The following is a 72,089-nucleotide window of genomic DNA, read 5'->3' as shown; positions in this document are numbered from 1 at the left end:
GCAGAAGTTTTATGTGACAAACTTCCACAGATGTAGTTGAAAGTGTGCTGACTGGCCTGATATGAGGGCACCAATACCTCCAAGCAGAAAGTCCTGCATAAGGTAATGGACCCAGCCCAGTGCATCACAGGCAAAACTCTCCCTGCTATCAAGAAAATCTGCAGTGAACGCTGCCATCGGAGAGCAGCAGCAATCATTAAATATCCAGTGCATGCTATGTTCTCACTGCTGCCATCAGAAGAGGTATAGATGCCACAAGACTCGCACCACCAGGTTCAGGAACAGTTGCTACCCATTATTTATTACTGTATTATTTTTTTCTTTATTACACAGCTTATTTACATTTATGTCTTTGTTTACATTTCTCTCACTTGTATATGTGTATGTATGTATATGAATGCTTTCTTGAGTACAGTTTGTGGCCCACAGAATATCAGGTTTGCATTGATGTAATGAATGTTCTCAGACAATAACTCTGAACTTTGAAATGTCACAGGTAAGTTTGTTTTTACACAAGAGAGAGCTTGGAATGCATTCCTGGGGGTGGTATTGGAGGCGGGACTCTTAGATAAAGACATAGCCACTGTATTCTGAGAAATTATTTCCAAATGTCTGGGTGCAGTCTGTGTAAAAATATCGGAACAGAAATGAGGGATTCATTCCCGTTCTGAAATTTTACATCCTAGACCCCAAGTAAATCTTCCGGATCGCCCACAGTGTAAGGTTAACTGTGGGCATTCGGGAAACATCGGGCTAATGAATAGCACATATTTGCAAGTCCTGCCTCTTTATTTACTATACGTCCGGTAATGCAGATTTCGAGGTTTGGTCGTTCATGTGTGAACGGCCACTCCAGAAAGTAGGAAGACATTTTTGAACAGAAAATAAAAACATAAATTCTAGGTAAAAAAACATAAAGGCACATGGATGTGCGGCGCGATCAATGACCACTTGCAGACACGAAGCAGGGAGTCAAAGGCTTTATTGATCAGAAGACCCAGACTGCCTCAAGTCCAAGGCAGGTATGAGGGAGGAGACTAGGGCTCTCGGCCTTCATTAGGAGATCTTATGGGGAGGAGCTACAGGTACAGAAGGCAGGGTATGGGTATGAGGGAGGAAAGGGTTGGATTGTTGTGGAGCCAGTTCACAGAGGTTGGCACAATATTGTGAGCTAAAGGGCCAGTGATGTGCTGCAGCATCTATGTAATACCACACAAAATGGGTGCAGTCACACGTTGCCTCAGAATGAATTCATATTAATTTTCCATTGGAGAACAAACAAATTGCTCTTTCTTCTTTAGTGAGATCAAGTCAGCAAACCCCAGGTAAAATTGACAAATACAAACTGAAAGGTTCATGCAAGAGCATCAGGAGCCTTTCAGTATTGAAAATTATTTACTACCTCCATAAAATAAAAAGTGAGTAAATGTGATCATGATTTAATTCCAGTCCTCGTAAAATAATTTAACACATGTTACCAAATTTAAAAGGTAAAGGAACAAACTTAATTTTTCTCCACTGGTTCTTCTCTGACAGTCTGATCTTTCGTTCTTGTTTTCCACTTCATTCTCTGCATTGAATCTGGTGATAATTTCATGAATGATCTTTTCTGTTCCTTCTTTCTTATACCATCTCTTTCGGTGAGAAGGTAGCTTGAAGTCATCTCAGGGAAGAACCTCCTAGATGCTCTGTTGCTCCCCCCTCCCATTCTCCACTGTAAAAACCCCACACTTCAATGTTTTAAAGCAGTGGTTCTCAACCTTTTTCTTTCCACTCACATCCCACCTTAACCAACCCCTTACTAATCACAGAAAACAGATGGCATCGGGATTACTTAAAGTGGGATGTGAGTGGGAAGAAAAAGGTTAAGACCCACATTTCTAAATGACCTTCCATCCTTACCATCTTTCCCTTCTTTCTGATGACACCCTCTTTCGAAAACTTTATTTAACTAAATTCATGTGCAAGAGGTTTTTTTTAATTTTAAAAGTACTTAGTAAAAGCAACTTCCTTCTGTTTTTGTTTCTTGTCTGAGTGTGACGCTCTGTAAGCTCTCGAACTCCAAACTACACTGTAGACATCTCTAAAACTCCAGAAAAAAAAATACAGATGCTAGAAATCTAAAAAACTGAAAATGCTTTAAACCATTCACAAGGTGGGCAACAATGCATGGTGAGAGAGCCGAGTTCACCTCGGAGACCTTTCATAGAACGCAGGAGTTGAGGACAGGCCAGAAAAGGAACAGGCCCTTCAGCTTAGCATACCTTCACTGACCATGATGTCTATCAAACTCATCCTGTCTGCCTGTACATTCTCTGCCTTTTCATCTGTCTATCTCAATGCTTTTTAACAGTGTGATCACAGCTGTGACTACCATCTCTCCTGGCAGCATGTTGCAGGCACCCATCACTCTGTGTGAAAGAAAACTTATTTTTAACATCTCCACTAAATGCCTTCAGCCTGTGCCTTCTGGCATTTGACACTCCCACCCTGGAAAAAGAACTCAATATCAGTAGTTCTTAACCTTTTACTTTCCATTCACATTCCACCTTAAGTATTCCCTATGCCATCAGTGCTGTGTGATTAGTAAGGGATTGATTAAGGTGAGATGTAATTGGAAAGAAAAAATTTGCTTACCACTGTTTTAATCATCCCTCATTGACTTGTTAAATGCACCATTTCATTACTCCAAAGGAAAAGGGCCAATGACAATTTTTCTCAAGCAAAATATTTCAGTAGCAATTGGGTCTCAACCTTCCCTTCACACTCACATTCCACCTTAACCAATCCCTTACTAATCACAGAGCACCAATGGCATAGGGAATACTTAAAATGGGATGTGAGTGGAAGAAAAAGGCTGAGAACCACTGCTCTATATGTACCTCTCACAATCTTGTATATTGCTCAGGTCTTTCCTTTGCCTCCAATACTCCAATCCAAGATTGTCCAACCACACCATCCAGCTGACACTCTCCAATCCAATCTGAGTGATCCTCTTCGCCAATCTCTTCCTCTCGTTTGGTGATTAGAACTGCACACAACATTCCAAAGGTTCCTTTCATTGTCACGAAATAATACATTAAAAGTGTAATATACATGATTTACTTCGACTTCTGTTTGCCATAAGATAAACAAGGAGTCGCCCAGGAGCATTGACGGGTGCCCCTAACAAATGGAGAAAGAGAAACCAAAGAGAGTCTCTTCAGAGATATTGAGATCCAAACCTCTGACACAGAAAGCCTTCAGTGCCTGAGGCCCTTTGAGAGCCCCTCTTTCCCTCAGCACCCTCTTGAATCCTGGTTCCAATACCTGGTTCCCATGAGCCAGTCTCCAAACAGCCCGCATGGGCCCCTGGACCTCAAATCAGCAGGCAGCCACAGCCTGTGTGAACCCTTCAGCTGCTAAAAGCCCCTCACTGGTCCACTTCCATCATCACCGTCTTGTCGCGTTGTCTCTAAATATGGCACCCCCAAAGTTTTATACACCTGCAATGAGACTTGCTACCTTTTCCACTCAAAGCCCTGAATGTCAAATGTGAAGGATTATCAATCTGCAACTATAAAGCTGTTGACATGAATACACTTAACTGTAGACATACAGCACAGTAACACGCCCGTGCCATCCAATAAACCTACAACCCTGTATGTTTTGGTGAAAGGTAACTGGAGGAAAACCCACGAAGACACGGGGGTAAACGTACAAACTCCTTACAGACAGTGCAGATTCGAACCCCAGTCACTGGCGTTGTAAGAGCCTTGCGCTAACCACTAACCTGCAGCAATCAATCAAGCCAAGCCATTTATCCTGTTAAAAGATTCACACCCAAAACATGAACTGACCTTTCCGACCCACAAATGCTGACTGCCCTGCCCAGTTCCTCCAGTAGTTCTTTGTCTGCTCAATCATCTGGAGTTTTTCTGTTTCCAAGTTATCAACCCACTCAATGCAGCTTCCAGCAAAGGGGACTCATGTGGATGTTGTCTGGTCATGGGGAAGGCTGCGTTTTTGAAAGTAGCAGATGATAATATAAATAAATAACTCAGGCTGGTCATCAAGGCAAACTCTCCCTGCCATCGAGTCCATTAACATGGAATGGAGAGTAGCAAGGACCCACATGGCCCAGGACATGCTCTGTTCCAGCTGAGGGGGAAAAAAGTCTTTCCAATCAGATCAGGTTATCTCAATTGTTCAGGATAAGTCTATTCGAGGCACTGCATAATAAATAGCTTTGAATTTTCAATTAATAAACCTGGGAGCCTGAGAACTTCAGAGTTACAATGGAACGTCAGTGGCAGAAGAATACCTGCAAAAGTTCATCATGTTTGGCGCCAAGGGGGACCATTCGTGGGCAAGGCCCCCCCTTGTGAGGTGCTGTGCCCCCATACGCTCGCTGTCAGGCCTGCTGCCACCCGTGTCACCAGCATGCATCAAGCCTCACTAGTGTCTAGCTTGACGCACGCTTGTGACTCTCCACGCAATAAAAGCAGCACTTTTGGCTGCTGTGTCAGAGAGACAGAGGATGTTTAATTCCACTTTGCAGGTAGGTACAAGCACCACCCCCCACCCCACTGAGCGAGTTTACGACCGCTGGACTGTACCCCATTGCGTTACCTAATGCCCTCCTCTAACACTCGTCTGGTGCCGACCCTGCAAGAGGTAAACAAGAAAATCTGCAGATCTGAATGAAGAGGTTATTGTCATACACATGAGAATGACGCACTGATGTCTGACTATTGCATGCAAACCAAAATAACCTTTTGCATTTGGAAGTGAACAGGAAAATGCACAGATGCTGGGGGCCAGTGCAATACATAAAAGTACTGGAGAAACTCAGCAGATCACGCAGCATCCACAGAAGGTACGAGGTAGTCAACGTTTCAGGTATGAGCTCTTGCTGATGAAAAGTCACCTGCCTTTTACTTCCTTCAATCGAAAAGGGAATCACATGGCAACTATATTTGTAAACTCTAAATTCACATGTAATGTAATAATAATGGTCAAAAATTACATATCTGGGATAATTCATCACATGTAGTGAGGAGATTACAGAGAATTTTTACATTCTTATGAGGCTTCCGTTCTATTTTTGTGGAGAGCCATTATCTTCATGCTGTTCTATTCTCAACAATTCAGTTGCCCCAAACAACTTGTGCATGCAGTCTAATAGCATCACCAATGCCTCAGATAACCAGAAATGATCACACTACAGAACAGAGGGCCTGATTTGCTTCAATTCATCAACATCTAATCACCTCTGAGTGAATATTCACAATGAAAAAAAATCAAACCTGCAAGGACTTCGATGGGGAGCCATTGAGAAGAGGCACTACTTACACCTGGACACCATTTCCAAACCTCCCAAGAGCAGCAGACCTTCCTCAAACTGAAATAGCCCAGGGTGATGGTGGAGAACTCCTGATGGTTCTTCAGAACGCATTAGGATATACATAGGGAAATGGGAATGTGTAAGGGGATTTCTACCTCAATTTCCTTAAATAGGGCTCAAAGAATTATTGAGGACCATTTCTATCCAGCACACTATCTTTGACCAACTGTCATCAGGGAGGTGATACAGGAGGGTCAAAATCAGGACTGCCAAGAAATAACTTCTTCTCACAGGCTGCAAGAGTAAGGAACAGTGTCCTGAAGCCAAGTCATCATTTTGGAGTCGATGCTATGCAATTGCTCAGCAAAAGGAGGTGTAAGGTGCTCCTTCCATCCGATATCCTATAGGTCACCCTTGGGAAGGGTGTAGTACAATGGTTCTCAGCCTTTTTCTTCCCACTCACATCCCACCTTAAGCAATCCCTTACTAATCACAGAGCACCGATGGCATAGGGATTACTTAAAGTGGCATGGGAGTGGAAAGAAAAAGGTTGAGAACCACTGGGGTGGGGCCTGTTTCGCCTCCCAGTCAAGGTCATGTAAAGTAAATGGAGGATGGTTTTCGAACCAGATTCTACAAATTGGAATTTATGGTTGTAAAACTAAAATCGCTGAGCAGATGAATCTGCTCATCAGTGGCCAGGGTTACCTTTCCAGTACGGACACTGAAACAGGAGAAGGCAACAGGAATTCATTTCAGAATTTTCCCCTTGTATAATCATGAACTCAACATTGAATACGGTCTCAGCTCAAAAACGGAGCCTTCACCGAAGGGGAGACAACGACTGCAATTCAGAGGGTCAGAGATCATGACGGATGGAGAGACATGATCACCCACGCCAAACAGCAAGGCACCTGAACGATTATCTATATAATCTATGAGTGACTATTATACGGTGTGTGGGAGCAGGGTATGTGCACACATCATGGTCTGGAGAAATTCTGTTTTGTCTGATTAGGGTTATATATGTACAGTAAGATAAACTTGAATTCATGTGGTGTGGACACAATATCAGATCACGTTTATTGTCACGAATACTAAGGTGCAGTGAGAAAGCTGTTTTGGATTGGTCTTATCGTAGTGTGGAGAAAGATGTCATTGTGCTTTATCTGTATTATAAATACAGAATATTTTTGAAATTAGATATTAAAATTCCTTGGTGTCATGCAACATTACCTTTTTCACAATTTAGTCTCCTCTGCCCATCACCCACCTGCCCTCTCACTCCTTCACAGACTCCTGTTCATCAAATCTGCAATTGCCTGAAGGTCCCTGTTACCTCTCAGGTTTGGCAATGGATCTGAAACCTTGCCTCCCCAACCTCGAACTCAGGTGGGCTCCAGAAGCCGTTGGCAGGAGAAGGGACAGGCTAAGGTTCCCCACAAGCTCCACAGCATGCACCATCTTTCTCAGTGAGGACTCTGTGCTGGGCTCAGCTTGATCAACAGGGAAGCATCCATTTGGGAGTGGCAATGGGCGTTATGTTGCCTTTACCACAATGGAGTTTAGACCCTCTTGACTCCATATATTGAATTAAATATGGAATCTCAGTCTTCTTCCTGAAGGAAGTATATTGCTGTCATACAAAAGGGGACAATAAAAGTTTATTTCGATTGGTTGCTTTGGAGAGTGCCCAGATGGAATGCAAGGTGTTGTCCTCCAATTGATATCCTAATATTCCACTTGGGCCCTCTCCAACAAGATGACACTGACATCGGCTTCTCTGGTTTCCATTAGACCCTTCCTCTTTCCCTATCCCTCTGTGTCCTTTCCTCCAGCTCCCCACCCCCTTCCCTTCTGCTGTTAGAGAGCTACCCCCTTCCCCCATCCCCTCTCTTTTTATCCTGTGTGCCATCCCACCCCATTCCACCCATGTCCTCTTGCCTGTTGGCCTGCACTCCTCCCCCTGCACCTTCCTCCCTCCTCTCCTCCCCCACCTTTTTATGTGAGCACTTGCTCATACTTTGAAGGACTCAGGTCAGAAACGTTGGTTACCCTTTACTTCCTATACTGTCACCTGCTGAAATGTCTCCAGCGCTTTTGTGTATTGCAAAGCTTATAATGATGCATCTTCAGAGATTACATTCATTGTCAACAGGAAGACAAATTTCATGGATGTGTCTTGCAGGCCCAAGTTCCAGAGTTAAAGGATAAAACTCTGGAAATATGTAAAGGTGCAGCAATGAATCCTCACTGAAAAATTAGTCTGTAAAACCTGCGTGAAATAAAATGAAAGTTTCACATAAAAGCCGAGGCTTTCTTTAAATTTAACGCCAGCTAATCTCCGAGGAGTTTCAAATTAGATCAAACATCCAAGGTAAGAATTGATGCGGCAGAAGGCAGAAGAGTTGAAACAGCTGTTGCAATGCCAGATATACAGGCAGCTGGGAAAGCATTTATAACACACCCTGGGAAATAACCGAGACAGCAGTTGTTCAAGAATGATAGGGGGAGGTAAGAACTATGCCAAGTGCAAAAAGGATGGGATTTATAAATTCCGGACCAGCACACATCCCTGGTCTTGTCCGATTCCTCTGAACAATCGCAGAACCCCAGCAAGGTAGTAAGTCATTTTCAACACTGATCAGGTTCTCGAATCTCCCTGGATAACACGACTGCAAGACCACCGAAGACCTGTCTGCACTACTGATCAAGAATGTGTTTTTGCACACCACTGGTAACTATGAATGATTCTGATTTTACTTGCTTTTCTCTTCCTTTAATATGTATCTTTCCTTCATCTTCAAGGCATCATGAATGATCCCGGACCAGAATGTTGATTCGTCTCCGTGGACGCAGCCAACTTCTCGTTGTTTGCTCAACATTCCAGCATCTGCATTATTTGCATTACATTTAATTTGCGTCTGTGTGTTTTATGTTACTGGGAAGGTAGAGCAAGTAAGACTTGCATTGCATCTCCATGCTGTAGTCATGAACTAATGCAACCCCTCCATCCTTCTCTTCTTGCATTCGGTGCTTCCGATATGACTTAATCTATATCACCATGACTAAGTACAAACGAGGTGACCGGGGTGCAGAGCATTCGCATGCTGACATCAATGGGACAATGGCCATCCCCAGTTCCAAGTGGCAAGCAGTTTCGACAAGCAGGCCTGACCTTGGCTTCAGATCCACTTTCCCACCTGAAAGCTTCAGTCTCTCTGCATTTCGAAAAACTCTTCTCTCACTCATCCTCCTTAGTTCTCTCTGGTGGAATATTCCAAACATTCTGGAGAATAAACAAACCTCCTTGCCCTCTTGAGACGAGTAGAGACTACCTCTGAATATATTTAAGACAAGTTGGATAGATTTTTACATAGTAAGAGAATTAAAGGTTCGGAGGAAATGGCAGGTAGGTGGAGATGAGCCTATCATCAGATCAGCCGTGATCTCATCAAATAGCAGAGCAGGCTCAATGGGCCAAATGGCCTACTTCTGCTCCTATTTTAAGATTCATGTCTTATTTTTAAAATGACGGGCTGCTTATGCTGAGGCAATGCTTGTGACTGTAGGTTAACCACCAGGATTATAACTCACTGCATTCAAACTGCCAGCCCTTTCAGAAATGTGTGTTTCAATGAGGTGATCTCTCGTTCCTCTGAATTCCAAAAAAAAACCTGGGTCCACTTTGCTCAATCTTTTTCCCTGGTCCCACTGCAGTGCTGCAATGTGCCCAGAGTTCCTCAGCTCATTCCCCTTGTGACATTCCACTTGCTTTCTCCGTTTCCTGGATGAAGCCAGCAGTTTGTATCTGAATGCAGTGAGACACGAAAGTCTGCCGAAGCTGGAAATGCTTTCAAAATAGAGATGCTGGAGGAACCCAGCCAGTCTCGCAGCATCCACAAGAGGATATACTAATGATGTTTAGACCTGAGCCCTTTCTCAAGGTATGAGCAAAGAAAAGATACAGGCATCTGTGTTAAAAGGTGGGGGGAAAAGGGGAGAGAGATAGCTTAAATGAGAGGGGGAGAAGTGCAGACTGACAGACAAAATTATTATTTGGATGTGATAAGAGGACAGGAGAGAGGAAAGGTGGGAATTGACTTTGGCTCTGCAAAAGGAGACACAGAAAATGGGAGAGAGAAATAAATGAGTGGGAAGGAAATGTGAAAGAAGGGAGAAGTGGTTGTAATGGAAACAGGAGAAGTCAATGTTAATGCCATCCAGTTGGAGGTTGCCCAGAATGAAGTGGAGGCGTATTTTCTCCAACTTGCAGATGGTCTCAGTCTGGCTATGCATGCGACCTTGGACAGACACATTAGAAAGAGAATGGGGACGGCTAATTAAAATGGGTTGCTGCTGGGAGATCCATGCAATTGCAGTAGACAGAGTCGAGGTGCTCAATTAAGTGATCTTCCAGTCTGTGCCCAGTCTCTCCGATGCAGAGGAGACCACAACAGGAGCATTGGATTCAGAAGGTGACCCCTGCAGATTCACAAGTGAAAGGTTGCTTCACTTGGAAGGACTGTTTGTAGCCCCGAATGGCGGTGAGAGAGGAGGTGTGAGTGCAGGTGGAGCATCTCCTGTGGTCACAGGGGTAGATGCCAAAGGGTGATTGGTGGGGAGGGAGGAATGAATGAGGAAGTCATGGAGAGAGTGGTCCCAGTAGAAGGAAGAGAGGGGATGAGAAGTGGATTTGTTCCTGGATGTGGGATCAAGTAGTAGGTGGCAGAAATGACTGCATTTGTTGAATGTAAAGGCTGATGGGGTGGTAGGTGAGGTCATGAGGAATACTGTCCTTGTTGTGTATGGCGGTAGAGGGGGCCAGATCAGATGTGTGGGTAATGGAGGAGATCTGGATGAGTGCTGAGATGATGGTGGGGGAAAGTCACGTTGTTTGAAGGAGGACATCGCTGATGATCTGGCATGGAGGTCCTCATCCTGGGTGCAGATGTGATGGAGGTGGAGTAATTGAGAGAATGGAATGGAATCCTTACAGGGGAAGAGGTGCAGTCGAGGGAGCTGTGGGAATTGGTGAGTTTGTAGAAGATGTCTGTCAAAATTTGTTTCCTGAGATGGAGACAGAGAGATTAAGAAAAGGGACATTTGCTAGAGATGGATCAAGTGAATTTGAGGTCAGGGTGGAAATTGGCAGCAAATGGTTGAAGTCAATGAGCTCATCATGGGTACATGAGGCAGCACCAAAGTGGTCATTGATATAGCAGAGCAAGAGTTGAGAGGCCTTGCCTGTGTAGGTTTATAGCATGGATTGCTCCATTTAGCCAACAAAAAATGTAGGCAAAGCTGAGGTCCATGAAGGTACCTATAGTTACCACTGCGAGTCTGAGACTACCAAGAAATTGGAAGAACAACACCTCATATTCCATCTGGGCACCATCCAACCAGATAGCATTAGCAGTTCTCCAGTTTACATTAGGAACCCACTCCCACCATCTTTCCTATGTCTACTTGTCTCTGTCTCTCTCTCCCCTTTTCCTTCTGTCTCCTTTCACAGAGCCAAAATCAATTGTCACCTTTCCTCTCTCCTGTCCTCTTATCACATCCATTTAACACATTTTGTTTGTGGTCCGTACTCCTATCCATTTCCCTGGCCTTTAATACAGATCCACATCTCTTCTTCGCTCATCTCTTGAAGAAGGGCTCAGGCTCTCCTGTGGATGCTGCAAGACTGGTTGAGTTCCTCCAGCATCTCCATGTTTTGACTTTCTTGTTGTGGGCCCAAAGGACCCCAAAACCCAGTAGCAACAGATATTCACCAGGACAAATGGTTACATAAGTAATTTTTAATTTACTTTAAACATAAAAACAGGATCAAACTTTAACTTATTACTTTTAACTTAACCTAACTTAAGCCCCTTCTAATTCTGAGCACATGTGTATGTAATATGTGTACAAGTTCAGAAATGTTATTTGATTCACAGTCCAATCTCACTACTCACTCCTCCAAGTTCACCAGTATCAGGCAATTCTTATACTGTGCACAGAGTTTAACATTTATGAATCTTCACTCGGCTTTAATGCTTGAAAGATAAATGGTTACCACTCAAGAAAGTTCTTGTTGATTTTCAGAGAGAGATTTGTTGTTTGTTGGACACACACAAACTGATTCCTTCCGATCAGCCACTTCAGTGTCTTGTTGAAGAAACTTGCCCCATCAGGGTTTTCTCAATGATAACCTCTTTCTTTCAGGTCACCAAAGAGTTCCATTTCTGTTTCCCTTATCTCTAGCAAAACATTATTCAGCCAGCCATTTCCTCTTGTAAGGATCACAAGGCTGAACTCAGAACTCACAACCTGTCTTCAAAATGGGGTTTCCACAAGCTTCCAAAAGCCACTGCAGAAGTCAGTTCTCTCTCTCTTTCTCTTAGAGAAAGCTTGTTTGTTTTTTCTCTCTCTCTCTCTCTGCATGCAAAACCAAATGGCTTTCCTGCAGGGCTCTAGACCCAGTCTCTGAAAGATCTTATCACCCTCTTGAGCATGGACTGTTTCATTTGCACCTGATTTTGACGTTCCTTAGCAAAGCATTTCCAAAATAGTTTTTATTGTCTTTGCAGAGGCACTCAGTGCCTCAATGTCTCACTTCCAGCAAAGCTCTTGCATTTTAAATGAGATGTGAAGTGTTATTCTGTTTGTGGTGACCTACACTAAACCCCCCACAATCTATCTCTTATAAAAAAACATATTTCTATATTATATAAAATATAATAGAACCCATCACATTCTGAATGCAGGACTGGCCCAAAAAATTTGATCACGGCCATCTCAAAACACAGCATGCACCACATGAGCATGCCAGCACCAACTCAGCGAGAATAATAATGTTGGGATCAAACACAGGTTAGTTTCGTCTATTTATAACACATTTAAAACAACTCATATTGGCCACAGTGCTGTACAGATCAAAAAGAGATCACAACTAGGCAACTATTTAAAGTCCAGAATAAATGAACCTGAGGTTAGAACACAAGGTAACAATCAGGTGGGCGAGGATGACTCAAAATGCCAGTGAATAAAAGTATATATTCAATCTGGATAGAAAAGGGTTGATGGAAGGGGCCAATTTGATAGAAGGAAGAATGTCCTTACACAGTTTGTGGGCTGCAATAGCGAAGGCACAATCTCCCCAGAGTTTGCGATTTGAGCGTGGATCAGGCAAGCACCCCAAGTTAGCCGACCTGAGGGGTCTTGAAGAGGAATAATGAGTTAGGACATCTGTGATATAAGAGGGGGCTAGACCATTAAGGGTTTTATAGACAAACAGGAGAACTTTAAAATCAATTCTAAGCCATACTGGCAACCAGTGAAGGGAGGCAAGAATAGGGGTGGTATGGCCCCTTTTCTTGGCACCTGTCAGGAGCCTGGCTGCAGCAATCTGAACCAGTTGCAGACAGGATGATGAAGACTGACTAATCCCAGTGTATAGAGGTAAAACACAAAATTCTGTTGACACCGTGGTTAAGTGAAAAAACACTCAAATGCTGGAGAAACTCAGCAGATCAAACAATGCCTTTATGTAGCCAAGGTGAAGATACATCACCAATGTTTCGGGCTGGAGCACTTCATCAGTATTTGTGTATTTTTTCAATCCCAGTATATAGAGTTAGAATAGTCTAAACTGGAGAATACAAGGGCATGGATAACTTTCTCATGATTTTCAAATGAAATGACTAACTTGCTTGTATAACTTCAGGGTGGAATCAAATATCACATCAAGGGATATGACATGGAGTTTAATGAGGGTGGATAAGTTACCAAGACATTGGAGATCATTTTGGGAGAATTAGGGGGACCAAATAGGACAGTGGTTCTCAACCTTTTTCTTTCCACTCACATCCCACTTTAAGTAATCCCTATGCTATCGGTGCTCTGTGATTAGTAAGGGATTGCTTAAGGTGGGATGTGAGTGGGAAGGGAAGGTTGAGAAACACTATTCCAGACCCAATTGTTACTGAAATATTTTCCTTGAGAAAAATTGTCATTGGCCCATTTCCTTTAGAGTTAATGAAACTGCACATAACAAGTCAATGAGGTTCGATTAAAACAGTGGTTTTCAAACTTTTTATTTCCACTCATGTGCCACCTTAAGCAATCTCTTACTAATCGCAGAGCACCTTTGGCATAGGGAATATTTAAAGCGGGATGTGAGTGGAAAGAAAAAGGTTGGGAACAATTGAAATAGGACATCCTTAAATTTGCCCTCATTTAGCTGTAAGAAGGTTTGAGCCATCCAACACTTCATGTCCTCCAGACGATCAGTGAGGCTGGCTATCTCTGATTGGTCATTAGGTTTCAAGGCGAGAAAGACCTGAGTATTATTGGTAGAGCAATGGAAAGAGATGCCGTGCTTTTGAATGATATGACCAAGGGGAGGTAGGTATAAACAAAAGAGAATGGGGCCTAGAATAGATCCTTGTGAGACCCCGCAGGAAAGGGTAGCTGAGGATGACAAATTTCCCCCATATTAACTGAGAAAGTCCTATCATTAAGATATGATTTAAACCAGTTCAAGGCCGTGCCATTGACACCGATCCCATATGGGAGATGGTCTATTTAAGTTGTGTGATCCACAGTATCGAACACTGCGCAAAGGTCCATGAGAATTAGGATGGTGGAGCCACCTGAGTCAGTAGAAAGGAGTAGGTCATTATACACTTTTAGTAAGACTGAGTCTGTGTTATGGTGGGGCTTATAACCTGACTGAAATCTTTCCTACGTGTTGTTTTAATGTCGGCAGGGTAACAATTGGCTAAGAACAACTTGTTCAAGGACCTTTGACAGGAATGGAAGTTTAGAAACAGGTCTGTAATTTTTGGGTGTGGTGGAGTCTAAGTTGGGGTTTTTCAGGAGGGGCTGGGGCACAGCACGCTTGAAACAAACTGGAATACTGGCAGTGTCCAGGGAACGGTTAATAATAGAGAGGATCCTGGACTGGCTATGTCAAAAACATCCTTCAGGAGGGACAATGTTGAGGGGACAGGTTGTAGGTTTCATGGGGGCACAATCATTTCAACAGTGGGTCACGTGATGGGGTTAAATCGATCCAGGTTAGATGAACAGGACTGTGATAGTTAGGTTACAGGTGGTGGGAGAGGGGGGAATGTTTTTCCTGAGGTTTCAAACTTTGTCTCTGAAGAATGTTTTTAAATCCTTCACATTGGTTAAGTGACGTATCAGAGTTGGTATTGGGTGCGGGACCTATGACTGAGTTGATGGTCCTGAACAAGATCTTGGGATTATGGAAGTTGTTCGAAATTAGGTTTGCAAAATGTTTTGTTCTTTCTAATTTTACTGCTTCCTGGTATCCGTACAAGTTGTTCTTCAATGTTTTTGAGGAAAAGCTGTAATTTATACTTTTTCCACATTTGTTCAGCTATCCTGCACTCCCTCGATAGATGACACTTTACAGGTTCTAATATATCCCAATTTTAAAACATCTAATTTTCAAGGAAATGTGGGGACGATATTCTGAATTACTGTCTTATTAATACAATAAATCAAACTTTGTAGATGCAGCTTTATGTACCTTTAATTAATTGATAAAATGGATAAACATTTTACATAACTTGGAATTAAGATATTCATAACAATTAATAAACAAAGCATTCGGCTCGATTTAAAGACAAAACGATATTCAACTTTAAATAGTTATGCATGATGACAAAATAAGATGAATTCAAAGAAAATTATCTTGAGCTGACATCTTTTTAGTTCGTCGAAGAATGATATGCAAGCTCTAGGTCTGGCATATGATGTCACACTCACTATGGTAACACTATAAACAATACTTTTTCTTAAAGAGATAGGCACAAAATTAACTAAGAATCAAAAACACGAGGTTTTAACCTTTCCACCCTCCTCAGGGCTTTGGTGGGGTTAAGCCAAGGCACAGTTTTAAGCTTAGGTTTTTTCCATTTTAAGTGGGGGTACAGGATTCAGGATAGAAGAACAGGTGATATTAAATAGGGAAGCAAGTTCCTCAGTGTTGAGGTGGAGAGGGGACACCTCAATAGTGGAAGTATTTGGAACCACTTAAGTTCAAGTTCTTTATTTATGTAGGACATATTTTTCACCTTGCATTGACCAAAGTGCTGTACAAACCAAAGAACTCGATCAAACTAGTACAACTATTTACAGAACAACAGATTAAGATGTTATAAATAGACCAAAACTGCAAGGCTGTTGAAGGTTAGGAATGTACAAAGGGTTTCAGTCGTTAAACGCCAACCACAGAAGGTAGGTTTCTAACTTGGATTTAAAGCAGTTGAAGAAGAGGCTGGTTTAATAGTCAGAGGAATGCTGTTCCACAGTTTTGGAGCCGCAACCATGAAGACTCAGTCTCCCCTTTGTGTGCGTTTAGTGCACGGACAGCCAGGTGTCCTGCGATAGCTGACCTGAGCTATGTGGGAGCGGAGTAGGGCATAAGCAGATTGATATAGGGGTGGGGGGGAAGGTTGTTGAGGGCCTTGTATGTAAATAGCAGCAGCTTGAAGTCAATTCTGAGCCACACCAGCAACTACTGGAGGGAGGCCAGAATTGGGGTGATATGGTCCCGGGACCTCTAAGAACTTATTGGCAGTCCACGACTTAATGTAACAGAAGTAGTGTATGGGAAGATAAGTATTATTAGAGAAGGCAGGAATAGGTTGAAAGTAACAGTTATAAGGTGCGACACACAGGTATCAATTAATACCAGGTTGATGATTGATATATCAGACGAAAGAACTAGGTCGAGAGTATGGCCAAGCCTATGAGTGGATCCAGTTGAAAACAGTTCAAAGTTTAAAGACTCAACTAAATGCATAAAATCACTTACAAGAACCTTAGTTGGACAACACACATGGATATTGATGTCACCATGAATCAGAACTCGATTGAAGTTTGGCATTGTGTTTGAAAGGAAGTCTGCAAATTGAGTGATTAAAACCTTTATGTATTTTTGGTGGGTTATATAGTGGAACAATTAACAAGGGGTTGACCAGGCCCACTTTAGTTAGTTGGACTTTGAAGGTGGAGAAATAACCAGAATTCAATAAAATGCAGTTGAACAACATTTGAAACACAACGGCTAAACCCCCACCAGAGGGTCTAGGCGTGCTAAGGAAGTCACACAGAACTGGGCCACAATAAAAGAACCCAGCGCATAATTTGGAGTCCATTTGGTACAGACCACATGCTTCAGCAAGTGCACATTACAAATAGAAAAAATGTGCTTTCAATAACCATCAATACGATGTCTGGCTCTTGAAATGCACTCAGTTACCGCTTATAAATGATGAATTATCAATTAACAACTTGGCATCACTGCTAGAAACTAGAACAGTTTAACTTCTTTATTTATCATTGAAGAGAAAGATGTTACTCTGCAGTGAAATGGTTGCTCCTTCCTCATCTCACCCCAGCTCTTGTCCATGCTCTAATAAATAAACTTTAATTGATACACACTGCACTTTTGTAGCATACAAGAACATCCCAATCACAGTCGTGCAAAATGACCAAATGAAGGTTAAAAACCCAGGACAAATATTTTAAAAAGTGAAAGGAGTGGAGCGTATTTGAGAAAATCCCAGAAGGTAGAGAACTAGAACTTAGAGCTTGAGAGAGTAATGACAACAGAAACCCTTGTTGACATTAGATTGAACACCGTCCACAACACATCAACAGCTCTGTAGTGGAGAGAACCAAGGTCCTTGGAGTCCACTTAACTAGTGAACTACCGTGAACGCTCAATATCTCCTCACTTATCAGGAAGGTGCAACTGAGAAGGCTGAAGCGGGCAAGGCTTCGGTGCAAAACATGCAGATGCACAACAAGATATTATACACATACAGGTAAACAATACATATGCAGGACAAGTATTTCATCAATATAAATAAATAAAAATTGTTTTGAACAAATGAGAGTCTTGGATGGTTAGTGTGAGCAGGTCCTTTGGTTGTTGAGTATTCTCACTGCCCGAGGGAAGAAGCTGATCCTCAGCCTGGTGGTGCTGGTTCTAATGCTCCTGGATCTCTTTCCTGACAGGAGCAGCTGAAAGATGCTGTGTGTAGGGTGGAAGGAGGTCCTCAATGATTTTGTGGCCCCTCGATTCCAGTAGATCACACTGCTGTGGAGGTGGGGGGGGGGGGGGTGATCCTCTCTGCTTTTCTTATAGTCCTGTGGATTGATCCATTTCTCTGCAATAACTGTACCACACTGTGATGCAGCCAGCCAGGATGTTCTCGATAGAACTCCTATAGAAGGTTGACAGAATGGTGGCCGGTAGCCTTGCCCACTTCAGTCTTCTCTGTTGCACCTTCCTGATATTGAGTATTCACGATAGTATCGATGTGAGTAAGAACAATGGAGGGCTTCAAGTCATAGCTTGGACAGGCCCGCGAAGCTGATCTGATCCAGGGCATCCAGAGCCAACCTGGGTAGGTGTGTTGCTGTCCCTCACTGCAAATTTAGAGTGCTCTTCCAGAGGAGCTGCTCCAAGCATGCTGGAGCGCACATCCTTGCCTCCCGTCTCTCTCCATGAGACGACACATAATGCCAACAGCTCACTAGTGGATCTGCTCAACTGTTGCGAGTTTTATGAGGCTGGTGTTTTTGCAGGGACACTATTTATTTTGGGATGCAACAGCTCACCCTTTATCGACCATAAATAATTTGGCTCAAAGAACCCTTTCACATTTACCTCATCTTCCAGTCAACATGACCTTTTCTCCCACTGTCTGCATGCCTCTTTCTGTAGATGAATGGTGGACTAATTTTTGAATATTTTATTTAGAATTTTACAAAGCCAAATAGTGTTAATAATCCACAATAAAACACACTACATTTTCCATTTCTATACAAGCTTCACCGTTGTTGTGAAAGAGGAAACAGATTTGGTAGGTCTCAAAGGCAAGGACTCTGAACAGAGTTTTGATAGGGAAGGATTTTATTTGCAGAAAGCAAGTGTGGGAAATGGTAACTGATAAAACACACACACACACACACACACACACACACACACACACACACACACACACACACACACACACACACACACACACACACACACACACACACACACACACACACACACACACAGAATGAACTGGCACAACCAACATTTTCTCTAGCACCCTTCCACATTTCTAGGCCTGGAGCATAGCAGAGTCGACCCAAGCTGACAAAGAGAGAAAACAAAAAGCACATGGCATCCTAATAGTGCTGGAAGTTCCTCCCATCTTGTTAGCAGGGGCCAATGGCTCAGTGTCAGGAGGATTAATCCAATTACAACAGCCAATGGCCCAAGGCCAAGTACAGACAGGCTGGAGAGTCCAATCCAGGTAATTTACATAGATCTACAGCGAGGTGTGCACTAATGGGTGGGGCAGAACCAAACCTTGATTGGTGTGTCCTCCAACTAAGTAGGGGGCAGTTCTGTCAATGGCAACCACAAGCCTTTCCAATACAACTGTCAAGTCCAATTCCCCCCACCTCTCGTCCCTCCTCCCTAATCCCAATTACTATAACCAGAGACAAAATAAAATAGACAATTAACCTGAAAAGAGAGACAGCAGCAAGAAGTTAGTCCTCATCCCCTATTCCTGTAGTATTTTACAGCATCCCTTTAACATGGACTACTTTGCACTACTTCAGGGCAATGAGCACCTTAAAGGAATTATGCCTTTGTTCTGCAGAAGGAGTAAAGGTCACGTTTCTGAGCAGAGGAATGAATGAATGAATAAAATTTATTTCCAATGACATAAAGTTTAAAGTTTACTTGCTGTAGCTTCCAGAATTAGGGTGGCCATTCCAAATATAATATATATCAGACTAAAGAACTAGGTCGAGAGTATGGCCAAGCCTATGAGTGGATCCAGTTGAAAGCAGTTTGAAGTTCAAAGACTCAACTACGTATATAATATATGGTAATCTATGACCATGTCCTTCTTTGGAATGGCCACCCTACTTCCAGAGATATAAAACATCTTAACACAGGAATCATTAAAATTACACCCAGAGAAGAAAAAAAATTACAATAAATATCAAAGGGAGAGAAAAATGATCAATATTCACAGTCACAGTTATAAAAGTGATTACTGGTAGATTTTTGTGAAGAAGGTTTACACAGATGGGCTGAAAGGCCTGTATTGTGCTGGAAGTTAAGGTCACCTTAAATTGCACAGTAACTTAGCCGCTTAGCAAATAGTTCGAAAATTGTCAAGTAGTTGATCAGTTCACCACGGTTATAATATTGCCTGGTTACCGGTATACTGGCTAGACTACGATATCAGTTACAGTCTTTTCACTCCTCACAACCTTGTTCTCCTCCAATGGTGAACATGGTGGTCCATTCACTGACACACCTCCGGGTGGCTTTGATTCTCATGGATTTGAGCTGGAAGACTGGGTGATGTGCACAAGCCTTGAGCTCAGCGAAAAGGCAATCAGTTTAATAGTGGTCATGAAATCAAGGCTCAAGGTGCATGAAGTTCATCACACATTTATGCGTGCTGTTATTTTCACAAAAATAACTTCACTGGGTGACAGATTATGTTATATTTTAAATTGTATATAGATTCGTTATATAGGGGATAAATTGTGGCTTTTTCTTTTAGTTCGGTCACAAACACTTCACAACACAGATCTCATTTAAAATGCCAGAGCTCCGCTCAAGCCAGACAGCCCAGGCTCCCAGTGCCTTTGTAAAGACAATGGAAACTGCTTTGCTGAAGGACTTCACAAATAGGTGTTAATTGGACATGCTGGGGAGTAATGGATTATTGTTTTGAAAGCAACAGATGAACGGACTCAGAACCTTGTGTCTAGTGCTGCAATCTGTCTGGTTGCAGTTTGCTGTTCTAAGAAGGTCATGTAGTTTTTCAAGAGAAAGAGAGAGAGAGAGAGAGAGAGCTGGTTTCTGCATGAAACCCCATTTTTAAGACATGTTGTGATTTCTGAGTTCAGCCAGTTCAAAGTCCTTGTGGTTCATACAAAAGGAGATGGCTGGATGTTTAATGTTTCACCTGAGATAAGGGAAACAGAAAAGGAACTCTGTGGTGATCTGAAAGAAAGAGGTTATCAACAGGAAAAACCTGATGGGGCAAGTTTCTTCGGCAAGACACTGAAGTGTCTGATCGGAAGGAATCAGTTTGTATGTGTCCAACGAACAACAAATCTCTCTCTGAAAATCAACAAGAACTTTCCTGAGTGGTAACCATTTACCTTTCAATCACCAAAGCCTGGTGAAGATTCATAAATGTTAAACTTTTTGCCCAATATAAGAATTGCCTTAACTTGGAGGAGTGAGAAGTGAGATTGGACTATGAATCAAAGAACTTTTCTGAACTTGTACACACATTACATACATTCGTGCTTAGAATTAGAAGGGGCTTAAGTTAGGTTAAGTTAAGTTAATAGTAATAAGAAAGTTTGATCTTGTTTTAATATTTAAAGAAGATTAAAAACAACTTTTGTTGAAGTAACCATTTGTCTTGGTGAATTTTTGTTGCAGCTGGGTTTTGGGGTCCTCTGGGCCCGTAACAACTGTGAAATAATTCATTGCAAATGTCAATGAGCAAACTTAACCTTTGGACTCCATCAATATTTAGACTTTTATAACAATGGTTGTCAACCTCTTTCTTTCCACTCACATCCCACTTTAAGTAATCCTAATGCCATAGGTGCTCTGTGATTAGTAAGGGATTGCTTAAAGTGGGATGTGAGTGTGAACGGAAGGTTAAGAACCACTGCTCTAGACCCAATTGTCACTGAAATATTTTGCTTGAGAAAAATTGTCATTGGCCCATTTCCTTTGGAGTTAGAAACCATGCACATATCGAGGTCCGATTAAAACAGTGGTTTTCAAACTTTTTCTTCCCACCCATTAAGCAATGCCTTACTAGTCACAGAGCACTATGGCATCGGGATTATTTAAAGTGGGATGTGAGCGGAAAGAAAGAGGTTGAGAACCACTGTTTTATATATTCTCCTGACTGGGTCCATGTGTAAACCTTTACAGTAGTAAAGTACAGTTCAAACTGGTCTAAAAACCAATCCCTGAAAACAGGGATATGTCGTATGTGCGCTTGTTGGTGGTCCCCGTAAACCTGAATGCAGAGTTCAAAGCGTTAACATGTTAGCAACTAGCCAATTGGGAATAGCAGCCTGTAACTCAGCCAGGGATGCAAATGTCCCCGCAAATTTTTCTCAAACCTTTCTGGTTTTAAGAATAAGACTTTGCTTAATTTCTGGTGAACAGAGAGTAAAAAAAATGCACTGCAGTTAAAAAATCATCCCTGTCCTGAAGGTTCAGCGACAAATTTCTGTTGAGCAAACATACATTTTTTTTAATTCAGGTTGCACTACTGACAGGCTCAGAGTTTGTGTTGAATACCAATATCCTATTGCTTCTTTGATCAGGGATAGAGTCAATTAAGAACATGGGTGTGCCTCCAGTGGACATGTACAAACCCTGTATCTCCCATTGCAAGCACGTACTGAGGGACAGTGTAAATGAATCCCTCAGATATGACTTAAAAACACATGGAGGTTTTGCAGTAGAAGAGCATTAACAACCCAATTAAGAATTAAATGTGTGCAGAAGAAACACATGTTTTACAGGGCAGAGATTAATGTTTTTTAGTGAGCAAATGCAGAAGCACTCCTAAAGATAGGGATGATAGGTTTAACAGAGCAATCAAAGAGACAATGTGATAAGAGCCATTTATCACAGGAGAACTGTGCCCCTATCCCCATAAGGGAGTAATGCAACAACACCACAGGCTGGATCGAAATAACCTAGAAATTAACCGGGCAGCAAGAGATAAAAGCTAGAGCTTGGAAATTTTCCAGGAGCTGGCTTTAAAAGAATTCTGACCACAGGGTTGAGCCAGCAGTGCTCAGTTGACAACAAGTGCATGTCAAAAAGTAAATGAGGATTGCATGATGAGGCAAACAGAAGTTAAGTTCATGAGGGAGCAAATGAAGAAAGTTTGCAGGTGCTGTGATTGTGGTCTATGCACTAAAGTACTGGAGAAACTTAGCAGCTCCCGCTGGATCCAAAAGAGGCGAAAGTGACCCACCTGTCCATGCCGACCGATGGCCTCTTGGCTGTTGGCCTGTGCTACTCTACCTGCCCCTTCTTCTCTTGACCCCCCCACCCCACTTCCTCCCACCCCCACCCCTTTTTCTTCAGATGCATGCCTGCTTTTCGCTCATACATTGACGAAGGGCTCAGGCCCGAAATGTCAGTTAAATATCTTTGCTGCAGGCTCTCCAGCATGTTTGCATATTGCAGGCGACACCAGCATTTGCAGATTTTCTTGCTATGCATCAGTAGCACCAGATGTTGGCCAAAGCGTACTTTCGTTACATAAAAAACTTTGGATATGGACTTCATACTCCTAGAGTTGGACAACACAGTAGCAGGCCCTTTAGGCTCCTCACTCATGACACCCCCCTTACCCATCTACAATGAACCCATTTGCCCTCATTAGGGCAATAACCTTCTCGACCTTACTCCTTTGTGTCTGGTAAGTGCCTCTTAAAGGTAGCAGTGTTTTTTTTAAGCCAACAATAGACTTTATTCACAATAAATTATTTACAAAAGAAAACCATTCAAAGTCTCTTCACCCCCTGTGTTGTGGTAATACATTTCCATCACTGAACAATCTTACATTCATTTTATATTCAGAAGCCTTGGCACCACTGTGGCACCTTGTCGATACTCCACACTCTGCTGTTTGAAGAGTTTCCTCTCAGTCTCAGCCCCACAATTCCCAATAATGGAGGACTCAAGGCCAGCCATTTTCAATGGGGCCCTACGCCAGCCCACTGCCCCCACCTCCCTCCTTCCCCCCAACCAAGCTCCCAGGGTCCACAGCACATTTAAGTAAAAGCCTTGTTTTCTTTTCACCTCACATAATTTTTTTTTAACATACAGAAGTACAGAAGAAACCAAAACTTGACTGCTTTGTGGAGAATGTTTAGTGTAGCAGTTAGCGCTTCACTGTTACAGCACCAGCGATCAGGATTTGGGTTCAAATCCCACACTATCTGAAGGAGTTTGTACGTTCTCCCTGTGTCTGCGTGGGGTTTCCCCCGGGGGCTCAGGTTCCACCCACCTTTCCAAAGTACCGGGGGTTGTTGGTTAATTGGGTAGCATGGGCTTGTGGGCCAAAAGGGCCTGTTACTGTGCTGTATGTCTCAGTTTAAAATTAATCTTTGAACAGAGAGCTAAGGATCAGAATCAGAATGAACAAGTCATGAAATTCATTGTTTTGCGGCAGCTTCACAGGGCAAACATTCATATAAACCACCTTACAACAATAAATAAAAATAGCACACAAAAGTCAAAGGCAGTGTTGATCATTCAGGAATCTGACGACAAAGGGGAAGAAGCTGTCCTTGTGCCACTGAGTGCTCGTCTTTAGGCCCCTGTAACCTTTATCCTGATGACAGGAGATTGAAGAGGGCACGGCCTTGGTGGTGGGGGCCAAAGAAAGTTAAGAATGATTGCTCTGCTGTGGTCCAGTTGTATCTGATTCCATCAGCCCCTCTGGCAGAGCACAAAAATTCCACCGGGTTAAACATACCCCTCAGATCTCCTTAAACTTGAACAGCAGCTGAGAATAGGAAGGCAATCTCAGAGTGGATGGAGGAGAGCAGCCTCAAGCTTGGCCACCTTAATCGTGACCTCGTCGGGCAGTGAAATTGCTTGCCAGCTTCAGGCTGCCGACTGATTTACAAATTATGTCGATAACTCTGACAGTCAATTTGCAAAAGGACTAGAGAGAACACAGTCCACTCTGCACTCAGATAAGCTAGCCCAGTGGTATAGCTCAGGGGGTAAGGAGACCCATCCCAAATAAGATAAACTTCTCGTACTTTGTATCCCTTCCGCTCTCACCTAAGCAGATCTGGTGACCCAACTACAATGAAAGCTCCATCTGCATTAACACACAAACTGCTGGAAGTTTCAGGCTCCAAGTAAGTGTGTAGATGGAATTGAGACACAAGACACCGCAGATGATGAAATCCAAAGCCCAAGAAGAAAAACAAACTGAAACCTTCAGTTGATAATAACCCTAATAACCTGAGCTCATCAGACCTCGGCAGCTAAGCAGGTTCCATCCTGTTCAGTACTTGGAGGTGTGAGAGATGAGAAAACTGATATAAAATTATGAACATGAAGGAAACTAAAATTCATACATTAGTAAATGAATGTAACCAGTACAAACAGGATGAGCTTGGGAATTAGGATGCAGGAAAGCAGTCAGCACATTTAAGATAAGAATCATCTAGTGACAAGATCAATGAGCCCACCATATGAATAAGATAAGGAGCGGTAAGGAACAATTAGAGTGCAGGAAGTTGACGTAGTCTGGATGAGATAAGGGTGTCCTAGCCCTAGACAGAAGTACCAAGTTCTACATATCTAATTAGTTAACCTTACATAGATTTACAAAGTTATACATATTAAATTAGTTAACCCTTGACAGGATTAGCGAACTCTGCATATCAAGAGACTGTAGCTCCGAGAATCAGGAAGGTGTGAATAAGGACAATAACATGAAGGGACATACCCCCTGGTCCACCAAGTGCACAGAAACAGCACGTAGGCAGGCAGGATTGCCTAATGCCAAACCTCTCCAGCAGGAGGCAGAAGAATGTAAGGGGGAGGGTATTCCTATACTGAAATCAACTGTATAAAAGTTGGGTGAGCCCCAGTGTATGTATGTATTCCCAGGGTAAGGGGAAGCACCCAACTTTGCATTGTTGTATAATAAATGTTCTTTGTTCTCAATTTTTGTCTCGAGCAATTTCTGTGAAGGTACTTCTGTTTCTAACAGAGGGGACACCAGCCTAGGAACAATTAGGTTTCTGTGAGAGGCGCTGGACAAAGTGGTGACTTTCTGTCTGGCTTACAGTAGACAAAAGTCAAAGAATTTCATGCATGTTACATTCTAATTGTAGTCTTACATGACAATAATGGAACCTTGACCTTTTCCCTTTAACCCCTAGCCTCAATTAGGCAGGTTGTCAGGCAGGTGAGTGAGCAAATGTCAGCTTGCTCTGTAAGTTGGGTGCGAAACAACATCCATCAACCCAAATCCCTTGAATCTGTCACTCGTGACACAACTATTCTTCAGCTCGAGGAGATCTTGCAAAATAATACCAAAAAAAAAAGTTATTTGCTTCTTGCAATGGTATGTTCAACAAAATGTTTAGTGGAGTTCTTGGTTGAACTGGGTGTGGTGCACACAATAATCACATCGATGTGATGGAGTGATTAAATGGCTTTAATTACCAAAAAACTGAGCATGACTAATACATTACTCGGCCAGGTTCCAGGTACAGGAGCAAGAGGTGGCAAGTCCAGGCATGTCAGTCTTTATTGGGAAATCCGGGGAGGAGCCAGAGAGGGGTTGGGGAAGGTTAGGGAGGTTCAGACTGGCCAGTCTGTACATATATACAAATGCCTTTCACCACCCTGGGTAGAGTCAAACTGACTGCTGCAAAGGACGAATCTTTTCAATTACTTCTGGCAACAGTGCTTTTCATTTTTCATTGACAAGCAAAGCAATTTATAGCTAATTTATTGAGAGGTGAGGCCTCTTTTGCTGGTCTCAGTGCAGTGTCCGATGCACTGAGAGTATCAATAAAATGTTGGAATTCTCCAATTGTTATAGGAAATATCGATGCAGATTTGACAAGCCTCTTCCAAACCTACAAAGAAGCAGCAGCATCGTCCGTCGGATCATTTGTGAAAATCCCCAATTTCAATTGTACCACAAACTGTCACACAGCATGGCATCAGCCTCTTGAACCCACAGAGTTCATGCACACCGAGCACATTCATAGAACTGTAGAACATTACTGCACTGAAACAGGCTCTTTGACCCTTCTAGTCTGTGCTGAATTATTTTTCTGCCTCATACCAGTCCATAGCCCTCCATACCCCTCCTATCCATGGACCTGTCCTAATTTGTCTTATGATAAAATTGACCCCCATTGATTACTCCACCACTCTCTGTGTGAAGAAGTTCCTCCAAATGTTTCCCCTAAACTTTTTCCCTTTCACCCTTGACCCATGTCCTCTGGTTTGTATCTCACCTACTCTCAGTGGAAAAAGCCTATCTACATTTACTCTGTCTATCCCCTCATAATTTTAAATACCTCTATCAAATCTCCCCTCATTCTTCTACACTCCAGGGAATAAAGTCCTAACCTGTTTAATCTTTCTCTGTAACTCATTTTCTGAAGTCTGGGCAACATCCCAATAAATCTCTGCACGCATTTAATCTTAGTGATATCTTTCCTGTAGTTAGGTGACCAAAACTGCACACAAATTTGACCTCAGCAATGTCTTCTACAACTTCACCAGCAGATCCAACTCCGATACTCAATACTTTGATTTATGAAGTCCAGTTAGCTTAACTATTTCTTCCCACGAGGCCATCAACTTCCCTCGAGATTCTACCACTTGCATTACATTGCAGCAACTAATTGATTTACCCATCCATGCCTTTGGCATGTAGAAGGAAACTGGATTACCCAGGGGAAAACCAAACTGTGGCAGAGAGCACTTGCAAACTCCAAAGAGGCAGCACAGAAGATCAGGTGGAGAACTCTGGTCGCTGCAGCATCTGCACCACATTATTTTTAACTTGGAACATCCAATGTGGATTCTGCTAAGGCAATTTAATTTTTTTATCCAGAGACACTTCGAGGCCACGCCACCCAATTATGTCTATAGTACCAATTAGCCAACAGACCCCTTGAGCCTTCGGAATGCGCGACAAACCCAGAGCCCCCACACGGTCATGGAGAGAATGTGCAAACTCCTTACAGACAGCGCCAATTTTTTAACCTGGGTTACTGGCACTGTGAAAGCATTGGGCTAACCGCTGCACCAACCCTGCAAAATTGTCAAAGCTTGATGGAGTGAGGCTAACCGCTGCACCAACCCTGCAAAATTGTCAAAGCTTGATGGAGTGAGGCAAGTCAAATGACTACAGGCAGCAGGTGGGATTTTCCCAATGAGTGTTTAAATAGTTAATGCTCACAACATCATAAATTAAACCCCTTTGAACTGAAACCTACTTGAATTGAATCCTTGGAGTTTAGAAGAAACTGCACTGCGCCCCTGTGGGACCTGTGGTACAGTGAGAAAGGTGTATTCTTATGTGGATACAAAATAGTTCACATTATCCCGACTATATAACAGGCTCCACACAAAGCCAGGAATACTTGGACAGCAAAAATGCATACATCAGGATGCTCTTTATTGGCAACAGTTCAGCATTCAACACCATCAATTGATCAGTAAACTCTAAGACCTGGTCCGCAATACCACAAATTTCCTCACCACCAGTCTCAAATCAGTGAGGAGTGGTTAAGAACATCTCCTCCACAATCTCCATTCATACCAGAGCACCACAGGGCTGTGTTCTTGCCCCCCATTTAGAAAATAGTCACCTGTCTATTTTTTCTACTGATGTGCATGACTTTCCAACTTTCTATTTCATTTGCCACTTCTCTGAATCTGTCTCAGTTGTTCTGGGCCACCCTGCTTCATCAATACTAGCTTCTCCTCCACCTACCTGCATATCATCTGCAAACTTGGCACAAAGCCGTTCATTCCATAATCTAAATCATTAATATACAACATAAAAAGAAGTGGCCCCAACACTGACCCCTGTGGGACACCACCAATAACTGTAAACCAACGAGAATATGATCACTGTATTCCATCTCTCTGCTTCCTGCCAATCAGTCTATGCTCTGCTCACGTTGGTATGTTTCCTGTCAAAGGCCCTTTGAAAGTCCAAATACACAATGTCCACTGCCTCTTTCTTTATCCAACCTGCTTGTCACTTCATCAAAGAATTCCAATAAGTCTGTCAAGCAAGATTTTCCATGAAGGAAACCATTCTGGCTCTGGCCTGCTTGGCATGTACATCCCACTATGGATATCAGACTAACTGGTTCATAATTTATTGTTTGCTCTCTCCTTCTCTTCTTGAAATGTCCTCCAGAACCATGCCAGAAACTACTGATTCCTGTCAGATCAAAGTTGGTGAGGAGCCAGGGCTATAGGGTAGGGAGGATTTAGCACAACATGGAGGGCCGAAGGGCCTGTACAGTGCTGTAATGTTTTAATGTTAATGTTTAATTCTCATCCAAAATCTCTGCTGCTACTTCTTTCAGGACGTGAGGGTGCAATCCATCTGGTCTGGGAAAATTATCCACCCGAAGACCATTTAGGTTTCTGAGCACCTTCTCCCTTGAAATAGTAACTGCCCTCACTTCTTTCCCCTGATACCTTTGGACATACAGGTTTTTTTTGTGTTGCCTTCTGCAAGTTTTCCAAAACTTCCCAGTCCTCTATCTTCCACTAATTTTTGCTTCCTTATATGCCCTCTCTTTTGCTTTTACATTGGCTTTGACTTCCCTCATCAGCCACAGTTGTGACATTTTTCATTCAACACTTTCTCTTTTTTTTGGCCTATATTTATCCTGCACCTTCCTCATTTCCTGCAGAAACTCCATCGATTGCTGCTCTGTTGACCTCCCTACTAGTGTCCCCCTTTCCAATCTCCTTTGCCGTTCCTTTCTCATGCCTCTGTTATTCCCTTTATTCCACTGAAATAACAACACATCTGATGTTAGTTTTTCCTTGTTAAATTTCAAATGAATTCATTCACATTGTGATCACTGCCCTTCCAGTATCTTAAATACATGTAAGATACAGGTTGCTTCAATATAATTTTTTTACATCAAACATTAAATGAATGGAAATCAGATAATACAGACCTATGTTTTAGATGTGGTGAAGAAGTTGGAACTTTTCTCCACTCCTGTTCAAAAGTCAAACCATTTTGGATTTCTATTAGTAATTTTTTGCAATAAGTGATTGGTGCTTTCACATTAAATTCTGAATTATTCTTGACGGGGAATTTTGGAAATAAAATTCCTAAATTAGATTTATCAGATTCACAATTGAAATGTGTTTTCTATCTTAAGCTCACGAATCACCCCTGGTTCATCACACATCACCCAGTCCACCCAAGCCAATCCCTAATTGAGCTCATCAACAAGCGACTCTGAAAAGCCATCTCATAGGCATTCTACAAATCCTCTCTTTTGAGATCAGCCCCGACGTTATTTTCCCAATCAACGTGCATGTTAAAATCCCCTGTGACTACCATAACATTGTCCTTCTGACAAGATTTCTTCTTATTTGCTATTGTAATTTGCTGTCCACATCCCAGCAACTTGACGATTCTGTTGGAACTGTATCTAACAGCCCAGTCTTGACTCAGTACAAAATTGGGCTGAGGTATGCCTGTGCTCCGCGAGATGGGACAGGAGATTTTGCTGCCCACCTCAACTGGCATTCGTCTTTCAGTTGAGAAATCCAGAATCCATTTGGACTATTGGAATCTGAGACTGCCTGCTGGTGCAAAGTTGGTGAGGGAATCTGAAGCCATTCAACATTCCACCCAGACTAGCTTGGTGTCGACCTCACGGGAAGCTGAATTCAGGATTGTGAAAGCCCTTCTTCTGATGCGCTCTCTGCGACCAACTGCCGGCCACTGCATATCGTTTGGTACTTTATCCAGGGATCTCAGCAGTCACAAACCCAAGCAAATTCATGCAGCTCAATCCCTCAATTTGGCATGAAATAAATGAGTATCTAAACCCATTATTGAGGAGAAAAAAAGGTTACACCAAGTGAGGGGCTTGGAGGGATATGGTCTGGGTGCAGGTCAACAGGGAAGGGCACAGGCTAGATGGGATGTGCTGTAGTGTTCTATTCACAATCCTTCTTTTGAATATTTTAGTTTTATAAGCACATGCATAAATATAGTTTTCATATATCAAAGTATTACATAAAAGGAATTATTAAATACATGTAAGATACAGGTTGCTTCAATATAATTTTTTTATATCAATTACATTTTATGCCTCAAACATTGAATGAATGGAAATCAGATATTACAGACCTATGTTTTAGATGTGGTGAAGAGTCAAACCATTTTGGATTTCTATTAGTAATTTTTTGCAACAAGTGATTGGTGGTTTAACATTAAATACTGAATTATTCTTGATGTGGAATTTTGGAAATAAAATTCCTAAATTAGATTTATCAGATTCACAATTGAAATGCGTTAAATTAGCTCTGGTGATAGTGAAGAAATGTATTGCTGTTACTTGAAAATCCAATGTTTCTTTAACATTAGGGAGATGGCAAACAGAAATCCAAAACCATATTCCATTAGAAAAAATATTACATATAAATTGAGAGGCAAATATTCAACTTTTTTACAGATTTGGAGCAGGATTTAATTTATAAATAATTCCTTTGATTCCTCCGGTTTCATGAAGTTTCCCCTCAATGAATTATGCTTTTATTTTGTGAAAATATTTTTGAGTGTTTCCAAGAGAAATCCAACTTAATATGTTAAATATACCTTTTTTTTTGTTTTTTAGTGGCTCTTTTATATCTTTTTTTACAGTTTTATTTTCCTTTGGATAGATAGTGGGGGTTTTTGGGAGGGGGTGGCAGGTGGGAGGGTGTATTCGTTAGTTTTTTTTTCTTTCTTTATATAAAATTAACATGCATTCTATTCACAATCCTGATCACATTCGAGTGACCTTGACGCAAGAAGCGTCGATGCCTGCTGCAATTGCCGGTGATGTAAGACATCCTTGAAACAACTGCCATTACTTAATACTGGTGTAAGAGTTAAAGCACGTTCACTTAAAACGACGTAACCTAAGTCTGCAGTGTACGGTGAAAATGCGCCAACCAGTGAGCAGCTCTTCAATCAAAGAAGAAAGGAAAGTTGACAAGAAGTACCATCTAGATGTGTCAAACTAATGACTGATAACATAATGGATCAGCCAAAGATTTTACTCCATGTTAGATTCAATTTGCCTCCTTTAATTGTTCAATCTTCGAACAGGGAAGCATCTGAGATCTGAATATATCAACATCAATTATTTAATGTTCTATTAAAGAACTAAATTATTCATGAAAACCTAAAAGGAAAAAAATGATATTTTTTTGGAAAATTAATTACTGACAAACCACAGATTGCTGGGGGTCTGCAAGTCTTTTTTTTCTAAAGTGAAGAAGGCAATAGAAGGTGAGACACAAGAAGCAGCAGGATCAGGAACGAGCAGCTGCTGTTCATTTATCAGGACAAAGAATGCAGTTTGACTGAGAAGACAAGCTATTCAAACCCAAATTACATTCAAGGAGAAAGTCATTTCCTTCATAAACAGCAAGCTTTAGATAATTTACTCCCAAATTGATCTCTGTTGTGTGGCATTCTGTAAAACATAACCATCCAAGTCTGAAGCACAAATTTACATTGATCCTGGGGCACTGCAGGACACATCAAAACATCAGGATCAAATCCAATGTGCTCACTAAAGTGTCAGCACGTCAAAACACTTCACTGTTGCTAATGGTTCTGCACAGAGTCAATGGTCAATTCCCTCTGCACACTGGATCATCTGAATACCTCATCTGCATAGTGCGGCATGGTGGTGTGATGTAAGCCACAGGTCAGACCCCCCAACTCTTGGACTCTATACAGAGTCTTGCAGCAGAGCACAAATATTTTGAGCTGAGGGACACGGGCACTTCATCTCTGGCTCTTCAATATCACTCTGCCCCGGGATGACATCAGTCGCACAGCACCATTCGTGAAAACATGAAATGCTAGCAAACCAATGTCTTCACCTTTCTTGCTGTCTTGTAATTTTTATTTCAGATTGTTCCATCTAGTTCAAGAAAGTTGATGTATTTCAAATTTAAAAAAGACAATGTATTCTTCAAATATTTCCAACATTTTTAAGTGTTTCTGATTACATTGAAAGGAAGTTCAAAGGCTTTTAACAGTGTCAAAGGCAATGTGGGATGATCATTTGTGAGGCCAAATTTCCTTCACAGGTCAGCTGGGGCAACCAGGCCTCAACCTCAGATGCATGGCACCCAATAAGATAAACCCCCTGTGATGATACAACCACAGCCCTAGGCTGCGTGCCCACAAGCCTACTGCAAGGGGCGACCTCTGTACCTGCAGGTAGGCAACCTGGGAGGCCGACTCCACCTGGCCAACTGTCAATCACCAACCTGTAAATAGACTTGAGCTGGCCCCTACCTGGCCAGTCACACACGTGGAGCCACTGAGATACTACAAATGGTGTACAGAGTTTAAGTGGATTAAAGCCTGTAGTAGTCTTTCCTGTGTTTTATGTCTGCTTGCTGCACCACAGTGCACCACCCTCCCCTTTGGGAAAAGCACAGGGAGCAATACCAGACAATGGACTGGGTCAGGTCCTCTTCTGTTTCACCCCATTTAAACAACAAGCAGTGGCCTCCATTGATTATGTGTCACAAGATAACTTGTGAAGTACAGATTCTGACATTTTTGAGGCATAAGTGATGTATTTTCACAGGAGTGATTCATTCAGGGCATCACAAGCAAGTAGGATAAGTTTTGTCATTCGGTTTTCCACAACATAGCATGATCAGTAACCAACCACACCAGATGGCTCATTGCAATAAATCCTCGCCTGTCACCAAACCAAACGAGTTGACCTAAACCCTAACTGAAAGCTCTCACGGGTCCTCACCACTTAATTAAGCTTTGAGTTGGTGTCACAGTGCTCTGCAGCATGCTCGAAAATCCTTCCACGTTTTCTGTTTGGTATTGAGCTAACTCACACCGCTAAGTTTGGAGAATCACCAATGCCTGTGATCTTGCTGTGAACAATTGCATGTCTGCACAATCTATGCCTGTCCTTTCTGCCATTTGTCTTCAAGGCTCTTTGTGTGGAAATTTCTCATTTTCCTTGTTCCTATGAGGTCACTTTCCACTTCCTCTTCCGAGACACAAATCACTCCAACACCAAGCCACACAAGTAACTCAGTCAACAATTTGCACAAATTTTCATGGGCTGAGCCACAGTTTCAAATTCAGGGAGCAATTCAAACGACTGGGGAGGGGGGGGGGGTGCATTTCATAACCCACCGCGTTATTGGATAAATTGGAAAAAGCAAATTGCAAACTCAGTGCACGTGCGGAATTCAAACATGTGCTTGTGGATCAGAACAAACACTTTCAGAATTAATTAACGCAAATATTCCTGCACAAACAATTTATCCCTTTGCAACATGATTTTCTGAGAGCCTCCACACAGAATATGATTTGAGATTTGCATTTCTGTCATTTGAGATTACCTTGGTGCATCAAATTAAATTTTCTTCTTAACATTAGCATTTTTCTTGGATCCTCTCAAATGTGAAAGGGGCAACGGAGATTCATACTCTACATCATGACTTACGCAATGAACGTTGAGGAACAAGGTCCAAAAATAATTGCAAAGATCACTGAAGGGAAGGAATATTCATTAGTGTACCAAATGGAATACATCAGGTCACAAATCATAGTTACTGTTCAAGCTTTTCCAAATCTACTCAGTTGATTGCAACTCAATTCAACAATGGATTCATTAAATTTCCAAGTGCAGGTTGATGCAAGTTATGCAATTCTTGCATTTCCACGGTGAAAAACACTCCCGTCACAATCCTTACTCTTTCTTCATTCTGTCTGAATCAGAAGCTGCAGAGAAACAATAGTGAGAAAGTAAACTCACACCCACACACACACTCACACACACTCACTCACACTCACACACACACTCACACACACACTCACACACACCCACACTCACACACACCCACTCACACACACACACACTCACACCCACCCACACTCACACACACCCACCCTACACTCACACACACCCCTACACTCACACCCACCCACACTCACACACACCCACCCTACACTCACACACACCCACCCTACACTCACACACACCCACCCTACACTCACACACACCCCTACACTCACACACACCCACCCACACTCACACACACCCACCCTACACTCACACACACCCACCCATACTCACACACACCCACCCACACTCACACACACCCACCCACACTCACACACACCCACCCACACTCACACACACCCACACTCACACACACCCACCCATACACTCACACCCACACACCCACACTCACACACACCCCCCCTACACTCACACACACCCACCCCTACACTCACACCCACACACCCACACTCACACACACCCCCCTACACTCACACACACCCCCCCTACACTCACACACCCACCCACACACTCACACCCACCCACCCCTACACTCACACACACCCACCCACACACTCACACACACCCCCTACACTCACACACACCCCCCCTACACTCACACACCCACCCACACACTCACACCCACCCACCCCTACACTCACACACACCCACCCACACACTCACACACACCCCCCCTACACTCACACACACCCCCCCTACACTCACACACCCACCCCTACACTCACACACACCCACCCCTACACTCACACACACCCACCCCTACACTCACACCCACACACCCACACTCACACACACCCACCCACACTCACACACACCCACACTCACACACACCCACCCATACACTCACACACACCCCCCTACACTCACACACACCCCCCCTACACTCACACACCCACCCACACACTCACACCCACCCACCCCTACACTCACACACACCCACCCATACACTCACACACACCCACCCCTACACTCACACCCACACACCCCTACACTCACACACACCCACCCACACTCACACACACCCATACACTCACACCCACACACCCATACACTCACACACACCCACCCTACACTCACACACACCCACCCCTACACTCACACACACCCACCCCTACACTCACACCCACACACCCATACACTCACACACACCCACCCACACTCACACACACCCATACACTCACACCCACACACCCATACACTCACACACACCCACCCTACACTCACACCCACACACCCATACACTCACACACACCCACCCATACACTCACACCCACACACCCCTACACTCTCACACACCCACCCCTACACTCACACACACCCACCCCTACACTCACACCCACCCACCCACACACTCACACCCACCCACCCACACACTCACACACACCCACCCCTACACTCACACACACCCACCCCTACACTCACACACACCCACCCCTACACTCACACACACCCACCCCTACACTCACACACCCACCCCTACACTCACACCCACCCACCCCTACACTCACACACACCCACCCCTACACTCACACACACACCCATACACTCACACACACCCACCCATACACTCACACACACCCACCCATACACTCACACACACCCACCCATACACATCCACCCATACACTCACACACATCCCACCCATACACTCACACACACCCACCCATACACTCACACACACCCACCCATACACTCACACACACACACCCATACACTCACACACATCCCACATGCCACACTCACACACACCCTACACTCACCCCACACACATACACACAACCATGCACACAGACACACACACATATACACACACCCATACACTCACACACACCCTACTCTCACCCCACACACATACACACAACCACATACACAGACACACACACATATACACACACCCATACACTCACACACACACACCCATACACTCACACACATCCCACATACCACACTCACACACACCCTACTCTCACCCCACACACATACACACAACCACGCACACAGACACACACACATACACACACACCCATACACTCTCACACAGTCCACACAAACACACCTCACACAGACATACACATATGCACACTCCCCACACACACATCCACGCACACACCCATACACACCCCACACACACAGACACACACATCCATACACTCATACACATCCCACACTCACACATACACACCCACTCACACACCCCACACACAGACACACATAAATACAAACACATCCATGCAGACACCTTACACACACACATCCATACACTCACACACACCCCACACAGACACACACACATCCATACACTCACACACACCCACACACCTCAGACACACACACAACCACACACACACATACACATACACACACACCCATACACTCACACACGCCCCACACTCACACACAGACACACACACATACACACACATCAATACACTCACACACCCACACACCTCACACAGATACACACATAACCACACATACACACACCCATACACTCACACAAACACCCCTCACACAGACACACACATAGACACCCTGCACACACATCCACACACACACCCATGCACTCACACAGACACACACACTCACTGACAACACATTACATACACACCCCACACACATAGACCCACACACCTCATAGACACACACACACACACTGACAAACACACCACATACACACACCCCCCACACACACACCCACACATCCACCCACATTCTGCAAGAGGAGCATCCCCCTTCCTTGGCTGCCATTCCACAAAATGATACCTAAAACCTGCCCTTACCCGTGCCTTCCTGCTGAAGCTTTTTTGTTCCTTGAATAGGGTGGCCCTTTCTGACTTCAACAACTATTCCTTGCCTCTTACCTGCTGTCGCCGAAGCTTGTTGAATCAAAGCCTCACCACTTTGACTCAGCCCACTCTGACGATGACTGCTCCCTTGAGGTCCAATCCCCTACAAAATCCATCACTTTTATAGCGATACTCAGCTTCTTACTCCAACAATGTGTTGTCTCCATTTATTGCCTCCCAGTCTCTGTCACTATCTCAACCCTTCCCACCTATCTGTCAGTCAACACCCCACGTGCCTGGATCTATCTATCACTTGCCACCCTTCACCCTCCCCCACCCCCCGACCCCACCACCCCTAATATCTGCAAACTGGCTATCTCCCCTCTGCTCATTCAGTCCTTACGAAGCATAGACTTACCCTTTCCTTTCATGGATGCTGCCTGTTCCTCAATCAACTCTTCTTTTACTCCAAGTTCCTTAGTCAATCGGTTTCCCATCAGTGACTACATAATGCTTTGTCAGATCAACCACTCCATAACATTTTAACATCCAATGCAACCTTCACAAGATCAAGATCACGTTATAGAAGCAGAAGTAGGCCTGTTGGCCCATCGAATATGCTCCACCATTCTAATCATGAGCCAATCCTTCCATCCATCAGCCCCATTCTCCTGCTTTCTCTCCATAACCCTTGATGCCCTACCTAGTCAATCTCTTCTTTAAATACACCAGCAACCTCTCTTCCACAACCACCTGTGGCAACAAGTTCCACAGAACCACGATCCTCTGACTGAAGAAAATTTTCCACATCCCTGTTTTAAATTGAAGCCCTTTTATCCTGAAATTATGCCCTCTTGTCCTAGAATCCCCTACCTTGGGAAACATCCTTTACACATCACCTCTGTCCAGGCCTTTCAGCATCAAAATGTTTCCATGTGGTTCCTTCTCATCCTTCAACGAGTACAGTCCAAGAGCTGACAATCGTTCCTTATATGCTAACCCTTTCATTCCTGGTGTCATTCTGAGCCATCTCTAAGGCCAGCACGTCTTTTTTTCAAATAAGGTGCCCAAAACTGTACATAGTATTTCAAGTTAGGTCTCACCAGTGCTTTATAGAGTCTCAGCATTACATCCCTGCTCTTATACGCTATTCCTCGAGAAATGAATGCCAACATTGTGTTTCCTTCTTCACACCTCAACCTGGAGGTTAACTTTAAGAATATCCTACATGAAGACTCCCAAGTCCCTATGCACCTCAGAATTTTTAATCTTCTCCCCATCTATTTCTTCTGACCGTCCACTTTGCAACATTATATTTCATCTGCCACCTCTTTGACCATTCTCCTAATCTATCCAAGTCTCTGTGAACCCTTTTGGTATCCTCAGCACAAGCTCCCTACCACCTATTTTGGCATCATCTGCAAATATAGACACAAAGCCATCTATTCCATAATCCAAATCATTTATAAACAACATTAAAAAAAAGTGACCCCAACACCAACCCCTGTAAACACTACAGGTAACTAGAAGCCAACTAGAATAGGATCCCTTGTCGAAGGCCTGTGAAAGTCCAAATACACAACATCCACCATTATTTCTCCTGTCTATCCTACTTGAGATCTCATCAAAAATTGCAGTATGCTTGTCAAGTATGATTTTCCTTAAGGAAACTATACTGACTTGGGACTTTCTTTTCATGCACTGTAACCTCATGCTTGACAATCGACCCCGACAGCTTCCCAGCTATCGACGTCAGGCTATAATTTCTTTCTGCTGCCTCGCTCCCTTCTTAAACAGCGTAAACAGTGGTGACATCCATGATTCTGCAGTGCACTGGAAGCATGCCAGACATCCATTGATTCCTGGAAGATCATTGCCACATTCTCTCCAGCTACCTCTTTCAGAAATCAAGGGTGCATTCCATCCAGTCCATGAGACTGATCTACCCTGAGACTATTTAGCTTCCCAAGTACCTTCTCCCTTGTGATCTTGACTGCACTCATTTCTCTCTGAGAGAGCCATGAGAGTCCGGTAAGCTACTAATGTCCTCCACAGGGAAGACTGATCCAAAATATTCATTCAGTTCCTCTGCCATCTCCTTGTCTCCCTTTAAAATTTGTCCAGTGTCGTTTTCTATTGGTCCTATGTCTATTTTTGTTACTCATTTAAAAATGTTTTTAGTATTCTCTTTGCTGTTACATGCTAACCTTCATCTTTTCCTTCTTACTTGTCTTCTCTAAGTTTAAGTTTCCCAGCCCTTCATCTTCCCACTAATTTTTACTTCCTTCTACGCCCTCTGTTTTGCTTTCACTATGGCTTTAATTTCCCTCATCAGCCACAATTTTCTCATTTTCCCAGACACAAATTTCTTTTTTTGTCTGTGCCTGTCTGGCACTTTCCTTATTTCTTGCAGAAACTCCAGCCATCACTGATCTTCTGTCTTCCCCATCCCATCGACTTTGGTCAGTTCCTCTCTCACGCGATTGTAATTTCCTTTACTCCACTGAAATACCGACATGTCGGACTCCATCCTGTCCTTCTCAAATTTCACAGTGAATTCAATTATACTATGATCACGGCCTCCTGAGGGTCTCTTTGCCTTAAGCTCTCTAATCCACTCTGGTCCATTACACATTAGCTAATCCAGAACAGCCGATCCCTTGGTGGGCTCATCAACAGGCTGCTCCAAGAAGCCATCCTGTAGACATTCCACAAACTCTCCCTCCTGGGATCCTGCACCGGCCTGACTTTCCCAATCTGCTTTCATGTTAAAATCCACCATAATTATTGTAATGTCATCCTTCCAACATGCCTTGTCTTTTTCCAGTTGTATTTCATAATTCCCATCCCAGCTGCTGCTTGGAGGCCTGTCTGTAACTGCCAGTCATGTTTTTTTGTACCTTTACCATTCCTTAACTCAACCCATAAGGGCTCTTCCTCTTCCGATCCTATGTCCTTTCTTTCCAATGAATTAATGTTGTTGCTTACCACCAGAGCCACGCCACCCCCTCTACCTCCCTTCCTATCCCTGTGATACACCGTGTATCCTTGGATGTTCATCTCCCAATGACACCCATCCTTTAGCCACGACACAGTAATGGCCATAGCATCATACCCTCCGATCTGTACTATACAGAAAGATCATCTACCTTGATCCTCATGTTCTGTGCATTTAAGTATCATGTAGCGGCCCGCAGCCATCACCAGATACAGAAGAAGCCGTTCGAATACAACAATCGGGCAAGCTGCACAAGGTGTCAGCAGCCCGTTCCCACAGGCCGCTGCCGCTGCAGAATGGGTTCTGCCAGCCAAGTGCCAGCGACGGATCGCCAAAGGGCCAATCGATGACCAGAGTGGCACAAACCATACCCGTCGGTGGTGCTGCAGCAAAACAAACTGATCCCACCAATCAGATACGCTCATCAGTCATATGGCAGCAAGGGTCTGCCTGACCGTATAAAAGAGAGCAGCCAGTTCATTAAAATCAGTGTCAATTGCACTCCTTGTTGTGTGTGTCTTATTTCTGAGCTAGAAGCTCAAGGCACACCACAATCATACCTTTAGACCAGTTTTGAATTCACTGTGTCTCTGTCATTCCTCCGGCTATAATTTTGTCTCATCGCCTGCCTGTCAGCAGGCAGTTGCTACAAACTATCTTCACTTTATTGCAATTTCCTCCAACTTCAGTCCAACCAATGTCACTCCCATTCCCCTGCCAAAGTGGTTTAAATAGCTATATTAAACCTGCCTGCCGGGATATTGGTCACCTGTAGGTTCAGGTGTAGCCCATCCTCTTTGTACTGGTCGTACTTTACCCAAAAGAGATCCCAATGATCCATGAAACTTAAACTCTGCCCCATGCACCAGTTTCTCAGCCAGGCATTTACCTGCTTGATCTATGTTTGCCCTCACTGGGTCCTGCTTCTCAGCTTCCTCCCTAATTCAGGACCTCCTCGCTTATCTTGCCTGTCATTGGAACCAACATGTACTAACGCTTCTCCCCTCAGAATGTTCTGAACCCTGGCACCAGGAAGGCAACACACCAACTGTGTGTCTTTATCAGGCTCACAATATTTCTTGTCTGTTGCCTTCACAATGGATTCTCCTATCACTACTGTATGCCTCTAACCTCTCCGCAATAGTACCAGAGACCCAAGCCCTATGGTCAGGTCATCCTCCCTAATACTATCGAGAAACGTAGACTGATTGCTGATGGGGGATGTCCACAGAGGTGTTCCTGTGGCTCCACCCATTCCTCACTCTCGCTAATGAGCCATGGGTCATCCAGCTGCAGCTCCAGTTACTTAACGTGGGCCTTTGGAGCTGCTTCTTGGTGCACCTGGTGCAGATGTGGGCATCGGGGAGGCTTGGACCCCACACCCATCACTCGCCACAGAGCACTAACCCGACAGTAACAAAACCTAATCTATTAACACCAATAGGTATTGAACAATATACCCATCCACTCTAAAACCCTCGCCTCTTATCTGCTGAGCCAAAGATGCCTCAGACCACTCCCTTGATGACATTTCCTTACTTTTATGGTGCATCACCTGACCACACCTCCAACAATCGCCTGTGTGCTCGCTCTAAAAGACTTCTTAACACCGTCTGGCCATTTAAAATGGGTCACCTGTTCACATCTCCACCAACTTTGCCTGCCTGCTCCGCAGAAACCCAATGCCGAGAGGTGGGTGCCCTGATCATGCCTGATATCGAGATCAGACCTCAGCTGCCGGTTTTAGCATTGGGTGCTGTGGGAAGGCAGGAGTGCCACTGGAATGTAAAACCTGGGTCAAGAAGAGGAGGAATGGTCCTCTCTGCTTCACCCTGTCTCACACGGTCAGCTTGAGCCTCTCTGGCCTGATCCTTTTCTTTGTTAGACAGCACCCTGCATTTCGAGACTTAGCGTACCCTACACCCTGCACTTTTGTTAGATTGTTTCCCTGTTTGTTGTACTTTCAGCTGAGTTTACTTGCTAGCAGCCTCCATGTTGATGCAAGCATGAAAAAGGCTCGCCAGCAGCTATACATTGTGAGGTGTCTGAGGAGATTCGCTGTGTCATTGAAGACTCTCGAAAACTTCTACAGGTGTCCTGTGGAGAGCATTCTGGCTGGTTGCATCACTGCCTGGTATGGAGGCACCAAATCTCGGAATAAGAAAAAACTCCAGAGGGTTGTAAACTCAGCCTGCGACATCACAGGCACCAGTCTTCACTCCATCAAGGACATCGACTTGAGGCGGTGTCTTAAAAAAGCAGCCTCAATGCTCAAAGACCCCCACCACCCAGGCCATGCCCTCTTCACTCAGTTACCATCAGGGGAAAAGGTACAGGAGCCTAAAGATGAGCACTCAGCGGCACAAGGACAGCTTCTTCCCCTCTGCCATCAGATTCCTGAATAATCAATGAACCACAGACACTGCCTTACTTTTCATGGACTATTACTGTACAACTCCGACTACCCAAAATGGTCAGGACCAGTCCTATTTCAGATTAATGTTTTATTTTTCGGAGAACTGATCATTTTTTAAAAACAGCCCAGTAGCAATAAATAACAAGGGAAGGCTTTTAAATCATTAAAATAATGTTTAATTCTCACCAAAAAAACATACGCTGGCCACACCGATCATAGATACCTCCCCACCGAGGCCTCGCCCGTGCCGGGAGCCCGGGGGTCCCGCTCAGTTCTGCTGTGAAAAAATTTCAGTTAAAAGACGATTTCTGATTTGTTTGCGATATCCTCATTTATCCAAAATCTGGATATCGCAGAAACTAATTTTGGATCATCGGAGTTAGACCCTATTTTTATCTTTCTATATATTTATTGTTGTAAGATAGTTTATAAGATGCTCTATGAAGATGCTGCAAATACCAAATTTCATGATTTGTTCATGACAATAAATCCTGATTCTGGATGGCATGCAAAAGAGAGCTTTTCAAGTGTCTCTGTGCACATGGCAGATACGATGGGACTTAAATTTTTATTAAGAGGCTTCAATAATGTTGAAGAGGCTTCAAGACGGACAAAGGTTCAGTTTAATTTGTGGGCCGAAGGGCCTGCTCTGGTGCTGCTCTCTTCTGCATTTTAATTCAGTCCTTCCCTTGACATGTTTGTCTTCACAAAATAACATACCCTTCCCTCAAAAGGTCACATGGTTGGCGCAATGCCATTACAGCGCCAGCGATCAGGACCGGGGTTCAAATCCTGTGCTGTCTATAAGGAGTTTGTTCATTCTCCCTGTGTCTGCGTGGCTTTCATCCAGGGGGTCCCGCTTCCTCCCACTGCTTGAAACGTACTGGGGGGTTGTAGGTTAATTGGGTGTAATTGGGCAGCATGGGCTCGTGGGCCAAAAGTGCCTTTTACCTTGCTGTATGTCTAAATTTTTAAAAAAGTTTAAAATTCAACCACCGGTGTTCACTGCTGTTTACTCCGGGGGCAGTCTCTCACCATCAAGTGCCATGCACCCATCAACCCCACTCTTGTGTATTTGGAGGCCATGTTGGAGAATGGCGATTGGAGCAGGCAGACTTGATGCTGGGGAGATGGGAGATGGAGTTCCGTGGTAAAATGTGTGGAGTCAACTCAGCAGGCCACTCACCAGCTACACAAAGTAAAGAGTAACCAATGATTCTGGCCTCGAGCAGAGCCCTGCGACAAGTTTTTAAGCTGGTACTCGGGTCTTCCAACTGCATGTCTCTTCGGCATGCTGAAAGACATCGTGGACCTCACATACGTGGAGTATGCATCACATCTGCGGGCTAGATGATACTGTGTACTGCATGTATGTGGAGTGTACGTAACTTCTGCGGGTGGAAGGAGACCGTGTACTGTATGTACATGGAGTGTACGTCACTTCTACGGGCAGGAGGAGACCGTGTACTGCATGTACGTGGAGTGTACATTCACTTCTGCGGGTGGGAGGAGACCATGTACTGCATGTACATGGGATGTGAGAGGCTTCACCTCTTCTTTGTTTCTCTGTAAAAGTTGCTTCTTGCATTTTGGTTACATTTCAGCCCCACTAAATCTTTGGCCTCCCAGTGCAGGAGTGGGGGAGGGAAGAAGCGGGACACCCTGGTAGTTTTGCTCCTGGGCCTGGTAAAACTCACCATCCATGGATCCTGGAAGTGAGCAGCTCAGGGCTCCACCAAAATTAACACGTTGACCATCTTCTGTGGGCATGTTCGAGCCCAGGTGTCCTTAAAACTGGAACATGCGCATGGAACACAAGAAGCCGTGGAGAGGGTTCGGGAGCATTGGGACCTGCAGGAAGTACACTGCATCCTAGATAGGGATGGCAATATTTTAATATAGTTGCCCTGTAATTAATGTTTTGAATTATTTGATTTTAATTTGATATTGAGTCGATGTAATTGTGTTGAATAAAAAGTGTTTTGGGCCTGAGTCCTTTGTTTGGTATAAGCAAAAATAGGTCGGGGTCAGTATCAAACACTGGGAGCAGGGGAGGAGGGAGGAAGAGACAGGGTGAAAGGTGGAGCTCCACTCATTGGACTCAAACCCTCATTCTCATTCTGCATTCATCCAATGATATTAACATCCCACCTTTGCATAAGTCAAGTTGTTCAAATAATTGCTTCCATGAGATGGTTAAGAGCCATTAGGACATTACTCTTCAGATTGGATTTGAGTTGTTTCTAGCTGCCAGAGAAACTAAATTAATATCAGAGCTCCCAGCTCTGGAAGGTAATAACTGTTGAAAGGCTAACTCAATCACAGATGGAATCATCACTCCAACATCGACATAGGTCAGCACCATTCAAATCTACTCAAGCTGTGACAATGGTATGAGTGAGACACCTCATTGACGTTCCTTGACCTCCTGTTTAATAATTTTCCTGAATTCATGAAGATTCAGGCACAGCTATTGAACAGCACAAGATCATCCATCAATGTGCACAACCAATTAAATGACAGAAACAAAATGACATAGCCAAGAACTATAAATCACCTGATCCTCCACTTACTGGGTCCAGTGCTGCAGATCATTGAGAAAATGATTTTACAGAAGCTAATGCTAATTGCTGAGAGTTAGCTTGGCCTGTTGTCTTTATTCTTCTCCAGGGGTCAGGTGCTGTACTGTATTCTGGGTTCAAGCCCTGTTCCAATTCTAACACTGGGTTTTCTCTATCAAATTCCTGGGTGTCAACATCTCTGCGGATCTGTCCTGGAGCCTCCATGTTGACGTAATCACAAAGAAGGCTAGCCGGCGGCTATACTTTGTGAGGTATCTGAGGAGATTTGATACATCACCGAAGACTCTCATAAACTTCTACAGGTGTACCATGGAGAACATTCTGGCTGGTTGCATCACGGCCTGGTATGGAGGCCCCAACTCTCAGGACAAGAATAAACTCCGGAGGGTTGTTAACTCAGCCTGCAACATCACAGGCACTGGACTCCACGCCATCAAGGATATCTACGTGACGTGGTGTCTTAAAAAAGCAGCCTCTATTCTCAAAGGACCCCACCACCCAGAGCATGCCCTCTTCACTCTGCTACATTCGGGGAAAATGTACAGGAGCCTAAAGACAAGCACTCAGCGACACAAGGACAGCTTCTTCCCCACTGCCATCAGATTCCTGAATAATCAATGAACCAAAGACACTGCCTTACTTTTCATGCACTAATATTTTTATTTTTTACAGTAATGTCATAAATGGTTATAATATGAATGTTTGCTCTATGAAGCTGCTACAAACATCGAATTTCTTTACTTGTTCAAGACAATAAATTCTGATTTTTGCTGGCATCTTCAAGAGCAATATAGAAGCCTAGTGACCCTCTGCCTGGCCAACTCATGATCAGGCAACACATGTCCTTCCATGGAAAAGAGGAGACATAAATGTTTCCAGCCAAAATTGTGCTATCTGTAATATCAGGTGCATCCTAATTAGTTGCATGCTTCATTCAATTTCAGCCAGGTAAGTCATCACCTTCTCATCCAGACCGTTAACAGAGGTAGCAAACAACAATGAACCCAACACCAGTCCCTGGGTCATAGACCTCCAGACAGATGGCCAGCCATCTATTACCATTCAGTAGCTTCTCCCTCAAAGCTAATGTCTAATCTAATTTACAATCTCATCCTGGGTGAACCTTTGTCACCAACCTTTCATGCAGGATCTTGTTAAAGGCCTTGCTGAAGTCCATGTCGAAAACCCGATCTCATTCATTTACAGTTCATGACATAGCTCCTGATCATTCACCTCCACCTCCCACAAAGTTACCTTCGTGATGTTCAGAGCTGAGGCCCATAATGCAGTTACTTATAAACTCATCGGTGATCTGTAGATGAACCTAATGCTACTAAATTTAAGCTGACCAAGAGTGAGCTAATGATCAGAATTACAAAAGGAAAAGTTAACTATTGGTTGCCAGCACATTGATCTCAAAGCAACTCGGTTCACTGTAGAGAGTCCAAGCAACGAGTAATGGTCTTGCACAATGTAGACTGAAAATAAATCTCCGCCCTGTGGTTTTCAGATTAGGTATTGTGACAGAGTATATAGAAATGTTTTGTGGAGATAAATTGGGAAAGGTTTGTTAGAGTAGGTCACATGCAAACACTTTAAAACAGATCTTATTTGAAATAGTGGAGACATAGTGGCTTCTCAGATCTTTTTGCAAGAACTTTGAAGAGTGCTCCAGATATGTCACTAATGGATTATTGTTTATCAAGGCAACAGATGAAAAAGCAGGCTGGAGCGACTATTGTCTGCAGGAGAACTTGCTGTTGTAAGAGGGGCATGTGGTTTTGCAAGCAGAGAGAGTCAAACAGGCTTTATCTCAGTTTCAGTAAGTGAGGAGAGAGAGAGAGAAAAGTAGAAATCACTTGACAGTGTCAGCCAGCAGAAGTTCCTGGGTCTGAAACAGGACAAGCTGGCAAGCTTTTGGAAGACAGCCTGGTCGAAGCCCTTGTGGTTCATGCAAGAGGAGAGAACTGGCTGTCTCATGTTTCACTTGCAATAAGAGAAACAGAAAGGAACTCTGTGGTGACATGAAAGAAAGAGGGTTATCACCTGGAGAACCCTGATTGGGCAAGTTTTGTCAGCAAGATACTGAGGTGACTGATGGAAGTACCTCAGTTGTGGATGTCCTGGAACAACAAATCTCTCTCTGAAAACCAACAAGAACCTTCCTGAGTGGTAACCATTTACCTTTCGAGCACCAAAGTCTGGTGAACTTTATACATGTTAAATTCTGTGCACAGTATAAGAATTGCCTGCAACCAATGAACTTGGAGGAATGAGAAGTGAGATTAGACTGTGAACTTTTCTGAACTTACACACACATTACATACACGTGCGCTTAAAATTAGAACAGGGTTAAGTTTGGTAAAGTAAGTTAATAGTGATAAGTTAAAGTGTGATTCTGTTTTCATGTTTAAAGATAATTAAAAGCAACTTTTGTTTAAGTAACCATTTGTCTTGGTGAATATCTATTGCTGCTGGGTTTTGGAGTCCTCTGGGCTATTAACAATGTTCAAATGTAGAACTTGCTAATCATCCAGGTAGGTATGAAGAATTTGATGGCACTGATCAACAAAGAGCAGTAGGTTCCCCAAGTGTTCAATGAAAAGATTTATCCAATAAAACATTTTTTAATTTGTTCCAGAGAATTTGAGTTTGGCAGGCTGAGCTAGCACTTTAATGAGAAGGCGGTGGTGAGGTGCTGCTTTGAAACACTGCAAACCTTGACATGTGGGTGTCTCTGCAATGCTGAATATGAGGAAGTTCCAGGAGTTCGACGCAGCGACGGTGAAGGAACAGCAATGCACTTCCAAGTCAGCATGGTATGTGACTCGGATGGCAACTCCCAGGTGGCAGAGTCTTTTACTGCCCTTCTCCTTCTCACTGGTGGAGGTGGTGGGTTTGGAAGGTGTTGTCCAAGGAATCTCGGTGAGTTGCTAGCAATGCATTCTGTAGATGGTACGAACTGTATGTGGGTGTTAGAGTGTGGGAATGGCTGTGGATTGAGTAATAACTGCTCTCTCCTCAGTGATATTGAGCTTCCCACGTGTTGTTAGAGCTGGACTCATCCGGACAAGTGCAGAATATTGGATCGTACTCCTGACATTTTAAAGGAGCCCCTATCTTAACAACATTTTACAGTGTCCTGTCTGGCTGCATCACTGTGTGGGACGGTAGCTGGAAATCATTAAACCAGAAGTCAATACAGAATATCATCAAAACGGCTGAGAAGATCACTGGGGTCTCCTTTTCCTCTACTGATGACATTCACCGGAGCCGTTGCTTAAATTGGGGTCAAGAAAATGGTGAGGAGCCTTTCCATCCAGCACACAGGACATTTGACCCATCTCTATCAGGAAGAAGGTGCAGGACCATCAAAATCAGGTCTGGCACAGGCTGTGAGATTGATGAACACTATCCTGTAACTGAGTCAATCACCCCAAAATATTTATAAATTAGTCTTGTTATGCATGTTTGTGCACCATGATCCGGAGAAACGCTGTTTCATCTGGTTATAAGGGTATAGTAGAGCATTGTTATTGATAATAAACTTGAAACTAACTTCATAATCAACAGGATTTTGAGATTTTAGAGATGAGGTTCTCACTGCATTAACTGGCCTGTGCATATGGCATCTCCAGTTCAATGGTCAGATCAGATGTGATTTATTCTCAAGTTATAAACTAGAACTGTAATATTACACAATATTGCCTTTAGTCTGCATAAGGCAGACAAGGATTCACTATTAGCATGAGTAATCCCTGGCACCCTTTACAGTCAGAGAAAGAGAGCTCCCCCAGAGTGAGCGAGTGCCCTTGGATTCACCTCCAGCACTCCCATTCCCTCTGCAACTGCACAAGATTCCAGTTCAGTTTAGGCCATCAGCCACCTGAGCCTCCGACAAGATGAGGAAGCCTTCAGCGCCCAGAGCCCTTTGGAAGTATCCTTGGTAACACCCAGGATATTGATCGCGGGAGGTCAGTGATGGTGATGCCATCAGGACAGAGGTCTAGGTGTCATAAGACTCAACACACCAGGTTCAAGAACAGTTGCTCCCCCTCCACTGTCAGACTCCTCAACACAGACTCAATCACAGAATGATGTAAGGACTCTTACTTTGCCAATTATTTATGAATGAATATTTATTTTTTCTGTATTCACACAGTTTGTTTGCATTTCTCTTTTCATTATGCATATCATTTTCTAGCGATAAGTAGAAATTCTGCCTGGCTAGCAGGAAAGAGAATCTTTGGAGATATGTGATATCATACAAAGATGTATTCTAACAATAAATTTGAACTTGAATTCGACAGGTAAGAGATGGAATTTTCTCTTGTTGGATGTCTACAGGGCCTGGTACTTGTGTGGTGAGAATGTCATTTGCCACCTCTCACCCAGGCCTGGAGGGAGTCTAGGTTTTGCTTCATTTATGTGTGGACTATCTCATCACCTAAGGAGTTACAAAACACTGTGCAATCATTAACAAATCTCCCTAGCTCCAATTTCACAAGTTAATTACTGGGTGCATGGGACATTTTGTACTGCCAGTTGAGCTTGCTAACAGGAAGAATGATGTCTGCAGCTCAAAGGGTAAATTGACTGTGAAACACTCTGGGACATCCTGTGGATGTGAGAAGCATTTTATACATTTATGTTTGTTCTTTCTTTCACAAGCTCACTCATCCTTGAAATTTTGCACAGCAACCAGAAGGTTCCTCACACAACAGCCACCTCCCCCCACCTCTGGCTGAAGATGCAGGAATCTGCAACTACCTTCAAGGAGAGCTTCATCCCTGCCGTGATCAGATCACAGACCTTGAACTGATTCTGCCCTTGCACTAACTTAACTGACTACAATACTCTCCCTCCCTCTATTTCCCTCTGCCTGCTTTCACAATTCTCTCCTTTCCTGTTATCATATCCAATTTGTTTGTTTGGACTCCCCCCCACCCCTCCCCTCTTTAGTCTTTATTCTGATGCTTTCCTGTTCTTGAAGAAGGGCTCAGGCCCAAAATGTCAGTAATTTATCTTTACCTCCTATGGATGCGATTTGTATTGATCACCTCTGCCTGTGTTAGGATGATTGCCTCAATCGCGTGCCTCCAGATCTCGAAGCATGCCTGGAGGGTCGATCTCCAGGCTCCTGATCATCAGAAACTTCTCCATGGTCTCTCTTTAAAATTTTCACTGGAATAAATTGTGGTGCTGAGGAGGCACAAGCACAAAACTGGAAAGACTGTACAACAGGCTTTATTCCAGTCAAAATCTGAATATCAGTTCACACTTTGGTGGCTCCCTGTGTGACTGTCTCAGGAGGGGCGGCTCAGGTTTATATTCAGGTCGGCTGATTGACAGCCAGCCAGGTGGAGTCAGGCCCTTAGGCGGGATCTTCCTGCAGGTCCAGAGATCGCTCCCTGCAGGAGGCTGGTGGTCGTTTCACCTCAGAGATCAGCTGAGTTCCTCCAGCTTTTCGCTGTCTTTTTACTACATAACATAATAACATAACAATTACAGCACGGAAACAGGCCATTAGGCCCTTCTAGTCCGCACCGAACCAAACACCCCTTTCTAGTCCCACCTCCCTGCACAATGCCCATAACCCTCCATCTTCTTCTCATCCATATACCTGTCCAACCTTTTCTTAAATAATACAATTGACTCCGCCGCCACTATTTCTCCCGGAAGATCATTCCACACAGCTCAGACTTTCATGTTTCACGACAATACTCTGCAGCATGGTTTGATTTTGCCCTCTCCGTTGTTCTTTAGGACATGCTGACTTGAGTAGATAGTGAACAAAATAGTTTTCCACTGTACCTCTGCACATGTGACAGATAATCACCAAGTGTAAAAATTTAGAGGGCTCGGATATCAGAAAGATGTTAGTTATGTAATTCATTGAAAAGGTACACATCAGCAAATAATGCATCAAAGTTCAGAACTGGGAGGTGTTTTACACATTTCTCCACTGGGTCATAATGGCCCTGTTACACCCGACAACCCCAAATAGGTTTAAACCACCTAGAGAATGGGGCCAGCAGAACTTTGCCTTGTGGAGGTCTGTGCCCAAGATGGAGGGCCCACAGTCGGCAGCCTAGTGGTGTGGGCTCCAGGGGATAAGAAGACCACACAGAGCACCAGAGTGGAAGAGCACTCCCTCCACCAACCCCCCCCCCCCACCCCCCAGTCAAGAAGGAAAAGCCTGGAAGAGGACCCTTCGGAGAGGGAGACCACAGCAAGGAGCTCGGACACCGAGACCGACCACTTCCACCAGGCCACTGGAGACTGACTCATGGGAATCAGGCATCAGGACTGGGATCAGTGAGGCCACTGATGGTGAGCGGGGCTCCCAAAGGACCTTGGGCACTGACAGCTTCCTAGCCATATCAGGGGTTTGGTACCAGGAATGCATGAACACCTGGAACGGGCAGGAGACACTATGGCTACAGAGGTTAGGGGTGTGCAAGAGGCAGTGGCATCTGAGAAGGTGGCAGGATATGCAGACACTCGATGTCTCTGAGGGAAACCGTCATTTGCTTCTCTTTCTGATAGGCATGTGGGACCGAGTGGTGCCTCTGTGTGTCTGTTCACAGGTAAATGAAAAAATTGTACCATCAAACCAACCAAGGAAGATATTGTTTCCAACCACAGGATTAACTGGTTAATTACGTGAATTCAATGAAAATGAGGTGGGCCCAATTTAATTGGAAACGAAGTGATAGTTGCATTGATTTGTTTCAGAGTCAGAATGGGGTGGTAATACAACACTGTAGACAGTTACTTGGTCATTGGTATGTGTATATGTACGGTTGGACCACTTCCCTCAGCGACTCCACCCCCTAATAAAGGCAGTTAAGCCAAGATCCTCCCTCAGTTCGAGTCCTAAGACCGGGCAAGAACAGGAGCATGGTCCAAGTCATACGGTATACAAAGCCTGTCGTCCTCCAATTCCAGCCTTTTGATATTATTGATAGTATATCACCAGGTATTAATAAAGTCTCCAAAATAATTAAAATATTGGCCTGCAAATGAAAATGAGAAAGAACTATGCATGCGTAGTGAAATGAAATAAAGTGAAGGTTTGGGCTTCAATAAAAACTAACTTGTTTTCTATGTTTCACTATTCTAATTTGAAGTGTCCCTGTCTGAACTATTAACTATTCCTCTTTGAAAGGTCAAGTTTATTATCATCTGATTATCCGTCTGCAACCAAATGAAGCAACTTTTCTCCAGACCATGGTGCACAAACACACACACACACACACACACACACACACACACACACACACACACACACACAAAATACACAGCACACAGTAATCGCGTGTTTAAAGATATAAATTTAAAATAAAGAAATAGCATTGTTTTAGGATGATTTACTTGGTCACAGGATGCTGTCTGATCTACAAGGTGCTTCTTCAGCCAAGATGGGTCTTGCATTTGAGCCTTGCTCTGGCCATTTCATAGCTCCCACAGCTCCAAATCCACAAAATAAAATGGTGTCCTTTATTGTTTATGGGCATCTTTGGAAGATTTGGTTCCAAAATATAGCAAATCTTGGTAAATCTGTCCAGCTGAACATATCCACATCATTAGAGCAACAATTTTGACAGAGCATAGGCCCTTCATCCCATTATGTTGTGCTACCCTACGTAAACCTACTCCATAATAGCCTAACTCTTCCCTGCTTCACTCCCATAGTCTTCTCATTTTCTGATATTGTACCAGGATAATCATTCCAAAGAGGTTCATCAAAGCAAAATCAGATCAAGCCGGGTCCCAAGACAGAGGAAGGCACGTGTGGATGGATGAGTTAATGGGGTCAGTCAAATTGCTGGATATCAATGAGAGATTTAAGGAGGAAAGTAAAGTGGGAGTGTGGTGCGCCGTGGTGCAACAAACCAACACAAAACTCGAGAAGACCGTACTACAGGCTTTAATCAACTTAAAGTTGAACACCAGGTCTGTGTAGCCTCTGGTTCCATGTGCCTGACTGGTTTAAGAAGGGTCCGGCTCAAGTCTTTATATGGGCCGGTGATTGACAACCGGCCAGGTGGGGCCAGCCTCCCAGGTTGCCTACCTGCAGGTACAGTGGTTGCCCTCTGCAGTAGGCCAGTGGGAGTGCAACCAGTGTAGTGGTTGTATCACCACAGGGAGAGATTCAACGATCAGCAGATCTATGTGGTCAACGGGAGTCCAGGGCCTAGCATGAGCTGAGAGAAGAACGGGAAGCTGGGAGAGATTCAGAGGACAAAGCACAAGAAAATGAAGATGTTAATCCTGGAGAGGGGAGCTTTGAGTCATCGCTGGTACAGATGCGATGCAGGAATGGTGAGAAGTGAAAAGAGTTGGTGGGGAAGAAGATGCAGGGTATTTAGGATGAACTAAAGATCTCAGATGCTGGATGCTGGAAAGTCCATAGAGGGACATTGGAGCATGTCTGCAAGTGCCATCTGCAGAGACAAACTTTACCACCTCCAAGCTAAGGTAAAAACAAATGCAGGTGATTTTATAGATTAGAAACATTCATCGTTGCAACAGAAATGCTGTAGCAGGGATAATTCTGTACATTGGATGACTTCACAAAATTACCTTGGAATTATATGGGATTCGGCTCCGAATCATGGGTCCTCTACCGGCACCACCTACGGCTCCTAGAACGCTTCCACCAGCGTTGTCTCCGCTCCATCCTCAACATCCATTGGAGCGCTCACACCCCTAACGTCGAGGTACTCGAGATGGCAGAGATCGACAGCATCGAGTCCACGCTGCTGAAGATCCAGCTGCGCTGGATGGGTCACGTCTCCAGAATGGAGGACCATCGCCTTCCCAAGATCGTATTATATGGCGAGCTCTCCACTGGCCACCGTGACAGAGGTGCACCAAAGAAAAGGTACAAGGACTGCCTAAAGAAATCTCTTGGTGCCTGCCACATTGACCACCGCCAGTGGGCTGATAACGCCTCAAACCGTGCATCTTGGCGCCTCACAGTTTGGCGGGCAGCAACCTCCTTTGAAGAAGACCGCAGAGCCCACCTCACTGACAAAAGGCAAAGGAGGAAAAACCCAACACCCAACCCCAACCAACCAATTTTCCCTTGCAACCGCTGCAATCGTGTCTGCCTGTCCCGCATCGGACTGGTCAGCCACAAACGAGCCTGCAGCTGACGTGGACTTTTTACCCCCTCCATAAATCTTCGTCCGCGAAGCCAAGCCAAAGAAAAAGAAGAATATGGGATGCACACTCTTCCCATCTTTATTCTTTCCTGGTGGATAATAAAAGAATGTCTTGCACCTACTTCAAAATTGCCACATCACAAAAAGGCCTTTATCGTTTTCTCTCTGCCTCGACCTATTACATTTAAGCTGCTGTTCCCAATTCTCTCTGTGGATTTACTCATTCAAGGACATTATGCCCTGAATAATTTTATCTTCTATGGAAATGTGTTTGGTTTCTCTTAAATTAATTGTCATTGGTAGAAATTGCCCCAAACAAAAAGGTTAAATATCTATTGTAAAATTTGTTGCATAAATTTGACTGACTGGAATTTTATGAGTTTCAAACAGTGTGCATGTACATCCAATCATTTTAATTCTGTCCACATTTAATTATATTCCAGCTAATATCTCACTCAGATATAAAACCACACTCAACTTCCATAACAGCTTTGAAAAATTATCATTTCCAAATACAAATACGCTTTTACTACATAATGGGAATTTCTCGGAAAATTCCCGCAACACTGTGTAAAAGGTTTCCAGTGGGAATTAGAAACTAAATCTCATCTGGAATTTTTCCTGCGGCAGCCCTAGACATTTTTGTTTCCACCCTGCAGTCAAAACTGAACTGCAGGCTGTCCGCAACAATATGCTAATAAATACGGCCCATTGCTTCGCTCTTAGCCCCCGCCATCCATTGCCCCCCTCTCCCTTCCCCAGGCCATCAGTTGCTTCTCCCCCTCACTTTCCTCTGGCCATCTGATGCCTCCACCTCACCATCTAATGTTCGACATGACAGCAGTGCTGCTGAGCCTGGAGTTTACGGAGCGCCACACCAGCTCGCAGAGATGGCTCGATGCGCGAGCAATGGGCGTCTTGGTTACCAATAATCCCCCACGCAGCTGGAATCTCTCTGCCAGTGCCAGTGATATGCAAAGCGGTTCCAGCTGCGTGGGGGATCATGGATAAGGTAGGCATTGAACCAGCCACCAGCCACTGCCTACTTCTCTCCCACCAGGTGTTGGGAGGTCAAAAATCACCTTTCCACCGAAGGTAAGAGAGGGCGCCCATTTGGGCAGGGACAGGGATGGGGACGACGGGGGCAGGTCAACGGGGGCAGAGATGAGGACAACAGGGATGGAGATGGGGGATTGGGGGAGTCTCCCTCTGAAAACAGAGAATATTGGCACAACATTTTTAAAACTCAATTATATTCATTCAACCTACCCCCACCTCAAAAGTCCAGCCTCCGAAATCACAACTCCACTTTATTTAGTGAAAATGTCCTGCCTATGTGAACAACCATTCCTAATTTATTGTGGGAAAACCATGTGTAAAAACCATAAAAGAGTGTGGAGAATATTCAGCAGGGGAGGAAGGCAGCAGTGGAAGACATGGTACACATCAGTATCACTTATATAAGGACAGCCAGAGATGAGATCCCAGGAGTTGGACATTAGAATTACTCCCAATGGCATAGACCAGCAAGAGTAGGCAACTAAACTGGAGAATCTCAACGAGTCATGAAGCATCCACTGGAAGTAAAGGTAACCAACATTTTAGGCCTGAACCTTGATGAAGGGCTCAAGCCCAAATCATCAGTTACTTTTTACTTCCTATGGCATGACCTTCTGAATTTCTCCAGCACAGTTGTGCACTGCTCTTGACCCTTCCATCTGCAGATATACTGGTTTAACTCCAGCAAGAGTTGACACCAGACAACAGAGCAGATGAATACATGATCTAAGAGGACAGGAGGCAGATTCTTCTAAACTAAATGAACTGGCTCATGGGAACCAGGTTCAAGTTTCAAGTTGAAGTTTATTGCCTCATGCACTGAATTACAATGACAGAGTTAACTTTGCAAGCAATCCAGCTGCTCAACCCATACATAGCAATGCATCAAATGCCCTAGACAGAGTGCAGAGTTACTGAGAGAGCTTAACGAGAACAGACCAAAGGCAATGCTATTTTACACCTGTGAGGTTCACTCAGGATTCTGATAATCTGGTGGTGCGTGACCTCACACTTGTCAATCTTCTTCCCAAGAAGATGAGGGAGAATAGTATGTGGCTGGGTGGCTACTTTTCCAAGGCAGTGGGAAGTGTCGATGGAGGGGAGGGGGTGGTTTGTGTCATGGTCTGACCATGAAGTAGTGGAAGAGAATCAAGGAGTACAAATCAGTGTCAATGTTCCATTGCTCCGGCGTAATAGATCAAGACAGAGAGAGAACAACAAAAGCCTTTTTATGACATGTACGGACAAAGTAAGATGAACAACATGGTGAGCTTGTCTCAACAAATATTGTTAAGGCAGAAAGGAAGAAGGAAGTCAGGGTGGCAGTCATGGTGGTGATGGAGAAAATGTACGGTCTTGAGGGGTCAAGGCAGAATGCATTTGGTTGGAGTCAATAGGAAAGGTTTCAGAAGATATCCAATATCTCAGCAAGGAATAAGAGGTGCAAATCTGCAATGAAATCCATGTAAAGTACAAGAATTGTTCAGTGATAACGATGGGAGACTGCAATTACCCCAGTACTAGTTTGGGTAATCTCAGAATAGAAGGCAAAGTGGAGGACTTTCTGCAAAGGTGTACACGGGAGTGCACTGTTGGTTCTGCTTCAGGGAAATATGGAGAACGAAAGAGAAGGAAAAGAAACTAATGTAAAACTTACACTGCAGAGGAGAAACATATTGACAGATGTTTTGACTGGAGAATTTTGGGAATGGATTAGATGGGGTCACTTTCTTGAAGCTAACATGCAATTGCGACATGTCGAATTACAAGTGAGCAAAGTAGAATTGTTTACCTGTTGCAAAGGTGTCTTACATCCAGCAGGGGTTTATAGGACCGAACTGGACTGAATGCATTGCTCCATAAGTGATCTGTCTTGGCCTCAATGCCCCAAATAGACTCCTTCAGCATCAGTCACAGAGCTTGACAGTATGGAAACAGACCATTTTTCCCAGCTCGTCCATGCCCTTTCTGACCTGGACCCCTATCCCTCTGAACTTTTTCAAACCATACTTGTCCTCAATGTCTTTTGAATGTTGCAATTGTCCCTGTGTCCACTATTTCCTCTAGCAGCTCATTCCACATACACCATCACCTCTGTGTGGAACAATGGTATCTCAGGCCCCTTTTAAATAGTTCCCCTTTCACTTTAAATCAGTGTCCTCAAGTTTTATATTCTCCTGCCCGTGACTATGACCTATCTATCTTATCAACACCTCCCAATTTTCTACACCCTACCAGCTCATCCATCGGTGTCCTGACTCCAAAAAGAAATGTCTGCCTGTTTGCATAAATTAACTCTGCCAGTTCTGGTAACATTCCAGTGAATCTTCTCTGAACTCCTTCCAGCTCAATGATATCCTTCCTACAAATCTAGTCAAGTTTATTGTCATCCGATTGCATGAGTACAACCCTACGAAACAGGTCTCCAGTCCTCAGTGAAAAGACACACAGACACACTCCCAGACATAACACACATACAGACAAATAATACATCTGCACTATTTATATATACAAATAAATAAATATTGTTTTATGAATATGAGTCTCGAATGGTTAGTGTGAGCAGTTCCTTTGGTCATTCAGCATTCTCACTGCTCGTGGGAAGAAGCTGTTCCCCAGCCTGGTGATGCTGGTTCTGATCCTCCTGGATCTCTTCCCCAACGGGTGCAGCTAAAAGATGCTGCGTGTAGGGTGGAAGGGGTCCTCAATGATTTTCTGTACCCTCTTCAAACGATTCCATTAGATCACTTCAATGAGGAGGGGAGGGAGACTCCAGTGATCTGATCTGCCACTCTTATGGTCCTGCAGATTGACCTCCAATCCATATCTCTGCAACAACCGTACCACACTGTGATGCAACCAGCCAGGATGCTCTCGATAGAGCTCATATTGAAGGGTGACATAATGGGGGCTGGTAGCCTTGCCCACTCTAGTTGGAACTGCATCAGGAATGGCACAGAATTCCTTTTTTACAATTGGGCAACCAGAACAACACACAGCAATTGGTGATCATATTCACTGTTGGTTTGTCCAAAATCTCCCCCAAAACCCTGTTTGTGGACCAGATACATACAGTCACATGATGTTTTCAGAAAGTAGAAGAGAACTTGTTTAGACTTAGAGGAATAAAAATAATCCAGAAACTAGTTGAGCATTCTGAAGGATTTGTAAAGTTATCTTCATGTACATGATTGTCTTCTTCTGAAGGACCATATAATTTGCATTGCAATTTATCATCAATTTTGACAGTGTATTTCAGGCTATTCTTATAATACTTAACACAACTGACTTTGATAACTTGACCAATGCATATTAGCTCACTGGAATGGCTGCTATTCAATAACCACAGGTTGGTGATTTAATGTATCCATCTCATGTTCAAGGCAAGATACCAGTTTCTCATCTTCAGGCATGGCTGTGCTAAACCCTCACTATCGCCCTGGTCTTGTTGTAGACCAATGACTTTTTCCTTCCTTCATCTGAGTCACTAATGTATTCTTTATTGTGTGGGGAGTCAGAACCCTAGACAGGGTCAATGAAGTCATTGTAAAGTAGAAGATCTCTCTCTCTCTTCTCTCCTAATAGCTGCCACATGAATTGGGATTCATCTCCCCGTTTGTCTGCTTGTTGAATGATTTTGTGTCCTTTTTATTGTTTCTTGCCATAGTCAGACAAGCCACAAATTCAACTAATTAGCAGCACTATTTGGTGCTGAAAGACTCACCAGAACTATGACATTTAGCTCCATTAACCATCCCACCTCTTCCCCTTGATTGCTGCTGTGTTCATTGGTGTCAGGCTGCATCTGCCGATACGATCTCACAGGTAAAACTGAATTCAACTCTGTGCATTCTCTCGGTTTGATGCTAACCCCACCCGCACCACCCCCTACCCCCCACTATTATGCTCAGCCTTGCCAGAATGAATTGCTTGAAGGAGAAAGTGTGGAAAAGAGGAACCCTCGTCCACACAACCTGAGGACAGATCGGCAGATTTAATGCTTGAAACTCTCAAGCAAAAATCAAACTGCTGCAGAAACTCAATGGGCCAGGCAGCATCCGTGGAGGCAGAGGGATTGTTGACATTTCAGGTTGAGAACCTGCAGTGGGTGTGAAGGTTAAAACCTTGTGTTTTTTAATTCTTTGTTAATTTTGTGTCTGTCTCTTTAAGAGATATTTTGTTTGTTGGGTTACCATAGTGACTATGATGTAATATCTCATTTTATCCACCCAGACTAATGACTTGCTCATTATTCGATAACATGCAGAGGAAGCGTGAGCACAAGAAATTTTTCTTTGAATTATTTATATAGCTTTAAATACTTATTTGCATCTCTTTAAAATTTGTGTATTTCTTTAAGCAAGTATCTCTAAGCTTTACTCTCATTATCCAGTAAATACTTTGTTATTCATCATTATGAAAGACTTAATAAGAAGCTATGCAAAATGTTTATCTTCTTTATCAACAAATTAAAACTACATGAAGTAACAGCCACAGAGTTTGATTTGCTGGATTAAAGAGATCAAAATTCAGAATATCACAGCTCACGCTTTTGGAAGATGATACTTTGAAATTAGGATCTATTAGAATAAGGAAAGTATGGCCAGGGCATAGAGGTGGCCAACGTAAAGAGGCAGGAGAGTGGGGTGAGGCAGGGAGTTGGGAGGTGATCGGTGGAACCAAGTGAAGAGATTATGGGAAGTTGGAGGAGGGGAAGGTAGGTTTAGAGAGGGAGGCAGATAAATGGAAACACAAGACAGTGCAGATACAAGAAACTGATCAGCAAGGAAGGTGATAAGTAGAACTGGAGAGGGGAGAGTGATAGATGCAGAAGGGGAATTAAATTGAGTGATGGAGGAAGGAGAACAGGGAATGTGGGTTACCTGTAATTGAATAAGACTTCAGGTGTGTGAAAGGTACTGAGACATGAAATGAAGGCAAACCCACTGTGCTGGAGAAACTCAGTGGGAGAAAGAGAATGGTTGACATTGCCCATCAGAGCCCTCTCAGTCGCAATGAAGGGTTCTGGTTGCAATATTGGCCTGCTTTTTTTTCTCCAACTGATGCTGCTCAAACCTGCTGAGACCCGCCAACAGATTGAGCTTAGCTCCAGGTTGTGATAGAGGCTGATACAAAATAGGAGCATTCAATGGGCTCCTAGAAATGCACATTGATGTAAGAAAAATTGAGAGTTCTGGGTGTGAGGTGAGGACGGATTAGATTGTTGCATAGTAATTTTGCAGAGGTGGGCTCAACATCGTGTGCTGAAAAATCTGCACTGCAATGTTCCAAGTTACACGGTGGTTCTTCGCTGCCACCTGTCCTCATCCCCATTTCATCTCCAACAAACCTCCATTCTTTCAAGTTCCTGAGAGTTCATAAAACACAATGCTCCCGAAGCCTGCACATCAAGGCAACACCAATGCCTATATATTTATTATTTATCTTTTGTATTTATTGCCCTATTTCAATTCATTCCTGGCTGCTTATTTTTTACATAATACCTGTCCTGCTGCAGCAATAAGAGTTTGGTGCAGATATACGAAACACAATGAATATGACAATAAATTAATTTGTCATCGTAATTTTTGGGAAGTCAGAAAATCGAGATCTGGATGGACTCGGCAGAACAGGAGGTAAATCGAGATCTGGATGGACTCGACAGGACAGGAGGTAAATCGAGATCTGGATGGACTCGGCAGGACAGGAGGTAAATCGAGATCTGGATGGACTCGGCAGGACAGGAGGTAAATCGAGATCTGGATGGACTCGGCAGAACAGGAGGTAAATCGAGATCTGGATGGACCCGGCAGAACAGGAGGTAAATCGAGATCTGGATGGACTCGGCAGGACAGGAGGTAAATCGAGATCTGGATGGACTTGGCAGGACTGGAGGTAAATCAAGATCTGGATGGATTCGGCAGGACAGGAAGTAAATCGAGATCTGGATGGACTCGGCAGGACAGAAGGTAAATCGAGATCTGGATGGACTCAGAAGGACAGGAGGTAAATCGAGATCTGGATGGACTCAGCAGGACAGGAAGTAAATCGAGATCTGGATGGACTCAGAAGGACAGGAGATAAATCGAGATCTGGATGGACTCGGCAGGACAGGAGGTAAATCGAGATCTGGATGGACTCGGCAGGACAGGAGGTAAATCGAGATCTGGATGGACTCGGCAGGACAGGAGGTAAATCGAGATCTGGATGGACTCGGCAGGACAGGAGGTAAATCGAGATCTGGATGGACTCGGCAGGACAGGACGTAAATCGAGATCTGGATGGACTCGGCAGGACAGGAGGTAAATCGAGATCTGGATGGACTCGGCAGGACAGGAGGTAAATCGAGATCTGGATGGACTCGGCAGGACAGGACGTAAATCGAGATCTGGATGGACTCGGCAGGACAGGAGGTAAATCGAGATCTGGATGGACTCGGCAGAACAGGAGGTAAATCGAGATCTGGATGGACTCGGCAGGACAGGAGGTAAATCGAGATCTGGATGGACTCGGCAGGACAGGAGGTATCCATGGAAGGTATATAGCCAATGTTTTGAGCCTGAATAAATCAGCTGGGGGAGAAGGGAAGAAAAGGCAAGCCTTGAAAATGAAATGCTCCTTCCTCAGTGGTGGCCTTACCTTTGTTGCCCTTTACCCACAGCTTAACAAGCTCCATGCCTCCATCTTGCTGAATTCACTTCTGTTCACTTTATCCTCTGTGCCTACTTCGACAACCAGGATTCTGCACACTACACTGGAGACCTTTTCTCCCACCTTAAACCTTCCTCCTCATGCTGGACCCCTCGCTCCTAATTACAGTCCATTCTGGACCTTTATATTTCCAAATGGCACCGAGACATCAACCATCTCCCCTCATTCACCACTCCCCTCACTTATTCCCCTTGGAACACCTTGCGCTCCACTCTCTCTACACCAATCCCAACCTCATTAACAAACTCACAGACCAATGTGATTGCATTGTAGTCTGGAACACTGATATCTTTCTGGCTGAAGCCAGACATCAACTCTCTGGAAACGTGTTTCGTAGGGTGGGAGAAAAATGGAACATCCCGCGGAAAACCCATGCAGGAGCGAAAATACAAACTCCTTACAGATCCATTGCCGGACACATACCCGTTCTTTGGCTCTGTTACAGCATTGAGTTAACCACTACATGCCCTCTTCGCCAAGACACCCACCGGACTGCCCTATTCTGCTTCAATCCTCGTTTTGTTTCCATAAAGTTACATTGAATAGTAGAGCACAATATATCGTTTGATGAAGGACCCAGGCATGAAATGCTGGTTACCCTCTGGATGCTGTGCAACCTGCCGAGTTTCGCTCGGACTTTTTTTGCATTCAACACAATTGCGTTGCACTACAGCGAATTGAAAATCTTCAGAGAACAGGACCAAGTTGAGTGTAAAAAAAGTTCCAATTTCATCACCACATCTAAACCATCGATCTGAAATATCTGATTTCCATTTGTTCAATTTCTGAGGTGGATATAATTAATGTAAAAAAAATTATATTGAACCAACCTGTATCTTCCATTAATTGTATTAATCATAAAGTCAAACCATTTTCCATTTCTATTAGCATTTTTTTGCAACAAGTGACTGGTGTTGTTTTTCTGTTAAAACATGAATTATTCTTGATGGGGAATTTTGGAAATAAAATTCCTAAATTAGATTTATCTGATTCTCAATTGAAATGTGTTAAATTAGGTCTGGTGATAGTGAGGAAATGTATCACTGTTACTTGGAAATCCGATGTTTCTTTAACATTAGGAAAATGGCAAACAGAAATCCAAAGCCGTATTCCATTAGAAAAAATGTATGTATAATTTGAGAGCCAAATATTCTACTTTTCTACAGATTTGGAGCCCATACACTCAAACGTTAGGATTAAAGAAAGAAACTCTCTTCATCCTTTGGACCGGTTTTGGCAAATGATACGAGTACAATAATGATCAGTGAGTTGATGCTGTGTATACAAATAAATTAAGTAAATGGCCATGGTCTTTCCTTGGTCTTCATGCAGCAGACATAACAACACCAAGTTATGTGGCAGAGCAGGTGTTCTATCTGCATTGATTAGATTTGCTGCTTGTAAATTTTGTGTCATTAAAACAAAGAAACTCAGAATTGAAATCTGGATATTTCTGCAGAAGATGTCTTTAGATGAATATCTTTGCTGCAAGAATACATTGGGAATGTGGGAAGGATGTGAAGTCGTTAGAAAGGGTGCAGATGAGATTTACCAGGAAGCTTCCTTGATCAGGTAACACATCTTGATGAGAAAGTTGAGCTTGTCTCATTGGAGAAATGGAGGATTCAAGGTGACAATCGAGTTAATCGAGAAATGAAAGGCAGGTGGGTTGCCAGCACTTTCTTTAAATCTTGGACCATAAGTGGCCAGTGACAGGTGATATCTGTGCAAGGTGAGTGGAGGAAAGCTCAGGAGAGATCTCAGAATTTTTTTTTTACAGAGAATGGCAGGCATCTGGAAAGAATACTGGTGATGGTCGTGGAGGCTGGGACAATATAGACATTTAAAATACAGGCATATGATGTGATAAAAATAAAAGGGTTTTGGGTATGAGAGAGAGAAGGGTTAGATTGAATGTGGAGGAGGATGAGCTAGATCAGCACAATATCATGTGCTGAAGGGCTCGTAATGTGCCGTACAGTTCCATATTTGCTGAGATTCATCCCTGATGAGTTGAAGGGGAAGTGATATTGACAGGAGGACAACACTTGAGGCTGTTACTCGAGCAGTTAAGCTCCCTTCACCAACAACAAGCACCAGGTTGAGGTAAGTGTTAACTCCAATTTGTGGTCCTACTGTTTGTCATTTGTAACAAGAGGAAAAAGATGAGAGAGCCCACAGTTATTCAATCACAGGATCTCCAAACGAGCTGAGTGAAAGACATCAAAACTTTGGGAAAACATTATTTGCCTTGAAATGAAATATTTTGAGAGGCTAGCATTTTTTTCAATTAAGCTCAATTCATGGAAATCTTAGCAACTTCTTTATAGGATCAAATAATCTGGAGGGACCTCATAAACCTCTCCCTTCCCAATCACACTCCACGTTGCATTTAAAACTTATGATTTAACAGATTGCAGTTATTGCAAAGTTCTCACGCAGATGCAGCTCACTGGGGTGCAGAGTGAATAATGATGCTTTTGGTGTCACTGTCAGTGACACCGTCCTCTCAGACTTGAGCTGACAAAGTTGCTGCACGATGAACAGAAGCACCCCTTCCTGAAATACAGCTCAGTGTTCAGCTGCCCAAAGCAGCCATCGTCTTCATGATCGGAGCACACATCAGGCACATTCAGGGTTGAGAAAAGGAAGAAAACACATTCATCCTGAGAGTTTAAAAGAATGAGGGGAAAGATGTGTACGCCATGCTTTAAACATTGCGATACGTATTTCCATGACTTCTATTTATGAAGTATGCACCCTCCTGTTCAGTTCATCTATGACATTAATGATTACACAGCTCTATTTTCTACCAACAAAAGTAAAAAGATCTGGAAACACACAGCAGGTCAGGCAAAATCTTTGCAGAGAGAATCAGAGTAGACATGTCAGGTTAAAGATCCTTTGTCAGAATTCTCACCTGCTCTCTGCTCTCAGCTGCTTCCACATTTTCAGTGTTTGTTTCAGATTTACAATGTCTACAGAACATTTTGACTCTGTCTGCATTCTCATTGGTCCCTTCCCGTCACTCAAAGGCTGCATCCAAAGCCAGCCTGGTGCACCACCCATGTACAGATTAGCATGGGAGAAATTAGAAACCTTTTTTATAGTCGCACGCAAAGATTGGGGCAAGCAGCTTGCACACAGCATGACACTTCTGCATGCCATACCAGTCGATCCTTTCCAAAGCAAAAGCCTCCATGTTGATGCAATCACGAAGAAGCCTCACCAGCAGCTGTACTTCGTGAGGTGTTTGAGGAAATTCGGTATGACACCGAAGACTCTCGTTAACTCCTACACATGTACCGTGGAGACCATTCTGGCTGGTACGGAGGCGCCAAATCTCAGGACAAGAATAAACTCCAGAGGGTTGTTAACTCGGCCTGCAACATCACAGGCAGAAGACTCCACACCATCGAAGATATCTACATGAGGGGGTGTCTTAAAAAAAGCAGTTTCTATCCTCAAAGACCCCACCACCCTAGGCTGGCCCCCTTCACTCTGCTACCATTGGGGGAAAAGGTACAGGAGCCTAAAGACGAGCACTCAGCGTCACAAGGACAGCTTCTTCTCCTCTGCCATCAGATTCCTGAATAATCAATGATCCAAAGACACTGCCTTACTTTGACTTTTCATGTACTATTTTTATTTATTATTTGTAAGGAGGTTTATATAAATGTTTGCTCTGTGACGCTGCTGCAAAACAATGAATTTCATGACATGTTCGTGACAATAAATTCTTATTGTGATTGTCAAAAGCTCTGCCCACGTGAAGCATTGGAGTAACTCTCACCCTGCACATTCACCAAGTGCATGAAACTGACTCACGAAATCGAGGGCACTGAACAATGATGGCCACACACGCTAAGCCAGACTGAGAGTTAACAGCTGAGACCGGCTATGGTGTCGGTTACATGGAACCAATCTTCAAGCAGTCTCTTGTCAGCTCCAAGACCATTGTCATCTTGAAAGCAAATCCATTGTGGAGGAATGATCTTTGCTTGACTTGTGTGACTTGAAATTCTTTTTAATTCAGAGGTAAACATGGTAACAGGCCCTTCCGGCTCACGAGCCCACGGTGCCCAAATGCACCCAATGTGACCAATTAACCTACTGACAGTGTACGGCTTTGGGATGTGGGAGGGTACCAGAACATCTTCAGGAAACCCACGCAGACATAAGGAAAACCTACAAACTCCTTATAGACAGCGGCGGATTTGAACCAAGATCACTAGAGCTACAATAGCACTGGCCTAACTGCAATGGTAACTGTGTCACACCTTGAGATCTTGGGCAACACCAGCAGTGTCATTTCAACAAGCCTTTCCTGAAGTAAGGCAACCTCACCATTGAAAACATTCTGGTTTGTCAATGGAGTGTTTCTAGGTCTGATCATATGACAGTCCAATTTTTAAAATTAAATAAAATATTCTGCACCTCTCGCCCTCTTCTTCTATGGAATATGCTTCATTTGTATTCACCAAGGTCTTGGAGAGAGCCACGAAATAACTCTTCCAGGGTGCGTAGTACTTTAGACCAACTTTGAAAGGTCAGACAAGAACTTGGATTTAAAGATAGCTGGTTTCTCCCGAAATCTGCCCAGTTCTGTTACCATGGAAATGATACCATCCTGAATGCAAAAAACCAGTTACTATAGCAACTGAACCAATCAATTACACAGTTCTAGGCTTGCAAGTTCAGTTCTGTGAGGCCATTGGTAATGAAGCAAGATTGGTATTTTTGTACCTCTATGGACTCCATCTCTGAGATGGTACAAATGATGCAAAATTCCAACTGGGTTATTTAAACCTGTTCAGGTCATGAAATCATTGAAAAATGCATGACAGAGAAAGAAACTGCTCTGCACGTGATATCCATGCCTGAGGAAGGAAAGCTGCCCTGTGAAAAGTGACCCTGTAACTCAACGTCCATGGGGCACAACTCCAAGCACTCATCCAAGAGCTGTTTGAATGAGACGTAAGACAGTGAGTTCCAAATACCCGCCTCCCTCAGGTGAAAAAGAAATGCTCAATTCTCTTCTCATCCTCCAACCAACTACTTTAAAGCTCTGTCTCCCAATTCTTTTCACTCCTTTGACCAAGGGACAGAGAAAAACTTTTCCCTCTTTATTTTATCAGGGCTCTCCCAGACCTGAAGTCCCAGATTCATGTTGATCAAAGAACCTTTCCAGCAACACCAGATCCACAAACTACCTCATGGTTTCCGGCCTGCCCTCATTGGAAGAGTTTGTATTCTCTTGGTCTGGGCAACAAGTGATCGAATAGCTGAAACATTTAGTCTGAGCAAGGTGACAAAGTGAAGGGCAGAAAGTTTAGGGGAGACATCAGGGGTAAGTTATTTACACAGAGAGTTGTGGGTGCTTGGAGGACCTTGCCAGGGTTGGTGTGGTGGAGATGTGTTTAAGAGACTAATGGACAGGCACATGGATGAAAGAAATATAAAGGGTTACAAGTTAGGAAGGGTTTTGTTTATTTTTAAAAATTTTGGTAGGAATGTATAGATTGGCACAGAATCAAGGGCCGGTACTGTGCTGTTGTGTTCTGTGTTCCAAGATTCCTGGTGACACTGGCTTCCTCTCTGCTGGGTGGCTGCATCGTCGCATTGTGCCAAGATGAGCAACCTCCTCAAATAATTCTTCACTGAAAAAAAATCATCTCTGCTGAAATGTAAAGACAAATATTACTTTGTGCCATCTTTACCACAACACAATGGAGTTCCAGATTCCTGCATTAGTCCGAGTTCATGGCCCGAATGCAATAGTTCAGCTGTGCTCAAGCAGGACAGACCAGTGGGTTCGGCTGCTGAGGCTACTTGGGAGGAGCTGAGGAATGGGGAAGGTATGACCACACTGATGGGGTTGTATAATAGATCAACTAATCGTCAATGAGAATTGAAGAAGCAAATCTGTAGAGACATAGCAGGCAGCTGCAGGAAACATTAGTTTGTGATAGTAGGGGATTTTAAATTTCCGCATATTGACTTGGACGCCCATACTGTAAAAGGGCTGGATGGCTTGGAACTTGTCAAATGTGTTCAGGAAAGTTTTCTAAATCAATATATAGAGGTACCAACTAGAGATAAGGAACACTGGACCTCCTTTTGGGAAACGAGACAGGATGGGTAACAGAAGCATATGTAGGGGAACATTTTGGGTCCAGTGATCTTATGCCATTGGTTTCAAGTTAATTATGGAGAAGGACCCCAGTGGTGCTCAGAGCAGAAGGAACCCAGATAAGTCGGGCTATTTGTCTCTTAGAGTGGAGTTTATCAAGGTGAGACCAATCTTTTCTTTTTCTTATTCCTTCTCTTACTTTTCCTTCTTTCTTCTTGTTTCGTGGGGGGTGGGAAGGTTCCTCTTATTTTGTTCTTATTTCTCTCTATTATCTTTTTATTATACTTTCCCCCTTTGGTTCAACGTAGATATTGAATTGGCATTTTTGCGGCATTGCTGTAATGTTTCTTCCTTTATCATTAATTGAATCACTTGTTGACTCTCGTATTGCTCACTTTCTTTAATATCGACGAGCAGATCGATATTTGTACTATTTTGTTAACTGACTACATGTTGATTAAAAATATTCTTTAAAAAAAATTCATAGAGAAGGGGAGGTCTGGGCCTTGGGTTGAGATTCTAAATTGGAGAAAGGCCAATTTTGAAGAAATGAGAAGGGATTTAGAATGTGTGGATTGGGATAGATTTTCAGGCAAGGATGTGTGTGGAGGACCTTCAAAGGTGAAATTGTGAGTGTACAGAGTTTGTATGTTCCTGTCAGGATTAAAGACAGGCATAGGTAACCTTGGTTTTCAAGGGATACTGCAGATCTGTGTCGGAAGAGAGAGGTGTATAACAGGGATAGGCAACATGAAGTATTTGAGGAGTATAAAAAATGCAAGAAAACCAGGAAAGAAATCAAGAAGGCACAAAAAGACATGAGGGTGATTTGGTAGACAATGTGAAGGAAAGTTCTAAGGGTTTCTATAGATTTATTAAGAGCAAAAGGATAGTAAAGGACAAAATTAGTGCCATTGAAGATCAGAGTCGTCAGCTTTGTATGGAGCCAAAAGAAGTGGAGGAGATCTCAAAAGTTTTATTTTCATCAGTATTCACTCAGGAAATGAGCCCAGAGTCGTGGGAAGTAAGGTAAACAAGCAGCGAGGTCATGGAACCTCTACAGATTAAAGAGTAGGAAGTGCTTGCTGCCTTAAAGCAAATAAAGGTGGATAAATCCCCAGGGCCTGACAAGATATTCCCTCTGACCTTGAGAGAGGCTAGTGTAGAAATTGTAGGAGCTCTGGCTGAAATATTTAAAATGTCCTTAGCCACAGGTGTGGTGCCAGAGGATTGGAGGGTAGCTCACCTTGTTATATTGTTTAATAAATGCTCCAAAACTAACCCTGGAAATTCCAGGCTGGTGAGTTGGACATTAGTACTTGGCAATTTATTGGAAGGTGTTCTAAGAGATTGGATGTATAATTATTTGGATAGCCAGAAACTGATTAGGGATAATCAGCGTGGCTTTGTGCATGGTAGGTCGTGTTTAACCAATTTTATAGGGTTTTTTTAGGAGGTTACCAGGAAAGTTGATGAAGGAAAAGCTGTGGATGTTGTCTACATGGGTTTTAATAAGGCCTTTGACAAGGTCCCACATAGGGGTTAATCAGGAAGGTTCAGACGCTTCGTATTCATGGTGAGGTAGTGAACTGGATTCGACAATGGCTGGACGGGAGAAGCCAAAGAGTAGTGGTGGATGATTGTTTCTCAGACTGGAGGCCTGTGACTGGTGGTGTTTACCACATTATCATCCAAATCATTGATGTTTGTCATCTATATCAATGATCTGGATGATAACGTGGTCAATTAGATCAGCAAGTTTGAAGATGACACTAAGATTGGAGGTGTTGTGAACAGCGAAGAAGGTTTTCAAATCTGGACCAGCTGGAAAAATGGGATGAAAAATGGGAGATGGAATTTAATGCAGACAATTGTGTGGTGTTGCATTTTGAAAGGACAAACCAAGAAAGGACATAAATGGTGAATGATAGGGCACTGAGGAATGTGGTAGAACAGAAGGATCTGGGAATACAAAATACATAATTCACTAAAAGTAGCATCACATGTGGACAGGGTTGTAAAGAGAGCTTTTGGCATATTGGCTTTCATAAATCAGAGTATTGAGTACAGGAGTTGGGATGTATGGTAAAGTTGTATAAGGCATTGGTGAGGCCAAATTTGAAGCATTGTGTGCAGTTTTAGTCACCTAACTACAGGAGAGATGTCAATAAGATAGAACGAGTGCAGAGAAAATTTACCAGGATGTTGTCCAGATTTCAGGAACTGAATTACAGGGAAAGGTTAAACAGATTAGGACTTTATTCCCTGGAGTGTAGAAGAATGAGGGGAGATTTGATAGAGCTATTTAAAATTATGAGGGGGATAGACAGAGTAAATATAGATAGGCTTTTTCCACTGAGGGTAGGTGAGATACAAACCAGAGGACATGGATTAAGAGTTGAAGGGGAAAAGTTTAGGGGGAACTTCTTCACTCGAGGGTGGTGGGAGTGTGGAATGAGCTGCCAGCTGAGGTGGTGAATGTGGGCTCAATTTTAACATTTAAGAAGAATTTGAACAGGTTCATGGATAGGAGAGGGATGGACTGGGTGCAGGTCAGTGGAAGTAGGCAAAAAATAAAAATGGTTCTGCACAGACTAGAAGGGCCAAAGGGGCCTGTTTCTGTGCTGTAATGTTCTATGGTATTCAAAGCATCAGATAACTGTAAATACAAACAAGTTGACAAAGATCACATTCGCCAAGTAGCAGATGTCATTGTTGCAAATGTAATTTCAATCCTTATGTTCAGTTCAGTTTAATATTAAAGAGTCACAGAATTACAGTTAACACAATGCTATTGCAGTTCCAGTCGTTCAGGTTCGAATCTGCTTCTATCTGAAAGGAGTGTGTGTTTTCCCCATGTCTCCAGGTGCTCCAACTTCCTCCCACATTCCAAATATCCATCTAAGTGTGTCTTGAATATATTTAATGAGGTTATTTCTACTTCTTCCTTGGGCAAAGAATTCCATAGATTCACTCCTCTCATGGAGAAGCAGTTCCTTCTCATCTCCATCTTACATCTACTCAGCTGAATATTGAGGCTATGTTCCCTAGTTCTAATCTCACTCGCCAGCGCAAACAACTTCCCTGCTTCTATCTTATTGATTCCTTTCATCCAGGTTCTTTTCGATTCCTTCTCATTTTTCTAAACTCCTGTGCAACCCAATCTCTCCTCAAAGGCTAACCCACTCACTTCTGGAATCAACCTGGTGAACCTCTTCTGCACCACTTCCCAAAGCCACTACATCCTTCCTCAAGTATGGAGACCAGAATTACACACAGTCCTCCAGGTGTGGCCTCACCAGTACCTTGTACAGTTGCAGCAGAACCTCCCTGCTCTTAAATTCACTGCCTCCAGCAATGAAGGCCAACACACCGTATACCTTACTGATCACCTGTGAACAACTGCTTAGGGCCAGCAAAAAGAAACAAGTTCCAGCAATAACAGTTAACCATCTGGATGAGCCACATCAAAGGTTAAATGCCATCCCATCCAAATCTGGGAAGTACAGGAGTGGACCTTGTGTGATTAAACTTCTTCAGCACTGCCCCTGTGGCAGGCTGTGCCACCCTTGATCATTTAATGCCTGAATAACAAGCTTTAATGAAACAATCAGGCCAGAAGGACGGGTCAGTAAGTTTGAAGGAGTTTTGGATGGAGCTGAATGTTGAAGGTTATAAGAGGATATCAACAGGATGCAAAGTTGGGCAGAAAAGTGGCAGATGGAGTTCAATCTGGATAAATGCAAGGCGATCATTTGGGAAGGACGAGCCGGAAGGCTGAGTACAGGGTTAATGGTCGGTTACAAGAATGTGGATGAACAGAGGTTCAAATCCATACATCCCTTCAGGTCAATGCACAGGTTGATAGGAGAGTTAAGAAGGCCTATGGGATGCTGGGCTTCATTAATTGGGGGATTGAATTCAAGAGTAGAGGGGTCATGTTGCAACTCTACAAATCTCTGGTAAGACCACACTTTGAGTATTGTGTTCATTCCTGGTCTCCTCATTATAGGAAGGATGTGGAAGCTATGGAGAGGGAGCAGAGGAGATTTACCAGGATGTTGCCTGGATTGGGAAACACGTCTTATGAAGCAAGGTTAGCAGAGCAGGGCCTTTTCTCTTTGGACCATACAAGGATGAGAGGAGACTTGATTGAGGTCTAGAAGATTATGAGAGGGATAGA

The sequence above is a fragment of the Narcine bancroftii genome, chromosome 6 (genome assembly GCF_036971445.1).
Source record: "Narcine bancroftii isolate sNarBan1 chromosome 6, sNarBan1.hap1, whole genome shotgun sequence".
Lineage (NCBI taxonomy): Eukaryota > Metazoa > Chordata > Chondrichthyes > Torpediniformes > Narcinidae > Narcine > Narcine bancroftii.
Note: the sequence above shows the minus strand (reverse complement) of the source record.